This window comes from Nothobranchius furzeri, chromosome 4 (assembly GCF_043380555.1).
Source record: "Nothobranchius furzeri strain GRZ-AD chromosome 4, NfurGRZ-RIMD1, whole genome shotgun sequence".
NCBI classification, from domain to species: Eukaryota; Metazoa; Chordata; class Actinopteri; order Cyprinodontiformes; family Nothobranchiidae; genus Nothobranchius; species Nothobranchius furzeri.
This window is the reverse complement of record NC_091744.1, coordinates 70,652,303-70,722,877: the sequence shown is the minus strand read 5'-3', so window position 1 is coordinate 70,722,877 and position 70,575 is coordinate 70,652,303. Positions and strand designations below refer to the sequence as shown.

Here is a 70,575-nt window from a genome sequence, read left to right as displayed (position 1 = left end):
GTAAACAGAGCAGCATGGGTAGAAAGAACGCACGCTAACGCTTGGGTCCACTTCACTAAATGTGATGGTTAACTGGGTGATGAAACCAGCGACAGACAATGATCTAAGTGAGACATCCTCATCTTAATCTGCTCCGGTAGGTAAATAAAATGTTTAAGATAGCATTACCTTGATATGTTAGCTTCCGTTTCGCTAATGGTGCGTTCGCTTTCTCCTCGGAACTCCGAATTTCTGACTAGAAGAACATGAACGCGCTCTAAAGTTTGGCTTCACTTTACTAAATGCAACGGGTGACTGGGTGAAGATGAAACCAGCGACAACAATCTAAGTGTGAGGCATCATCGTTTTAATCTGCTCCAGCAGTTAAATAAACTGTTAAAGATAGCGTTAGCTTGATGTTAGCTTCCATTGCCACCGTTGTTATCAGCTAATGGTGAGTTTGCTTTCTCCTCGGAAATTCTAACTTCCCAGTAGGAAAAATCAAATGAAAAAAGATGGCAAAAGGAATGAAGATACACAGTAAATTTAGTTCACAGTAAAGCTTCAATTTAATTATCAGCTTATAAAACTACAAGGACGATGTTAAAATACAAAACAGTTGAATGTTATTTATCGTGATATTTATCAAATATTGTTATATATTGAGAAAAATATATATTTAATTATAAAAGAGAATTAAAATAATAAACACTCAAAAGTATCGAAAATTGGTACCGTTAAGTACCGGTATCGATTCGTAGGTACCGGGAATTAGTACCGGATCGATTCAAATGTCAAAGGTACCCATCCCTAATAGGAAGTGCAAATATACTCACGATAAAATAATAATATAAAGTGGCGATAATTAGATAAGCGGCTACTATATACAAGACAGAACATGTGTTACAAAATGTGACACAATATGTGAACTAACGACAGTTAGTTATAAAACATGTTACAAATTACAAAACTTGGTACAAGTTACATGCAACATTGTCCCAATTCTAGCTCCATATTCCTTCTACAGTAGGCCTCCCTCTCTGCAGCAGTCTGCTTCATTAACTCTAATTTACCTTCATTGCATCAACTCGTGAAGTATCCTCAGCAGTGCTCATGCTTTTTGTTATCTACAGTCTGCAGTAGCAATAATGAATTCACTGACCCTGTGGTTGTTTGCTTCATTAACTATGAATCGTCTCCTCAAGGGGAATCAATAACAATAATCAGGAGGTGCAGCCATATCTGCAGCAGCAAAATGTGTGCCACAGTCTCCCAAACATAGATGTATTAGCCCTCGCCAAGCTGCCGCCTGGCGTCGACAAATCAGAGTGGCTTGCCAGCAACAGTAAGTATTAACAGATCTCTGTCCGACTCCAGAGCTTCTTATCTTGCTCTGCAGACACCTCAACGCTTGTTAAATTGGTCTCTTTCAGCCGTGGCTTTCTTCAAGCACATAAACTTGTTCTCCAGTGCGCTGTCAGAGTTCTGCACACCCAGCACTTGCCCAACGGCCTGTGGACCAGAAAACACGTAAGGATTACCCTGCACTATCCAAACGAACGATCTCATCTGAAATCTGATGCTGTATGTATTAAATTCTGATGCAAAGTTAAGCAGTTAAGTCACTTTTGTGTCTGTGGTGGATTCAGTGCCAGGACAACTAAATGAGCTTATGGGTTTGAATTTTCTCAGGAAAATTAGGGAAAATTAAGCCTAAATTTATAAGTGCGAGGCAGAGTGCTGTTTAACATGGATTGTAGTTTAATGTCAATGTTTTAATGAATGAATTGACTGAGATATATTTAAGGAAGAATAGAATAGAATAGCATAGAATAGAATAGAATATACTTTATTGGTCTCACAGTGGGAAAATTCATTTGTTACAGCAGCACCAACACTCAACCTCTTAGGGCCCTTTTTGTTGTTATTTATAGACTCTAGACATTGACTTTAATTTAAAAATATTTTTGTTGTCTTTCTTTTTTTAGGAAATTTGACAATATTTTCATTGAATTAATTTTTATTGAATTAAAATTCTTGTAACTTTGTTTCTGTTTATTACAGTCGACTAATCAGTAAAAGCTAGATATGTTTTTTCTTTTAAATCAAACCAAAAACAAGTTTGGGTCCCAGGAGGTTAAGGGAATAATTTGTAGAAAAATAACAAAGGTACATGTAACTATTTACACATAGGCAGTAGTCTGGAATTGTAACCTTCAGCCACTAAAAACCACAAATAAAAAAGGAAAAACTTGGGTTCCAACACTATGCAGCATACTGCAAGAGACACGGACATATTATGTAAATCTAGTATTGAACAAGTATTGAACACATAATGAATATTGCATTGGTGTTGTTGTGTAACAGGATAATGGCAGTACAGCTTAAACTGATGAGTTATACACTTTGACTGCAGAGGGGATGAACGGCCTTCGGTAGCGTTCTGTTTTATATCCAGGATGTGTCAGTCTGCCTCTGAAGGAGCTTGTCCATGGTCTCTGGGGCGGCTTGTCCAGAAATCGGAAGGTTGCAGGTTCAATCCTGGCTCCGGACAGAGAATTATGCTGTTGTGTCCTTGGGCACTCAACCCACCTTGCCTGCTGGTGGTGGTCGGAGGGACCGGTGGCGCCTGCACTCGGCAGCCTCGCCTCTGTCAGTGCGCCCCAGGGCAGCTGTGGCTACATCGTAGCTCATCACCACCAGTGTGTGAATGTGTGTGTGAATGGATGAATGATACACTGTAGTGTAAAGCGCTTTGGAGTCCTTACTCTGAGAGGTGCTATACAAGTGCGGGCCATTTATCATTTATCGCCATGGTGGAATGCAGTGGGTGGGAGGGTTTTTTAAAGATGGTGGTCATCTTCCTCAGCATCCTTCTTTCACACGTCTCCTCAACTGAATCCAGTGGGCAGCTCAGAACCGAGCTTATTCAGTCTCTTCCTGTTTTGGTCAGAGCTGCCTGCACCCCAACAGACCACCGCAGAGTGAATAACAGATCCAACAACAGAGTGATAAAAGGATTTTAGCAGCTGGGAATTAACTCTGAAGGACCTCAGCCTCGTCTGGAGGTGGAGGCGGCATTGGCCCTTACACAAATCATCTGTTCTGTTGGACCAGTTCAGTTTACTGTTGAGGTGAACACCCAGGTATTTAAAGGTATCTACCACCTTAATGTCTGCTCCCTGGTTGTTTACTGACGAGTGAGGAGGAGTGTTTCTCTGGAAGTCAATCACCATTTCCTTTGTTTTCCTGGTGTTCAAGCGAAGACGAATGACACAAACCACTATGTTCTTGACACAAGCTGCCCACTTCCTGTACTTCAGCCACAAAATAAATAACACCATAAATCTGCGGATGCAGTAAGATTTAAAATTGTTTTAACCTGTTCAAATGGTTTTTAGGGTTACCATTGCTTCTGGTTAAGTCTTGCTTGAAGACCAATTTTTATGTGATGGGATTTCAGCATTAGAGATTACAGCACTGCCTTGATCTTTTATTGTTTTTCATCTCATTTGATATGTTTTTAATGATAGTTTCTTGTCTTTATTCAACTTTCTCCTAATTTTTTAAATGTTTTAAGTTTTTATCTTTCTTTTAATGATCCACAACACTATTTTTGTTCGTATTGTGTGTTTTGTGGTTGTGTTGTGTACCCTGGTCTACTGATAAGGTCCTGGAAGGTGCTTTGTAAATAAATGAAAATTAGTTAATACCACAATAAGGATCCTTTATTAACATTACTTAGCACAGTATTAAGGATGAATAAACTATTAACAACTGCTTAACCATACTGAGTAAAGCACACTGTGCATAACTAAGCAGACACCCACTCTCACCCTATCCCTTTGTCCAAAACCTAAGGACACTTAATATTTAACAATAACAGGAACATTAATAAAGGGACCCTTTGTTTATTGATGCTTAATAATGCACTAACATTCACAAAGGGACCCTTATTGTAAAGTGTTAAAATGAAGTATAACTTATTATGTAGTTGTTATATTAAAATTTGCCCATATGGTTCAATTTTGTAAGATCAAAATTATAGTTGTTGTTTACTAATAAATAATTTCTCAGGCCAGACAAGGACAAACAATGACTTGTTTCTAAAGAAACAGTCAAGAAGCAGCATGTGGTGCTGATTTCAGGAGAAAACCACTCTAAACATGACACTTACATTTCAACATTATTCCACAATAAAGTGAGCGAGATTCTTGTGTTATTTTATTCAAATCCACAACAAGAAATGTATAGTTGGTTATGTTGCACGTTCTTTCTTTACAATTAAAATGATCTAAAATAGCATAAAATTTATTTTAAAATTTCTTTTTGTGTTTTCCAGAGTTTACTTTTGGAATGATGACCAGGGCAGGAAGTTGAAATGCTCCGCTCCTCTTTACTTTGACTATGCCATGTCATACATTCAGGAGCTACTGACTGATGAAGAGGTGTTCCCCACAAAAGCAGGTAAACTATACTCATATCTTTGTGTTCCACATCCTGGTCCAGTTTCAGTTTGAGTCCAATATCTCTTTTTCCTTCTTTCCTTAGGCACAAAATTCCCAAATGGGTTTGTCTTCATGGTCCAGAAGGTCTTTCAGCTTTTGTTCAGGACTCTGGCTCATATTTACTGGTCTCACTACACCGAGACACTTGCGCTTGGCCTGCACCCGCACCTGAACACACTTTTCCTACACCTGACACATTTCTGTCAGCAGCATGCACTTCTGGATCCTGAAGACACTGAGCCGCTGCAGGACCTCATAGCTGCTCTGGAGCAGCACAGCAGAGCTCCGAAAGCAAATGCAGACCTTAACAAATCAAATTGATCACGTAGATCATATTTATTTAAGCAGTTTATGTCACCTGTAAATAGGGCTGCACAATATATCGAAAAATTATCGTCATCGCGATAACAGGACGTGCGATAGGCCCATCGCAAAGCACGTCAAAAACGGCGATAAATGTTTGGTTCAAACATTTCCATCCGTGTCATACATCAACTTTTTGTAAACCAGCTCTTTTTTTTACACGGAAGTATTATTTGACCAATCAAATGTAGCCCTTCTGATATGCGGCCAATCAGATGTGTCCGTTCACGTAATACGCCCGCCCCCTACGTAGACCCTTACCCCAAAATTCCACTATCTCCGCTCCGCCCCCGCTTTCCGCTGCCGCTCGCTTCCCTTGTTCGTCATGCTGGCTCAGATTAACGAACGCACTTTGTGCTGAGGTTTCTGGAATCAGCGCTGCTTTCAAACGTGAACGTGAGTCCGCTCGGTGTCGTTAAGCAGCTGATCGTAACCGGGCTGACTCCGACACGTGCCGGTGAACCAACCCACCGTTAGCCCCAGGCTCCGGTTAGCTTCCAGCTAAAAGGCTACAGCACTCTCCTCCCAGTCCCACCCTGCTAAAGAGGGCCTGGAAAAGTTCCCCCACACATCAAAGTGATTTTTCATTTATGAGCTTTTATAACCTTGTTAATCAGGATAGTTGATTTGCTGCTGCACATAAACTGTCAGTCAGAAGCTCTGCTAGCCGGTTATCTTAAGAGGAGCTAGTTCAATTTGTTAGCTTGTTATCAGAATCATAGTTGCAGTTTCATCATCTGAGCTGCTTTTTAAGATCTAGGTAAACTTGTTCAATTCGGGGTTAGAAACAAACGTTTTCACATATTTTCCATGTAGTTTTTTTGCCAGTTCCTCTTCTGAAAGGTAGACAATTGTTTTTCTCTTTCCCTCAGAAAATCTTAATACTCTCCTAGTTTGGCCCAGCACAGTTCACTTCCCAATAGCAGCAACAGCCTTATATCATAACCACATAAGTGGAGAAATTCTCAGTAGCAATGAGAGAATTTGCTGTTGCCTTTAAGGATGTTAACTATTATTTAACATTTAAACTTGTTTTCAGATATTTTTATTTATTCAAAAAACCCTGGTAAGGGATGTTTTTCTGTATTTGGAGCATCAGAAAAAGTTTTATGGTGGAGGTGATGTTTTAAAGTCACTGAGAAACTGCATGCATGCAGGTTGTTGTTTTGCTGCTAATACAGTAGCAGGTGCAGCTGCTTATTTTTGCAATAAAAATGTTATGTTGTAATGGAATTCATGCATTAGTTTTTGTTTGCTTTGAACCCAGAGCAGACCAGGGGTGGATTTAGGACTGAAGAAGATCCGGGGCTTAACACACACACACACACACACACACACACACACACACACACACACACACACACACACACACACACACACACACGCACACACACGAGTGACACGCACTAGTCAACATCATATTTGTCTTGTACCACATAATTTTTAATCTGAAGCTACATATTAAGCATTTTCAGGGCAGAGTATTGTTCCTGTTAGTGTTTAGTGTGAGATGATGATGGTAAATATTCCCTTTCTTTCTCCATCAAATTTACCTGATAGTAAGCTAACTTTAGGCAAACCAGCAGCACAACAAATATTTTCAAATAAGACTCACAAACCTGAGTCAACACCAGTCTCATCAAAGCTGGGGTTCTGTCGTTGTACTTTTTGTCTAAAAAAACGTCCTTATGTCCATCTTCACTCATGCGTTTCAGGCAGAGACTGCAGAAGAAGCCGGCTGCTGAAGGGCTTCTTCTTCAGTGGTGGAGGCTCAGGCAGGCTGTATACAAACTGCTGCCAGCTGCTCCCTCTCTGTTGGACTTTGGTACTGCATGTTACTTCCGCAATTTAGATCCGGGGCTTTTCATGAAACATCCGGGGCTTCAGCCCAAGTAGCCGGGCCTAACGCCGCCCCTGGAGCAGACATCACACGCCAGACGACATCAACACTGCATACTTTAGTATTTATTCATTTATCGTGAGTAATATCGATATTGCAATATTAAGCACTGTTATCGAATATTGCAGGTTTTCCTAATATCGTGCAGCCCTACCCATAAAGGTGAAACTACCACAGATTGCCTTTTTATGTCATTAAATGTGTAATTTTGCTTATTAAACTTATATTCTGACATAATTAAGCACAATTAAAATGTTTATTCAGATTTTTAAGGGGACCCCCCCAAAAAAAATTTTTTAAATAAAAAAATACTGTGCCATGACGATTCTGGAAATCTGCAAACCTCAAACTGGAGAGATACAAATCGTGTGAGATTATGTTTGCATAAGAACGCCCCAGTCTATGTCTCTGCTGCATGATGATTGCCTGTAACATACCTACATGACTGAGTGCTTTTTTTATTTCATTTTTTTATATTTTGGCAAAGTACTTTTCTGCATTTTATATTTTGCTTTAGCTGTGCGAGGCTCACCTTTACCTTCTGGTTCTTGTTTACTGTAATGCATTCCCTTCAATTCCTGTTTTTTATGTTGCTTCAGAAACCTCTGAATTATTTTTTTAATGCCTTACAACTAATTTATTACCAAGAGGAAGTTCCTCCACAAATTTAATCTCTGAAATCTTTTGTTTCACTTAAAAGAATTGTTTTGAAGCAGCTTCCAAAGAAAAATGTTCTTTGGAGTACAAAATGTAATGCTTATGGCTCCTTTTTAGTGCACCTGCAATAAAATAAAATAAAATACAAAAGAAGCATAATTTTCTGTCTCAAAATAACAAGATACAGGAGTTTGTCTGTGCACACGTTTTAGTTTGAAAAACAGCTCTAAGTTTTCCGCTTCCTCTGCAGATTAGGAAAGTTAACTTTATTTATTTATTAGAGTTCTTTAAATATCTGTTAGGATGAAAAAATCAACTAAAAAGCCAAACTGAACTGAAATCCAAAAACTCAAAACAATTTACTTTGGTTGAAATATCCACCTATTTCTGAGATTTTTAGAAAAAATACTACATTGGTGATGCATTTGCAGTGATGTGGACGTTGTACCGGTCTGTCGTGGTGAAGAGAGAGCTGAGCCGGAAGGCAAAGCTCTCGATTTACCGGTCGAACTACGTTCCTACCCAGGGGCGCAGATAGGATTTTGAAACTGGGGGGGACAAAGTTCCAATGTACCCTCCCCCAAACACACACACACACACACACACACACACACACACACACACACACACACACACACACACACACACACACACACACACACGCACACGTACACGTACACGCACACATACACATACACAAACTATTGCAAGAGCCTTAACCCTTTCACTGTCTTCATGGGTGACCCCACGAGGAAAATTGACCATTGAGCAGGATTGATGGTTTATCCCTTGAGGTCCTTGTGGCAGGGGTGAGGTGGTGCTCACTCCTCACCCCTGCCACGTGGACCTCAAGGGATAAACCACCAACCCTGCTCAATGGTCCATTTTCCTCGTGGGGTCACACCCATTAGGACAGTGGGAGGGTTAACTAGAGCTCAGCCAGTTTGTGTAATTTCATCCAATGGTTTACGTAAAAACGAACACTTTTATATACGTGTTTGAAGCCATTGTGCAGTGGAACGCTGGCAACAAAGCTCTGTCTGATCAGCACTATATATGATAAATGATCCACACTTGTGTAGCGCCTCTCAGAGTAAGGACTCCAAAGCGCTTTACACTATAGTGTATCATTCATCCATTCACACACTGATGGTGATAAGCTACGATGTAGCTACAGCTGCCCCCACTATTTAAATCAGTCATTTGTTATTCTCCCAATCAAGTACTAACCAAAACCTCATGCTTTATGCAAAACATTAAATGATTTTCAGCATACCAATCTTTACAGAAATCATAAAAGCCCTAAAAAACTGCACATAAAATATATTTAAAAACAAAATTCACTTATCACTTAGAGCAGTGGTTTCCAAACTTTTCAGCCTGACCAACAGATGTTCCTTCGTATTTTTACGTTATTTAGAAATTTTCATTATATTTTGAAAGTTTTTATTTATATATATATAAATAAATCTCTTTTTAAATGTTATATTTTACTTTTTTATGATTATGTGGTACACTTTGACTTCCATACATAACGCATCGGCATCTGCCTCTTTTTTACGGCTTTTTTTTTTTAACATTGTCGCTAAATCTATCACGTTTGCGTTGTTTTACCATCATTTCTACATCCATCACGTCCCAAAGAAGGTTAAACAAACATCAAGCCCAACGTTTGGAGCTTGTAAACTCTACACACCTCGCTGTCTGATGCTGCAGCAGCGTCAATCGTCCGGGCTGGATGAGTGAATTTCTTCATCAGTCAATAATCTGCTTCATAATCAGAGTCAGTCATTACCAGACAAAGTGACCAGGCAACAAAGACCAGACCTGCCGGCAGTTATTCGTTTGATCTATTATTTGTGCTCTTCATGCTGCACGCATCTCCTCCTCTCCCCGACTGGGAGCCTCTCGGCGGGAGGCGTTTTTCAAACTCTAAAATCTCCCAAACTTTGCTCAGCCTGAAGGTTCCACATCTCCAATATCTTCTGGTGTAAAGTAGTAACTTCATGAGGGATCATATAGATGAGACTTGTTAAAGTCAGCAATGAGGCTTTGGCGCTTATGACGAGTAAGTCCCAACACTGACAACAACGTACAGAAACTAGAACCAACATGCATGAATAAACAGATCGGTCCCGCCACTGTTGGTCTTTTTTTAAATACGCAGTAATCGTTGCTTGCCTTTTTCACTTCGTCCTGCATCCTAGCAGCAACCACTTTGGTGCCTCTGGAATCGGTGTTTGTTTACGTCATGGTGCATTCAGTGTAATTGGAAAAATGAGCATCAAGCGCTTAACCTCCGATTTAGTTTTCTTTCTGGCCTTAGTTGGGGGGGATGGATCGGGGTCGATCTGAATCTGGATGGATGGACTGCATTTGTTGTACAGTGGTGAGAATAATGTAATACTGGAGAAACAGAAGCTTTTCTTTCATTGGTGTTCTTGCATTTCCTTTCTTCACCACTGAGAGGCAGTAGACCCCACCAAACTGCATAGAATTACTGACGCTGGGGCAGCTAATGAGAAAACTAATGATCAAAGAGGAAACTCCGGGTTCTGGATACATAAAGATCCTGTAAGGAGGGAAAACAAAACAAAATAAAAATAAATAAATGTTAATCCAAAACCAACAGAAAGCTTTTTAGTTTGTTTCTGCTGCATGTTATGCAGCACTTTATTTATCTGACTTTGACATGTTTACATTACAGGTATTCACATGCTGTTCTTTTTTGTTTGTTTGTTTGTTTTTACAAGGAAATACCTGCAAAGTTAAGGCCATTAATATGATGCTTTTATCCGACAAGACACAAGACTATGGATGTCAGATCACATGATGATTTTCAGATTTTTTTTCATTCTTTTCTCTTAAATAAATTTGAAGATAAATCATTACACAAGCCTCCTAGTTGACAAACACAAACAGTATTAGATCATAGATTAATTTGTGTTTGACGCTGAGATTATTTATAGAAATCTCAAGTCTCCAGATGTCTCATCCCCTCTCTGATTTCAGCCTGAAGGGTTCAGTAGACATTAGATGTGTCTGGATAGTGTACAATTACACACACACACACACACACACACACACACACACACACACACACACACACACACACACACACACACACACACACACACACACACACAGCCGTTTAATTAAGACCTGAAGCCTCCACACACGGGACAGACCTTTAATTAGGTTCAGATTCGGAGCTCCTCGGCTGAATCCCTCGCTGCAAAGAAAAGTTCTTTCACGAGATAAAATGAGAAGAACTGGATCGCTGCAGATGATGCTAGATACCTTTTCTTGTATCTTTTACTTTACTTTTTAAATTGTTTCAGTCATCAGACACCAGAGCAGCAGGGACAGAGAAGTCACACAATATCGTTAACAGAACTTTAACTTCTGCAGAGCATCTTTATTAAAAACCACGACACAGGATCTACACATTAGTTTTAACTGTTTTCTTCTGCTGCAAGTCATTTTTAGTTTGCTAAAACTAACTCTGCAGGTTAGATACATGTTAGATAGCTTGCACAGAGAAATAATAGCTTATTTTCACACATGAACGTATGCATGCTACAAATAATGTGTAGTGCAAGATAACAGCCCAAAGATGAACGCTGTCAGACTTTCCTGAGTTTATCACGTTCAGATGTGCAAGTTCATTTTAGGATTTTAAAATTAACTTTATTAATTGAACAAAATCTTGTTTAAGTTTTATTAATTTTAAGTTTGCAGTTACAGGTTTACAAATTGCAATTTAAAGTAAAATACACAAGATTTATTTCACAATCCCTCCAGGCTGAAGCCGAGGCTCATTAATTAACTTTCCCTACAACACCTCACAGATCAATACAATTTTAGAGAAAAGACCAAAAAAAAAAGAAAGAAAATCACACAATGAAGTCTAAATTACGTGTGTTTATTCATTATAATACTCTGTAGTTCTTAATCATGTTGTAATTCAGTTACTTTTCGAAGAACAAGCAGCCTGGAAAGGATTGATCTTTTTTATTCCGTTAACTCAACTGGATTTTGTTTTCAGCGAATCCTTTGAACAAGTAAAAACAAAGGATTTTAGAAAAGATGACAGGAAATCAGAAGTGAGGTCAGCAGCTCCGGCTCATCTTTGTTACATTTTGTTTTGCCGGTTGATCTAATGTGTATAAAATAAACTGAGTGAACAGCAAGCTTTATTCAGCATCAACTGTGTAAACGATGGGTTCAGCTGCTGATTCCAGTGAGTTAATCCCACGCTGGGAACCAGTGAGTTCACTGGGAAACATCGTAATCCAAAAGTGGAAAAAAAGGTAATAAACACCCATAACAAGAAAAGTGGGTTTCTTTGTAAAACTGTGATTAGATGAGTCGAGTGGGGCTGTGGGAGGTTTAATTAGGTAATAGTGTTAAGAAGGGCAGAGAATAAGCCTTCCTCCCTCCTCCTCCTCCTCCTGCTCCTTTTTCAGAAAGGCTTTATAACCGAGAAACCTCCAGCTGCTCCCAGTGTGGACTTTCATGATCTCCTGAGTTTACCGACTGATGCCAGCGAGCAGGTAAACGCTGGGAAGATGATGATGCTGTCCCTCATCTTTACGGACTCTTAGAGGCAAATTTATCTTGAACAGTTTTTGCTTTGATCCAGCTTCCACATTTGGCCATCTTTACTTTATTTTTGATATTTCTACGAGTAGAGTTTGGATTGTTGGTTTTTTTTTCACCTCTGCGGAGACAGTTTCCCTCTGCTCCTCTAACATGTGTGTCCTCCCTCCGACGTGGCTGTGCCTGCTGCTCGGCCTCCTGCCTCTAGAGGTCCAGACCCGGGTTCTGACCGTATGCAGAGCTCACACACACAGGTAACTGACCTTTACAAAACTTCAAATAAATAAATAAATAAAGTTTTATCTTATGTTTAATTTAAGGCTTTTATTATTGTTGATTAAGTCAGAAAATTGTCTCAAACAAATGTTTCTGACTCAAACAGATGAATGATCAAATTTTGTTGTGTTTAAAAATAAATAAATAAAACCTTTATTTATGAAAATTAATACAAATACTTAAAATGACCCGCTGACTCCAAAAGTGAACCAGTTGTAGATATTTCCTTTACATTTTCCAGACAGTGAACTCTGATAATTAATGCCTAAACTTCAAGCAAAGGTTTAAATCTATGTTTTGCTCAAAATCTACAAGATTTCTTTGACAAACTCCACAGAAGGAGAGTTCATTTAGACTTAGATTATGGTGGTTAGAAGCTGACAGAGAAAACAAGAAGTTTGCCTGTGCTTTTTGCAGCGACTAATGTGAGAAAAAAGCTCCGGCAGCAGAATGAGGTAATACCTCTCAGCAGTGGGAGGTGAGACAGAGGTGAGGCTGATTTAATGGGATTTGGGACGGAGACGCATGTACATACCGAAGGGCCGCGCTGCACACAAGCAGCCACAGTAAGATGAAACATGACCCACAAAACAAATGAATTGTGTTAGATTAGCTCCCACACACCTGGAGGCTAAGATGTTTTGATGACAGGTAAAGACCAAACATCAGACTAATGAGTCAGACTGCAGCCAAACAAGTAGAGAAAGAAAAGCCAAAACGTCTGAAATGAGAAAAAGACAGGGAGAGAAGGAAAGATGTGTGTTTGTGTGCGTGCTGAAGGAGTGTTGAAGAAGCGCTGGTCTTTCCACAGGTTCACACCCTCCACCAAACACACACACAAACTTGTATTTCTAAAACTGCGGGGACCCTTATGTTGATGGTCTAACCCCAACCATTACTGATCTTTTCCAAACCCACCCCTTAACTAAAAGTTACTTCACTCCTTAACTCTGAAAACCAAATACTGGAGGCTTTTGCTCTGTGGGGACAAACCAACTTTTAGAGTGTGTATGTACAGTCTATGGTGTGTCCACATGTTACAGGTTCAAAGTCAAGAATGGCTTCCTTAATGTATCGTTTACAACCACAAGCACAGACAGACAGACAAACAGAACAGAAAGCTACAACTAGCAAAACAAAGAACACTTCTGTTTCATTTTTACTTATAATTTTCATTCCTTCCTTGTAGCATCCTTTAGTTTAAAGAAGAGTTCATGGTGAAATGCTCCGATACATGCACCTCTCTCAAGCATGCTCAGGTTAAACCGCTGCTAAAAAAACCATCTCTTCCTCAGAAATCATGTGGAGAACTAGCGACCTATCTCTCTCCTCCCTTTTCTGTCCAAAATCATTGAAAGGGTGGCTTTCAAGCAGATCACAGAATACCTCTCACAAAACTGTCTGCTTGACCCTTACCAATCTGGGTTCAAAAAGGGCCACTCCACTGAAACTGCTCTGTTAGCAGTGACTGAATCCTTAAAAGAAGCTAGAGCGACTGCCAAATCCTCAGTGCTTATCCTGCTCGACTTATCGGCTGCATTTGACACTGTCAACCATGGCTTCCTTTTGTACACACGCATGGGCATCACAGAGAAAGCACACGCCTGGTTTGAATCGTACCTCACAGGATGATCATTCAGTGTATCTTGGCTTGGACAATCCTCTACTGTGCATCATCTTGCCACAGGAGTTCCCCAGGGCTCTGTACTAGGACCTCTTCTCTTTGCCACATACACCACCTCACTGGGTGAGATCATTCGATCACATGGCTTCTCCTACCACTGCTATGCAGACGACACCCAGCTCTATCTGTCATTTCCACCGGACGACCACACTGTCTCAGCACGAATATCAAACTGTCTCTCTGACATATCAAAATGGATGAAATCCCACCATCTCCAACTCAACCTCTCTAAAACTGAACTACTTGTCATCCCAGCAAAACCATCCATACAGCACAATATCTCAATCCAAAATGACTTCCTATCTCTGGCTCCTTCAAAGGCAGTTCGAAATCTGGGTGTTGTGATTAATGAACACCTGACCTTTAAAGATCATGTTGCCTCTGTTGCTCATTCATGCTGCTTTGTGCTGTGTAACATATGAAAGATTAGACCATACCTAACACAACATGCCACCCAGCTCCTGGTGCAATCTACTGTCATCTCCCGCCTCAATCACTGCAATGCCCTTCTAACTGGTCTTCCAGGCTGTACTGTGAGACCTCTTCAAATGGTCCAGAACGCAGCGGCGCGTCTAGTCTTCAATCAGCCAAAAAGAGCACACGTCACCCCTCTGTTCATTGAGCTCCACTGCTACCACTAGCAGCATGCATCAAATGCAAATTGCAAACACTAGCATACAAAGTCCGAGATGGTACGGCTCCCATCTACCTGAATCCTCTTGCACAGGCTTACGTCTCTGCCCGGCCACTTGGGTAATCACAGGATCATTGGCTAGCAGTGCCTACACCACGCTCAGGACAATCCAGACTCTTCTCATGCATCGTTCCACAAATGTGGAATGACCTACCAAGCACTACCAGAAAAAGGGCTTCATTTTCAATTTTCAAGAAACTCCTGAAGACCCTGCTCTTCAGAGAGCATCTTCTTAACTAGCACCCTCCCTGCACCCGACCCCCTCTCTACTGTCCACTCCTTGTTCCCTCCTCTCCATGACTGATGTCAATGTTGTTGTTATTGTTGTTGTTAGCCTCAGGGGCAACATGCCAATTATCACTTGTAAGTCGCTTTGGACAAAAGCATCTGCTAAATACATAAACATAAATACATAAACATAAATCATCATCCTCCCACCGCCGTGCTTATAGGTGACATGATGAGGGATTTGAGATGAGCTGTGTTTGATTTTTTTTTAGTGTAAAATACAAAATTCTTCTGCAGATAAATGCAAACGCCAAAGGGCTCCAGTCATTTGGTATTTAAGGGTTTGCTTTTGTCCACTGAAGAATTCAGTTTGTGGAAATATCTCGTGTGCCGGGTTCCAAGACAAGTGGGTCCATAGGAGCTGCAATCATTTAACCTGAACAATGGATGAAACGACTGAGTTCTCATTAAGGTCACTTAATGGGGACAAAGTGTCTTTTCTACTCTTTCTCACAGTTATTAGACACTCTGCTGTTCTTGTTCCATTCCTGTAGGGAACTAAATTTCCCACAAAGCCAGACATGAGCAGTGGAGATGTTTCTTTTCATTAGTTGGTAGGTAAATCTTCCACTTTATTGTTTTTAGACCTGTTTTCCCCATAAAATCTGAAGTAGCAATTTAAAACTAACATTTTGTAATACAGCACAACAGAAATTGCAATAAAACATGACTTTTTTGACACATCGGTGTTCATCTATCAGGCGATTTTCTTTATGTCGATAAGCCTCTACACTTCCCGGAAAGCACCATGGTGCCAAGTACCTTTTCCTTGAGTGATACTTGTGTTTCAGACCTCACCACAGGTGGCTTTTTCACCATGTGAGCCAGAGTGTGTGTTTCTTTGGCTGGAAAGGAGCAAAAGACACACACTTTTTATATGTGCGGCCATGTGCAGCACATATTAAAACCAGTGTGTATCTGTGTGTGTGACCCTTTCAGAATCAATTCAGATTTCCTCAGTCACAATGCTAAATGAGTGGGTGAATGTGTGTGTATAGTTGTGTTGGCAGCGAGGGTGCAACGTGTCCAGCTAGGGGAGTGATCAGAATACCAGTCAGGATTAGTTACAGGGTAAAGGTCACATTGGTGATCTGGCCCACTTTTCGTAACAAACATCCCCTTACACTTTTAGTTTTAATTTCCTTCTTTATGTTAAACACACAAATAAGTTGTTAAATAATGGTCTGTGAGGAGGTACGTGTCACATTGGCAAAGATAATTTATTATTTAATTTGCAAAATGAAAAAGTTCGAGGTTTCTGGCTTTTTTCCCCCAAATAAATATTTATAAAAATTATCCAGATGCAGAAATCCTTTTTTTTTTATAAAAATATAAAAAATCCACTTTGCCAGCATCTTCATTAGAAGATTCAGAGAAGGAAAACCAGCAGGGGTAAATTATTTTCAGAATATTTGTCAAAGGTAATAACAGCTGATCATGTATATCTGAATGCCCCTGGCTTAATTTAATATGTTGGTTCTTTCTCAGTTAAACAAAAATGCAAAAGTGTAAAGCCTCAGTCAATCAGAAACCCCCAATGGGTGGCCAAGGGGGGGCCATGGCCACCCCACTAATTGCACACCCACAGAAAAACACATAAAATACTTTCAAAATTCTAAATAATAATAAAAACATGTTATGACGATGTAGAACTCTTATGATCATCTTCTTATTGTTCTGTTTGCCTCTGTCATGGTGTCTGCTCAATCACTGCAGTTCATTAACTTGACATATTATTAGTTCATTGAGTCAACAACAGGGTCAGCAGGTTCTCAGCTCGGTCGGTTTGAACCACTTTAGTCTGGTGGGATGCAGGAAGAACAACCTGTAAGGGTCGCCGGCTAAAATTGAATAATGCTGGTGTTTTCAATTATTGACAAGGATATGATGCATGTAAAATAAAAAACTCATTATTCTTTAACTGTGGTCCACATGTGTAAGCAAAGTGTTCAAATACACACACACACACACACACACACACACACACACACAGACGCATGCTGATAACACTGCTTGATGAGTCAGGAATGTTTTAGGATAAAGAACCAGGTCCGGGAGTATTTATTTATGTAAATAATTGCAGTCAACAGGAAGATATTTGATAACACGTTATCAACGTTAGTGCATAATTGTGCATTAATAAACAAATGATCCCTTTATTTACATTCCGGATATTTTAACTATTATGTGTCCTTAAAGCCATACTTTGCAGCTAATATTTTTCATATTTTTAAATCATTTTCTTAAGCTAGTATGTCTTAAAATGACCCTTTACAGGGTTAACAAAATGTCACTCAGGTCCACACTGGCCCTTGTGGTGAGAATATTCCACTTGCAACTTCAGACTGGTGGGCCGCTCTGTTGGACTTTAAAACAATTGAGCTGACTTACCTGGCGCTGCAGTCTGCTTCCAGCATGTTTCCTGCATGGTTTAGATCCTGAACACAGCTGATTTGTTTAATTTAGTGATTAATTGCTCCTGTAGACACTTACACCCCTCTATGGGCTCAGCTAGGAAGGTGAGGGGAATAAACATAAGATGGACCAGTCTAACAAAAAGTGACCCTCGTTGGGGAGAAAAAGGCTTGTCCAAGCAAGACCAAACTCAAAGTTTCCTTTCAAGGATTTTATTACAAAAAGAAAGTACCAAAAGAAGGGCCAAAAACCCTTACCAAACTGAGTTTAAACGAATAACTAAAAATGTCCAGAGGACCAACCACTCTTAAAATTAATCTCCTTTATTTAAAAAGGGAATGAAACAGCAAAAGGGGAAAATCCCACCCTTAAATTAACCAAGGTTTGTCTAACAGACAAAACCAAATGCTGAATTAACTTAGGTTACCCAAACAACAAAAATAGCTCAGGAAACTGAGACTTCAAAAGGGGAATAATCCCCACCTGGTAATTTAAACCACAAGATGGTCTAGCAGACACACCAAAACCAAAATTACCGCTTAAATGCAACTATCCCAAAACACAAAAGGTTCTAAAGCTGCTTCTTTACAAAAAGCCAACAACAACCTGTTAACTGCCAACGGGGAGAGAACAAACGTTGCCTCTGCAACTCCAAACATTTCTCTCCCCGTTGGCAGTTAACAGGTTGTTGTTGGCTTTTTGTAAAGAAGCAGCTTTAGAACCTTTTGTGTTTTGGGATAGTTGCATTTAAGCGGTAATTTTGGTTTTGGTGTGTCTGCTAGACCATCTTGTGGTTTAAATTACCAGGTGGGGATTATTCCCCTTTTGAAGTCTCAGTTTCCTGAGCTATTTTTGTTGTTTGGGTAACCTAAGTTAATTCAGCATTTGGTTTTGTCTGTTAGACAAACCTTGGTTAATTTAAGGGTGGGATTTTCCCCTTTTGCTGTTTCATTCCCTTTTTAAATAAAGGAGATTAATTTTAAGAGTGGTTGGTCCTCTGGACATTTTTAGTTATTCGTTTAAACTCAGTTTGGTAAGGGTTTTTGGCCCTTCTTTTGGTACTTTCTTTTTGTAATAAAATCCTTGAAAGGAAACTTTGAGTTTGGTCTTGCTTGGACAAGCCTTTTTCTCCCCAACGAGGGTCACTTTTTGTTAGACTGGTCCATCTTATGTTTATTCCCCTCACCTTCCTAGCTGAGCCCATAGAGGGGTGTAACATAAATGGGGGCTCGTCCGGGATTTTTGATCCCAAACCTTACTTGGACGCATGTTCTCGGGCTTACTGTTATTACTTACATTTGGCTTTTGGAATAGTTCACAGCAGCTCTGTTCTGAACACCTTGGTGGTGCATGGTGTGCAAGGGGGGAGGTGACTCTTCAGTTGTGCCCTGGACGATGGATCTAAAGGATGGATCATCAGAGGAATCGCTCTTCAGTGGGTGAGAGGAACCCACTTGGTATGGCACGTCTGACTGGGACGCTACTCCAGTGGCCAGGTGGTCGCTCCGTTGTCTTCCCCCCCCCCCGCTTTCACAGATGGAACACTCCTGCTGTGGAAGCCTGCCTAACAACTCTGGAACAAGGAGGTCAGAATTGTTATCTTCTCACTGTGGACTTATTCTTTGTGTTAAAGACTTTGATGGAATCCTGTCTGGGGGAACTGAGCGAGCAGACAGTGAATCACCATCGAGAGTTCGGCTGGACCCTGCGTGATCAGTGGATGTGGGACTTTTGGCATGGTCGAGTCCGCACCATCAACCCAGCGCCGATTTGTCACCTTCCCGCTGTTGTTCCACCAAGGGAATTTCAGAACCAGGGGTTGCGTGGGCTGGCACCGTATGTAGGGGGGGATATTGTGATATAGTATAATTAAGTGTAAACCTTAATTATCCTTTTTAGAGGGGAAGTGTTATGGCTCAGAGCCATTTGTGTTTTTCCCTGTGTGTGTGTGAGAGAGGAGATGCAGCACCTGGCTCCAATCTCACTAGATTGCCTCCCGGTTAGATCCTCCCAGCTGATCCTGATGACCAGCAGCATAAAAGTCAGCCAGCCCTCAGTTCAGGGAGCGGCAGGCCAGGGAGGTTCTCTCTGGTCTGTTGTCTCCTCAGCAGCTTTTGGTTTTAAGTTTTATGTAACAACTTTGAGAGCTTAACTCTCTGTGTTTAACCGTTCGCCTTTTAGGGGTAAAGGATACTTTACCCCTTCGCTTGCTTTTATTAAGACATCACTCAGTAAAAGGGAAATCGTGATGGTCTTTCGTGGTGTTTTTGTATTAATTTGGTTAATATGAGAGTTTAGTTGTTACTCGTTTTGCGTTGCTGCTGATGTGTCTTGTTAATCTGTGTTTTGAGTTTATATTTATGTAAATAAATGTTGTTTTGTTACGTTTACCACGAGAACATGCGTCCTCATTGTTACCCCAGGCTCCCTAGACAGCCTGGGACGTAACAGTTGACATTTCAGCTGTTAGATTAGGGTGTTTGAAAGACGAACGCACAGTGAAGAAATTAGTTTTGCTTTCAGTTCTACAAATGAACACTAGGGTGTGCTAAAAGCAAGCCAAAACTGCCTAGTTCCCATCATCGACATAATATACGGTTCCCATTTACGGTTAGGACAAAGAGCTGGGGATGTTTAGCCTAGTGATCTAGCCCAAATTCTTGCTTTGCAAAGTTTGGTCTAGGAATGCTCCATTGGAACCTCCGCAGCTCCTACCAGGACTCTGGCTAGCCAATCACAACTCTCTAGAGGGGTTGCAAACACATAAAGGGCTGTGACTGGTCCATAATGGTGGGCCAATCATAATGCTCTATCTGCTTAGTGAACAAATCACAGAGCTTTATCCGCTTTGTGGGCCAATCAGGGCACTCTATATGCCTGGTGGGTGGGATGATGCAACAGAGTGAAACAAGAGTATGTCACATTCATTGTCCAGTGGAATGTGGAGATCATTTGAAAGAGAACGGTAGAACCCGCCCCACAACCGAGAGGCGTCAATGGAGCGTTGCCAGACTAAATAATACATTTATTTAGTCTGGCTTGCCAGGCTAGGGGGTGGGGGCTCTGCTTAATGATGCATTATATAATATTAACAATAATAGGGAGCCTAAGTCACTTCCGCACCATGGGTCCCTGGAAGAACAAAAAAATGAATTCAAGTCAACGGGGCTAAAAGCTGTTTACTAATCCGCTTTGCCTTACGCCCTGGATCGCACATATGTTGTACTGCAACTTAAATGAAAAGTAATGATGGGTGTTTTCGACCATGCCAGTCATGTACTTTGAGATTTATCAGCTTGTAAAAGTTCATAATTAGCATGGCTACAAACTAGAAATCGGCCCGCCGCATATGTGACGTCACCACATAATCTCTTTCCCCTAGCGTAGCTGCTACTTACCAAATGACCAGATTTATGGTGGTTCTTTCCTCCTGCGGGAAGTTTGCTGAACTTACAGCCCTTTCCCCTCAGTTTTCTCCGTGTCTGGTTTATGATGTCACTTTCGTAGTCCAGGACTTATTTTCACACAAAACCTAAAATAGCATTTCCCCCGTTTGAAAATAAGCCTGTTCATGGTATCAAAATGTGGCTTTAAAATTCACGGACATCATATGTGAAATCCATGGCACAAACCAAGCGGAATTAGAAAATAGTGTTTTTAGTCCCATTGACTTGCATTCGTTTTTCATTCGTCTGGGGACCCATGGTCTGGAAGTAGATGGGCGTGATTTAGGCTCCCTATATTAAGCAGTTGTTAGTACTTTATTTAATAGTTTATTCATACGTAATAAAGCATAAAGTAATGTTAGTAAAGGGGCCCTTATTGTAAAGTGTTACCAGATATTCTATGGAGTTTGCGACAAAGAATTTAACATAATTAAAACAACTGACCAGAATAATGTGACTGGACTTCGTCCTCATCAGAGTCACTGCCTGATGCAGTGGCCATTGTTTTTTAAAGGCTAAATTCACTGAGAAACTGTTTTTACTTGCATTTTTCATGATAGGTCACTCTGTCATGCAGGCTTTTTGTGAAAATCGTCTTCTATCCTCATTTCTTGTATTAACCGCTGATGCATGATTAAACGCTCAGATTAGTAAAGCCAGTGACATTTGTACGCCATAGTGTCAAGTTACCATTCATCTTGGCTTGTGATCGGGAAGGCAGTGTTGAATTAGCATCCATGAGAGAGAAGAGTGCATCTCGGCCAGTAGAAGCTAACTCTAAGCATTAGCAACTCCACAGCGTGGCAAAACTCCTTCAGGCTTGTGTTATTTGTGGAGATAAAACATCAACGTTGCAGAGCAATGGGAGGCAGTGGTAAAGTCACATTGCTGTTAGCCAATCAGAGGTGAGATGTCCAAATATAAGGAAATAAAACTCCAAATCCTGCTCACCTCTCCTTTGCCTAATTTCTAGTTCCTGTTTTTTGCCACGGAGATCGTCTCACAAGGCACTCATTTATACTAGAGACCACTGCAAATGTGTTGAAAAACAGTGAACTTGGTCTTTAAGAAAGATTTAAACTGAGCTTCTAAATAAGTCACATCAAGAGCTACAAAAGGAGTTTTGAGATCATTAAGATGATTTCCAGAAATCAAAATAAATTTATGACAAATGATCATAAATTAACACGAGTAAATATGAGCTGAAGTATTTTTGTTTATGCCCTAAATTATTGAGCTTTTTAAGCATGTTTATTACATCTGATCAGAAATATTTGGGATTGCATCGTTTGATAATCAATCGCTCTAAAAGTTTGGGAACCACTGGTGTAACTGTCCTTCTTTTATCCTCTTTACTTTTCAGTCCACCTTTTCTCATGTTCTATTACTAAAAATTACTAAACCACTTTCGCCTCATTGACCCATACTGCCCAGCATGACCAGTAAACCAGTGTTTTTTGTTGTGCTGTATCAGTTCCTCCCTCATTTCTTTTTAATTTTGTTTTACAGGTTGAGTTCAAGCCAAATCTCTGAATTCCCAAAGCCATCCCACCCCGAAGTCTCACCGACACCGTCTGATCTCTCTGACGGGAATCAAATCCCAGAAAAGGTCCAGAATATCTTCTGGAGAACCTCACTGAACAAGGATACCTCACCAGAGCTCCTTGGCTCATTGCTTTATGGAAATCACAATCTGCTGCCACAGCGTGGGTCACGGGGTCGTCGCCACGCCAACGGCAGCGGTATGAGGGGCCAGGGCCAACTGATGAGGGTAGGCTGCGTTCTAGGCACCTGTCAGGTCCAGAATCTCAGCCATCGGCTCTATCAGCTGATTGGACAGAGCGGGAGGGAGGACTCCTCCCCCATTAACCCAGGCAGTCCTCACAGCTACGGCTGAGATCACACCTTAAATCCAGCAGGAAGCTTCTAACGAGAACTTCACTCTCAGAGATCGCCCTGCTCCTCTGAAGGTCTGTGATATGGAGTCACAAATGTTAGTCCTGAAACTGACTTTTCTTTTAACATTTGCGACTATAATTCTGACAGAGACTCCGTTTACCAACAAATGTCTGGAATATTTGAATGTGGCAACGCTCAAAACAAGAAACACATAAAAAGCTCTGACTTCAACTGCTTTTCAGCTTGTAAGAAGGTTGTTTTTTTATGGAGGAGAAACTATTCAAATATCTGCTCACAGATTAGATTTGATAACATTAAACCAGAAGTTTGTAGTTAATATGATGAACTTGAAGCTTCTTAAGAAGACATTTTGATGGTTTTCACGTGGTTTTCTGTGTAAAAGTTATAAACAATACCTCCCCTGACCCCTCTGCTTTCAAGGCGCGAGGGTCGTGACCTTATTGAGATCACTAACAATAGTTTACTGCACTTTATCATTTTGCATTACAAACATTTAGGTTTTAAATGAATAAAACTGTAAAACAGACCAGCCTGTCTCAGACTGGCTGGCCCGTCTCACGTCTGCTGTTCATCCTGCTGATTGAACTGGTCTGAGCTCTGTGATAATCTATTTAAACGTGCATTCATCTCCCCCTGCAAAAACAAGCAGCTTTAAGACCTACAGAAACCAAGATTAGGCATTCGAACCCAGACAAATCCTTACCCAGAAGCCCACAGCAGAAACAAATGCTAACCCAGTTCCTTTTACTGTAACTTCTTTCTACAAAGTGAATGTTGACTATCAAATATTTGTTTTTCGTTTAGCTCATATTTTTTGTCTAGTTTCTGTAGCTCTTGTTCATAGGAATGCATAAAAGCACTTTATTTGTCCTCACTTTCAGAATGACTTGAATTTTAAACATGTTGTTTTGTGAATTAAAGCTTTTTGCTGTGAAAACCCCACAATATCAAATCTGTGCTTCTTCCTGGCTAAATGTGCTTTTGCCAAACAATTGTTGCATTCATAGCAAAGCTGTGTAATAAAATAGATTTTACGTTGAGTCTGAATGTGACCTTTACGATTTGTTCCTCTCCGGGTTATTGGTAACACAATGAAACTGGGCTGCTGCGAGCCCAGAAACGTACATCTATTCAGCTCTGGAAACAATCACAGCAACAGCTTCTCGGGTTGTTGTTAAAGAAAAGCCGTTATTTCTGATTCCCGCTGTTTGTGCGAGGGGTACTGTTCAGATGCTTCTGTCTGAATGTGTGTGTCATGTGTGTCATCATTGTGAAAGTGGGAGAAACTTGGATGAGTCACCATGACCACATAACTGCAAGTTTCTCAAAAGGAACATATCATGACAATTTTTTTCTAAAGTTATAATAAAACATGTTTATTAAGTTCTTAGCACTAAATCCCTCTCACATGAAGCAATTTCAGCAGTTTTATTGTTGACAGTTTCAGTGCCTTCCAGAATGAGCCTTTTCAGGGCCCTGTTACTTTAAGAAAGCATGCTGTAGTTGGCCACACACACCCATCCCCCTGCTCAGGCTGCTATAAGCTGAGAAGCTCTGATATCCAGGAGGGGCTTAAAGAATTGCAGCTCCTCCAGCAGCATCTCTCTCTTGCTTAGTTCTGTTTTAATTTCCTCATCTATGACATCACAAACAGGGACTTTTTAAAACAGCTTGTTTAGCACACATAATTGCTAAAATCAAACTCTGACGGCAGATGGTCGGATTTTTCAAGCTTCAAGTGTTTGTGGAGGCATAGAAACTCACGCGGCAGCAAAAAAGTACAGGAACGTACGTTTTGCATAATATGTCCTCTTTCAACTAGAGATTTTGTCATTTGTGATCAGGACAAACTGCTGCAGAATTATCAGTAAAGTTCAGTTTTTATTTTAAGGAAGGATAAATAATTCATCCTCACACACACACGTATGCACCCCCACCACACACACACAAACACACACACACACACACACACACACACACACACACACACACACACACACACACACACACACACACACACACACACACACACACTATGTCAAGTGATTCCATTACCAAGTTGATAGTTTACAAATTCATGAAGTCCCAGAGTACTGTGAGTTTTTTTTTTGCACAAAACACTATTTTTAATATCTACATGTCACCTTTGTTGATCTTTACAAATAAAATCTCCTATAAAATAAATATTGTCAAACAATTGATGGAAATCCTTTAAAAGCCTGTTAGAAAACCTGGTGTTGGGTCCTTATTTTTGTGATGTTCAAGAGTCTAAACTTTAGACTCTAAAGGTATATTTTTATTTAAGATTTCACACAGCCTCCACATGACTTGTTAAACTTGTTGGTGAAAAACAAACCCACTTAAAAACATTCAGATCTCACGAGGCTCTCATCTGTCCAATCAGATACCAGAGTTGTGCCGAGCCTCCGCCCCTCTGGCTCAAAGAAAAGTTCAGCGCAGTCAAATGTTGGGATGTTTTCTGTTCACTAGTTATCTTGTCCAAAAATCGCTTTTGAACTTAATTTCTAATTACAAATTATTTGCTGGGATTAAATTCTGCAAGATTCTCTGTGTTGACCCCATGACCTCTCTCCAGACACCCCCCCCCCCCCCCCCCGTGGGGAACCAGCAAACATAAGGTCGTCTATCGACTTGTACTTGTTTGAACTCTTTGGTCAAGTTTACATTTGAAAAAGGCTGACTGAGGAAAGCAGGACACCTGAAATGAAGAAAGTCGTCAGAGAGAAGCAGTCGTGTGCGTAAGCGGGTCAGTGCTCAGAAAACATGCAAATACAAAGGTCTGGACTTGTTTGTGCTCCACTTTTTCTGTTTCTGTGTTCAGAGTAAAGATCAAGGTCCACATCTAAAAAGATCAGTATAGTAGAGCTACTCCCTGCTGGGACTAACTCTGGTATGCCTTTTTTACCTTACCTCAATTATCCTCATGTAACACCCTTTTCATCTAATGAAATGAGCGCCGTTCTGGCTGCTCTCGTGGACTGCCTGTGCCTGTTTTGTCTACATGTGTGTGTGTTTAACCTTGGTCAGGTTGTGTTTGCGGAGTCAAGTTCCTATGCTCTGGGTCGCTGGAGCGCTGGCAATAAAGCTTATTCTGATTCTGATTCTGAAAGGAGTGTGCATTTGTGAAGCAATCATAAGAAAATGAAACGCTGAAAATCAGTGACTCCACATGTGTGATGTGCTGATTTCTGAAAATCTCTTCCTGTAACGGACACACACACACACACAAACACACACAAACAAACAAACAAGGACAACGTTCAACACGGGACACTTCCATTAGAGGAAGCTTTGGTTAAATTGTGACCGAGCATTGATGTGTGCTTAACGTGAAAAAAACCTTCAGGGGTCAGAAACATGCAGACTGACGCAGGAGGATATATAAGTGCCCAGAGGCAGGGGTTCATCTCTGGAGGACGTCAGCTCGAATGTCAACATGAGGGTTGTCAACATTGTGAGTGGCATTTTTATTCAAGTTTTCTGTTGCTTTTTGAATATTTTCAAACATTTCTCATGTAAATTCTGAAAATATTTGCTGCTCTGTTGTTTTTAACACAGGGACCAGACCCGTCTCTGGCTTACCGGCCAAATTTACATTACCATGATGCAAAGGAGAAGGAAGACTACAGAAACTTCCAGGTGACAGCTTTTTCTTTTTGCACATACAGTGGGGCAAAAAAGTATTTAGTCAGCCACCGATTGTGCAAGTTCTCCCACTTAAAATGATGACAGAGGTCAGTAATTTTCATCATAGGTACACTTCAACTGTGAGAGACAGAATGTGAAAAAAAATCCATGAATTCACATGGCAGGATTTTTAAAGAATTTATTTGTAAATCAGGGTGGAAAATAAGTATTTGGTCAATAACAAACATTCAACTCAATACTTTGTAACATAACCTTTGTTGGCAATAACAGAGGTCAAACGATTACTAAATGTCTTTACCAGGTTTGCACACACAGTAGCTGGTATTTTGGCCCATTCCTCCATGCAGATCTTCTCGAGAGCAGTGATGTTTTGGGGCTGTCGCCAAGCAACACAGACTTTCAACTCCCTCCACAGATTTTCTATGGGGTTGAGGTCTGGAGACTGGCTAGGCCACTCCAGGACTTTCAAATGCTTCTTACGGAACCACTCCTTTGTTGCCCGGGCGGTGTGTTTGGGATCATTGTCGTGTTGGAAGACCCAGCCGCGTTTCATCTTCAAAGCTCTCACTGGTGGAAGGAGGTTTTGGCTCAGAATCTCACGATACATGGCCCCATTCATTCTGTCCTTAACACGGATCAGTCGTCCTGTCCCCTTAGCAGAAAAACAGCCCCAAAGCATGATGTTCCCACCCCCATGCTTCACAGTAGGTATGGTGTTCTTGGGATGCAACTCAGTATTCTTCTTCCTCCAAACACGACGAGTTGAGTTTATACCAAAAAGTTCTACTTTGGTTTCATCTGACCACATGACATTCTCCCAATCCTCCGCTGTATCATCCATGTGCTCTCTGGCAAACTTCAGACGGGCCTGGACATGCACTGGCTTCAGCAGCGGAACACGTCTGGCACTGCAGGATTTGATTCCCTGCCCTTGTAGTGTGTTACTGATGGTGACCTTTGTTACTGTGGTCCCAGCTCTCTGCAGGTCATTCACCAGGTCCCCCTGTGTGGTTCTGGGATTCTTGCTCACCGTTCTCATGATCATTTTGACCCCACGGGATGAGATCTTGAGATTATCAGTGGCCTTGTATGTCTTCCATTTTCTGATAATTGCTTCCACAGTTGATTTTTTCACACCAAGCTGCTTGCCTATTGTAGATTTACTCTTCCCAGTCTGGTGCAGGTCTATAATTCTTTTCCTGGTGTCCTTCAAAAGCTCTTTGGTCTTGGCCATAGTGGAGTTTGGAGTCTGACTGTTTGAGGCTGTGGACTGGTGTCTTTTATAGAGATAATGAGTTCAAACAGGGGCCATTAATACAGGTAACGAGTGGAGGACAGAAAAGCTTCTTAAAGAAGATGTTACAGGTCTGTGAGAGCCAGAGATTTTCCTTGTTTGAAGTGACCAAATACTTATTTTCCACCTTGATTTACAAATAAATTCTTTAAAAATCCTGCCATGTGAATTCATGGATTTTTTTTTCACATTCTGTCTCTCACAGTTGAAGTGTACCTATGATGTAAATTACTGACCTCTGTCATCATTTTAAGTGGGAGAACTTGCACAATCGGTGGCTGACTAAATACTTTTTTGCCCCACTGTAGCAGAGTAGCAGCTTCACAGTTTAGTCGCTTGATTAAAAAGCTAAATGCAAATAAAATCCAAGAGCAACACTTTTTGCAGCATAATAACATTTCTGGGTATTAAAAATGTTTTGGGTTTTTTTCTCTTGCATTGATGTTTCTGTTTCTCAGAGTGGAATCCTCTTCAGCCGAGTCTTTAAAACGTACAGCCTGATGCACACCAACCAGACCGTGGAGTTTGTCAAAAGAAAGGTGAGAAATCTGAAGTAAAAAAACAATAATCAGAAAATGTTTCCTACTTTTGTTTCCTCCTAGGAAGCAACACCACTTTCCCTGATCCAGTCCATGTTTGTGTGCCTTTAATCTGGTCAGAACGACCGGGCAATGACGTCTGATCTGATGTCTGATGTCCAAAACTAGTCTGAGCGAAACTTTGTCTCATCTCATACAAATCAGACACGAGACCCTTGCAGTATATTAAAGACAATTAATTGAGGCCGTTTGGTGTGTGTTTCTGATTAATTTGTCATTTTTTGGTCTGTGAAGTCAGCAGTTACATAATTCAATGATTATCAGGAACATTTAGAGATACAAAGCCACTATCCAATCTCTCTTCAGTACTCTGAATGGACCCAGTTTAACCACACTCAGATGGGGATGATGGATGCCATCATGTCCCTGGACCAGCTGGTGGATGAATCTGATCCTGATGTTGACTTTCCCAACTCCTTCCACGCCTTCCAGACTGCTGAGGGAATTCGCCAGGAGCACCCAGACAAAGGTACCCCACAGCAAAACAGGAATAAGGATGACATCATAGCCATTTAAATTACAGAACGTTTTATTCAGCTCTTAATCACCTCAGACTGGTTCCAGCTGGTGGGCCTGATCCATGATGTGGGGAAGATCTTGGCTCTGTGGGATGAACCTCAGGTACGAGATGGATTTGAAACCATTCATTAAAATGATTTCAGGATTTTCAGATGAGCTTGTAATTTTTACTTTTCTATAAATCGGTCTGTAATGCTGTGCATACGTGTGTGTGTGTGTGTGTGTGTGTGTGTGTGTGTGTGTGTGTGTGTGTGTGTGTGTGTGTGTGTGTGTGTGTGTGTGTGTTTTAGTGGGCGGTGGTGGGTGACACTTTCCCAGTAGGATGCAGATTTCAAGACTCAATAGTGTTCAGAAACAACACCTTCATGGAAAACCCAGATGAAAAAGACCAAACATACAAGTAAGAGATCACACTTTTAATAACCACTCATTTTTTCCAGTGACACCTGGTAAAAAAAACATCTTGGTGGGGCTGTTAGTGAAAAGTTTTGTCCCATCGTCCTTTATAAGTATTCACATGAACCGTTGGGAAATGACTACCATTCCATAACAATCATTTATCTCTTCTCCAAATAAGCACACAAGCCTAACATGTCCACCTTGAGCAACTGCAGTCCATAATGTCCATTTTTGTCCTTATTTACATTTTGGCATTTGTTTGCTTTCAAGCTACAGTTTTCAGTCTCTGTGAATCTCAATTAATCATCTGCTCAAAGCATGCACACCCCAAAGTGCAACACTCAACTCCACCAGTAGATGGCACTAACACGACCAGTAAAATGAAATAAAAATCCAGTTATGAACATCGTAATCCCATAAAATATGAACAAATAAACATGTTTTACTGCAACAGCTACATGTATGATTACTGTGTGTGTGTGTGTGTGTGTGTGTGTGTGTGTGTGTGTGTGTGTGTGTGTGTGTGTGTGTGTGTGTGTGTGTGTAGATGAGATCCAGGTGTAGATGAGATCCAGGTGTAGATGAGATCCAGGTGTAGATGAGATCCAGCACCTTCTATCATGCTAATTAGCTGGCTCCTGTAGCAGGGCCAGAAGTGTTAAATTCAGTGACGCTAATTGGTCAAAAATTCTTAAGTTTTCCCTAGCAACCAAATGTGATTGGCTGTTTAGCTGTAGCTCAGGGGTGCTTTTTCCCGTGCCCCAGGAGAAAAATTAAAGAGTCTGTTGGACAAAATTAAACGTTTAATAAGAGACAGCTGGCTGAATTTGTCACTTTGTACTTTCTAGCTCTGAAACTGGGATGTATAAACTAAACTGTGGCCTGGATAATGTCCTCATGTCATGGGGTCACGATGGTAAGAGGCATCACCTCCTTATTTATTAAAACCTGTATTAAAATTATTTTTTATTTTGAGTTGTGTTGACATTCTTTCAGAGTATCTCTACAGAGTTTTGAAGTTCAACAGCTGCTCCATCCCAGAGGAGGTGAGTCATCGATGGACTAACTGAACAAATAGACAGAAATAAGCTTAAGTGTGTGTGTGTTTTAGGGGTTGTACATGATTCGATTTCATTCCTTCTATCCCTGGCACTCTAATGGAGATTACATGCACCTGTGTAATGACAAAGACAAGCAGATGCTGCCCTGGGTCAAAGAGTTCAAGTTAGCATCTTCCTCTTCCTTTACATCCTTCCTGTTTTTGTTTCCCTGAGATTTAACTATTTTATTTATTTGTCTTAACAGTAAGTTTGACTTGTACACAAAAACCAGCACCCTGCCTGACGTGGATGAGCTGAAGCCATACTATCAGTCTCTGATCGACAAATACTGTCCTGGAATCCTGAAGTGGTGAAACCGAATCAAACACCATGTAAATAATTGATTTATGCTCGTTTGTTATGTGTGCATTAGGTACGGCAAGTCATTATACGTAAAAAAGAACATTCAAAGATTTTTTTTGGATCAAATTTTATTTTTTGGATCAAGTTTAAAACATGATAAAATCTCTACAACTTCTTTTGTGGTGTTTCGTTTGAATTTTCCATCAAAAGCCTTTACAGTGGAGAAAAAGTGCAAACGTAAATCAAAATGTGAAGCAGCACAAATCATTTACATTTATTCCATCTAAAGCTTGTTTTTATCTTATTTCCCCACTTTTGACCTTCAGTAAAGGTTTTATATTAAAAAAATGAAAGAAAACAGCAGAATTACTGATAACTTTTTAGTTGATGTGAAGCAGTGGCTGAAAAAAAAATCTGTACAAAAACAAAACCTCTTTGGTATTTAGTGTTTACTTCTTCAAAAACTTTCATCAAAAATATCTTCTTTTTCCATCCTGTCTTCTTCCCTATCCTCATCTCCATCGCTCTTCTCCACCTCCTCTTCACTTTTCGTTCCATCCTCCTCCTCCTCCTCTTCAGTCTGCTGCTCGCGTGTTTCCTCCCGGAGGTCCGAACAGCTGTCAGCAACAGCGTCTGTGTGATTGCTCGCCTTTTCAGAGACGTTACAAGCCGGCATAGTCTGTCGTGCACGTTTTGTTTTGTTGAGCAACACCTGGATCAGACTAAAGGTGGCGCTGCAGGCGATGAGGGTCCAGATGAGCATCGGGGCAGGAACCCCTCGGACTTGAGAGCGAAACCATCTCACCATCTGGGCCACATTGGTGTTGGATACACGACGGGGAGGAGATTTATCCTTCAGACGTGGAAAAATGATTAAAACGGACACTTTTTCATTATTTTGTTCATTTTTCTTAACCAGAAAACAGTTTTAACCAAGTATTTTGACTAATTAGGAACATACACATAATTTTTTGTGTTTATTATAAAGGTTAATGAAAAAATGTTATGAAAATGTGAAAACATTAAATCTGTAGCTACATTTTATTGCTTTATTTACGATTTTTCAGCCATTTTGAAATGTTTCTGTGAAAAAGTTAGAAATTCTTTGCAAATATGAGTTCATTTCACCTTCAGCCCATACTGGTTGAGCATGCTGTCCAGGAAGGTGTTGCCCAGATGCACTATGGGATAGAATTCCTCATCATAGACCCTCCTCCACCATCGCTGTGGATACGACCTGCCAAGAACAAAAAGTGTGTTTTCATGCATGTGCGGTTAGCGATAAAAGATGTCCACATTTAAATTATCTTCCAAAAATAAAGAATGAGGCTTTTCAAGCTTATTTTTGTAGAGAAACGCTGAAACAAAACAAGCTTTAAAGTTTTAGCACAGAAGCAGAAACCTGAAAGCACTGACCCGTCAGCCTTGGGTTCAGTAAACCAGTATCTGTAGCGGTGAGCCCGGAGGTAGGCCGGCGGCTGCTGGTGAAACGGATACCGGGACACGTCCGTCTGGATCAGCTCAATCACTGCAACGACAAAACGCAGACTTTCAGAGACTCGCTTGTTCCTCCTCCAATAAAAATCTGATCCCATCTTCCTTTAAACAGGAAGTGCAACCCTGAATCATTCCAGACAAGGAATGCTTTCTAATTCCAGAGGATTAAAACAGAGAAGTGTCGGATATTCCCTACGGATCGGATGATTTCTATTTAAAGGACAAAAACCAGAGTTCTAAAAATGGAACGTTGTAAAACGCACCGTCTCTTTTGCCTTGCAGCAGTCGGTACATCAGGCTGGTGAACCATGGGGCTTGTGTGTGAGGCCCCAGAGCTGCAAACCACATCTGCCAGTCCAACCTGGGCTGATGAGGAGTCACCACTGGAGGAGGTGCGCTCAGGTTCCCCGGCTTATACATGAACTCAATCTCCTAACGAAAAACAAAACAGGTAATAAAACAAAAAACTCTTAAAAACATTTGTAACAAGTTTACGTCTCACCGTCCACGTGACCGCGTCGTTGCTCCCTTCGATGATGACCTCTGGCCTCCCACCGACTCCGGTCATTCTCCTGAACAGACCGTACGAGTTGACCAGCTGGTACCGATCCACCACCTCGAAGGCCTGACGCACTCCGGGCCACAACCTGGCGTTAGAGTCGTACTCTATAAATGTGAACGGCACCTGGAAGGAAGAAGGAAAATACAGTGACGACTGGCGACGGATCTTTTGGGCTAGAATTGAAGTCCTGAGGTCTCCAGCACCCACCAGGCTGACAGCAAACAGGGAGGCAGAAGCAGCAGCGAACACGGACCACTGGACCATCCCCCAGAACCTCCTCAGGAAACCAGAGACGCACGCACACCTTTAAACAAACACACATCAGCATGGCTCCTATAACGTGCACGCAAAAAATTAAAAATAAACAAGCATGTCACGCACCTGAACATAGAGGTGATCATCTCCCAGGTGAGAGACAGGACACCGATCCAGACACAAGGGATGGTGACGGTCTTCAGGAACTGGTTGAACTGGTGGTACGTGTAGGCTGCAGGAGCGAAGCAAAGCGAACTCAACAGTCGAGCAAACTTTCTAAGAAACGCGGTCTTGAAGGGAGATGAGCAGACCTGTATGGGACGAGACGACGTTCTTCGTTTTATCGTACTGAAGATCGAAGCAGCTGATTGTCCCGAAGATCAAGAGAGACCACACAGCCAGCTCCAACAGGAAGCTCAGCCATGACAGCAGCTTGGAGACTGAGCAGAAAACTAAACATTTAGGCTGATGGTCTGATTCTGGAACATTTTTCTTAAAGATTGAGCAAAATCCCAGACAGAAATGAGGTGAGGTCTGTGCATTTACTCCATCATCGTACCGTTTTTCTCGTCTTCCACTCTGTCCGTCTTGCAAAGCCAAAAACGGACGTGCTGGTCATCCAGAAGAGACAGACAGAGGACCAGCGTCAGCAGGTTGAAGAAGTTGTAGTTCCCAGACAAAATGATGAGAACTTGAAGCAGCACCTGGTCAATGAAGGACAATTTTTTAAATCTTCAAAAGCTTCTAAATCAGAACAAGACTGTTTTTCTACTCACTTGCATGTAAAAAGCTCCCAGTCTGAGCCTGCGCAGCGGGCTGAAGAACAGAAAAGGAACAGGAATCTCTATAACCAAAGCTCCCACCACGCTCAGCTTCTGCCACCAGACCGGCAGCTGGTGAGCAAACCAGGCCAGAGGAGTGGGGATGCACTGGGTCTCGTAGTGATACGTCAGCGCTGTTCGACGCGGAGAGGAAATAAAAACATTCACCGCACCGTGATGATTTAATCAGCCTTTAAAAACACACATCTGCACCGTCCTGTACCTGTGAGGCCCCACCAGGTGGGGCATCGCGACGTGAGCTTCACAACTCCAGAGGCAAACATCAGCCTGAAGAGCAACCAGCGAATCAGCCAGAAAGTAACACGATCGTGCTCTCTGACCGCTCGGGAGCCCCTGATTATTGTCAGAGGTGCAACGATGACACAGAGGAACCCCGCCTCCAGAAGCAAGTTGTCCCTGATGGGTCAAAGGCTGTTATTAGTGAGACCTGTCGCACAGCTGCCGATGCAAACATCACTATAATGACAAATCTGCGTACAGCTGCTGTTAGTAGAGATTGTGTGTTAATGAAAACACTCACCACTGAAAGTAGAGGAAAACCTGACCCACCTGTAACATAAAACAATGTTTTAGGTGAAGCATATAAATCAATAATGAGGAAAATCCATTTCAAACTCACCTGGTACATGGACAGGTACAAGGCCCAGAGACAGAGAAACACCAGGCTGTCTCTGAAAGCCTCCACCAGGGTAGCAATGAGGCTCAGCGCCGCCCCGATGAGGCACAGCAGCTCCATGGAGGTCTGAGTGTCCAGGCCGAGCTGAGGTCCGAGCCAAAGCAGGGTGGGAGAGGACAGCATCTGGTCCAGCAGAGGCATCCCAGTGTAACGCAGCTGCCAGCGTGCAGGCAGCAGCCCATCGTTTCCGTAGAGACCTGAACACACACACACACACACACACACACACACACACACACACACACACACACACACACACACACACACACACACACACACTAATGAGTTTCGGTTTTCTCATGATGAATGCATAAAGAGCATGCACATTGCTGCAAGATGAACATACTGAGTTCAACAACTGTTTCTGTGGAACATCTGGAGCAACTGGAAGTGTCAGATCTGCACAAAAATTAATTCTGCTCAACTACAGGTCAGGGACAGGAATAATATTTCTACTGGTAAACTCCTCCTGTGGGCGATGCCTTGTGAATAAAATCTGTAGCTCTCCGCTACTGTTTAGAGCACAAAACTTTGTAATCACGTGCACATCTTTTCAGCTAATTGGCTTCACAACGCAGACGTTTCCAGTTGTTTCTTCTTTTTCACACTTTTCCGCACAAAAAAACAACAACACAAGCGATAAAGTTCGCGGGAAGCTAGCAGGCTAACGCGCTTAAAGTGGGTCTCACCTGGTATCTGCACGTACAGGGAAACAAAAGCTACCATGTAGATGACCGCCATGCACCAGAGGAACAAGCGCCGAGGCTGAATGATCTCCCCCATGTCTGACACCAGCTCGGAGGATCGGGTAGGAGCTGCCCGCTGCTCCTTTTTTTTTAAAGGAAGGAAGCTGGAAGCGGGATCGTAACGTAATGTCGATGGGGGAGACACGTAGTAGCTGCCTCGCAGCCCTTCCACTGAACGACCGAAAGATGTCGCTGCTGCACCTTTGAAGGCCGTGCCGCGTTCACGTCCGTTAGGGAGAAAACGGAGATCTCGCTTAGTGCGAGTTATCTAAAAATTGAAAATGACTTGATCCTAAATTCTACAAACTGCGGTTCCGTGTTGTATTTCATACTTTTAAAAAATTATTTTAAGGTCAAAACGTTGATTTCTAGGCTTATTTTATGCCCAAGAACGCAACTGAATTACCAGTCTGGCTAATTAACATTTAAGGTGGTAGTATGTTACTTTGTTCTTAAAAAAATGACAACTTTATAATTACAAAACAAACACTTTAATGACTGTTAATGTTATTTATAAACTGTTCACAGATTATATTAAGAAAATCAGACATATTTGGTTTGAGATGAATTTATTGTACAACTTAACAGGCAAGCATACAGATATATGGCAATAAAACTTGTGTCTGCATGCTGCTAGTCAAAGAGCAAAAGCATTAAACTATATACATTCAAGTTTTTGACACGAATACAGGAAAATTATTACAATCTACTGATCACAAATAGATAAGAGTACCTCTAAATTTCTGACAAGCTGAATCATTGTGATTTCTCTGCACAGGTAAGGAGAGCAGTATGATTTATTACTTTGATGTTACAAAAATACAAAAATCTGATTATAGACATATAAACAGACTTATAAACATTTATAGTATATAGTATATTTTTATGGAGCTAGGATAGGGACAATATAACATGTAACTTGCACTAAGTTTTGTAACTTCTTATCTGTTTTGAAACTAACTTTCATTAAGTAGCATGTAATTCACATTTTGTAACACATATCTTTCATTCTGTAACACGTAATTCTTGATTTGTAACACTTGACTGTCATTTTGTAGGATGAAACTTTTGGTACGTAACATGAAACTTTTCAGTCAATGTACAAGTATCAAATCACAACACTCGAAACACACAAAGTTGTTACGTACCAAAATTTATAAGTTACAAAACGAAAGTTACACGTTACAAAATTAGAATTGTTACAAACAAAAGGTTACATTTTACAAAATGTGAATGACATGCTACAAAATGAAAGTTACCATTACAAAACTTGGTACAAGTTACATGTAATATTGTCCCAATCCTAGCTCCATATATTTTCAGGTGACATCAACACTAAAATATCTCTAAGTGCAAAACAGATCAGTGGGAAGTTTTTTAAACACCAAAGCAGCAGAGGCTTGGCAAAAAAAAAATTTGACACAGAGTGATGCTTCAGGAGGAGGTGGTAATGCCAGGTCTGCTGCTTCAATCCCAAACCTCACAGTTTAACGTTATCCAATGAAACATATCTGGAACTAAACCCTGACAGGTCACTAATGACATTTATCTGTTACATTAAACCCATCAGCAATTTTTGAGTTGCCCACTCCAGAAGGATTACAGACATATGAGACATTAAAACCAGAAAACTCTCATGGGTTCTATCTTGACGTTTGGCACTCTAAACCCCACCTTCAGGTCGAACAACCCTCATGGCAAAAATGATACAAAACAGGGTGTTAGGAGTTAAATGATTTGCCTATGGACACATGCATCCCTTTTATCACGGCCGTTTGAATGAAATGATCTGCAGATGGACCAATCAGTAATAGCTGCCTCATGTGTAATCCCAACACAAACGATGGCGAATGCATTGTGGTTAAATCCCAATATGGATGGCTTTAATGACGCTTCACACTCTGAAGGTTCCTTTGGCTATTTTAAACCAGAAATGACTCATCAGTATCTGCAGATAAAAGAATCTTTCACTTGCTTCCTTTGCAGATTTTGGAGGAAAGTTTTCGTCTCTGGACCTTTGGATCGCCTACAGAATTTTAAGGCAAACTTTATCTTGTTTAGATTTGGATTTCTAGTTCTCTCCTGTTTTCTCCTGCACAAATGAGACAGTTTCACTGTCATGTAGCTCCATCAATGGTGCCACAAGTCTGTCCAGTGTTTGTGGTTTGCTCCTGGTCCGTTTCCCTGACGCAGATCACCGCGTCGCCGCTCACATTAATGAGACACTGAGCCTGACAAGTAAAAAAATAAAAGTGAGACAATTTTACTCCAGAAGAGGAATAAAATATGTAAAATGAATCGTTATGCATGTATGCATGTATGCATGTGTGTGTGTGTGTGTGTGTTTGTGTGTGTGTGTGCGTGCGTAGTAACCTGGTTTTTGTTAGGATTTTCCATTAAAACACAGTCTTTCATGCTGTAGGACACAACCGCGTTTCCACCCAGAGCTGCTACATGGGCTCGAACCATCGCAAACACCTCAGCAATGAAGGAATGAAGGAAGCCACTAACCCCGCCTTCCTGCAGAAGATAAACATGTTTTGTGTTAAAAACTGAGTAAAATGCACATCAACTGCCCAGACTCGTCTTGCTCGCCTCCCGTAAAGATGTCGTCTCTCTGATGAAGAACATGTTGATGATCCCAAGATATTTGATGATGCGCGTCCCAGGAAGGAAGGAGAGCGGCGTCATCTTCACCATAGTCACTGAACCCACTCCGAACGATCGGCTGGAGCAAAGCGAGCGCGAGCGGCCTTCGGGGAGCGGACTGCAGTGCTCCAAAGACGAGACTGCAAGTTCATAAAGAGAGAGCGGACGAGCCAAAAAGGGGATGTGAAAAAAGACAGAAATAGGAGGTGATAAAAAGAAAAGAGAACAGAAGGAAGTTGAGACATTTAATTGAGTTCATGTTTGGAATTAAAGGACAGATTTGAAATTTGAAGCACAAACAAAACAATGCCATGCAAAAAAATGCAACCAAGTTAGAATTTGCACATCAGAAGTAAGCGTGCGCTTATTAACAAACGGTAACTTCAAAATTATTCACTACCATGAAAATTCTTTACAGTCAACTATTTCACCTGAACAAAGGCGTCTTAGGTTGGGAGTTGAGGTAGACTGATATTATCATTTTTTTATACAACGGTATCGGCCAATATTTGTCCCTGGTAAAGACGACTTAAAGTCAGGCGCATCCTTGGGCAGCCCGTTGCTGCTGCAGAATTAATTTCAATGTATTTTTATGTTCACAAATAACATCTGCATTATAAATACTCTGAATTCACTTTACGTGTCCGAGTTTAACACTGAGCAGTGCACAAAGTTAAGATTTAACAATTAGTGGAATTCAGAGTTCAAAACTGATTCAGCTTCAGAAATGTGTATCAACTGGTGTTATTAGTGACATTTAGTATGAAAATAAGGAAGAAAAATAAGCATCTAGATATTGGCCATGAAAATCAGTCATCGGCTGACCGTGTCTCCTACATATCAGCATCAACAATAGAAAAAGAATTGCAGTCGACCTCTAGCTGGGAGTCGACAAAAAGATGCAATTAAGGTTTATTTTCTTCTTTTGGAAGCTGAAAACAAAGATTTGGTGCAGAAACCAATCCAAAATTCAGAATAAAATAATGGTAATACAATCATTAAAAAAAAACTTTGATCAGATTTAAACTAATTTTAGGTTTCACTAAATGCATTTAAACCAAACTGAAAGCTTCAGAGACTGCATTAGTAACTTGTAACTGCTTTTAATAATTGAGTGTTTTATCATTGTCATTATGTTGTAACTGTTTGTATTTTTTGCTGCCTCTTGGCCAGGACACCCTTGTACAAGAGGTTCTTAACCTCAATGGGTCTCTATCCTGGTTAAATAAAGGTTAAATAAAAAAAATAAAATAATTAACATGGCTATGAACATTTCTGAGGTCACCTATATTGCAGATGTGTTAGTAGTGTGTGGCTATTAATGCATTGCTGTTAAATGTATATGGTTTAAAAAGCGTGCACTGCCATGCGTGTCGTGCCTCTCAGGCAAAACAGACAGACGACGTCAGCAGACAGACAGACAGACCTGGGCACAGCTGTTTACAAGTGTGAATACAGTTTTCATAGTGAGGCGCATGAGAGAATATTGGCATCGTTTGGCATTTGTGACTGTGGTTTAAGACATGGAGACGGACAGAGAGAGCTATGAGCGGAGCTGGGAACACAAACACAAACCAGAGTGTGAAAGATGCTCCGTTGTAGGTATTCGGAGTTACCTGGTGCAGTTTCCATCCATCAAACCAGGAACCTTCAGAGCCAAACACTTACACATACTGTGCACAGGACTGAGAATCACACTAGCTCTTGTAGAAAAGCCCCCCCCCCCCCCCCCCCCCCCCGCCAACACACAACTCACCCATTCTGCCATGATAATTAACAGCTTGTGCTCAAAAATGTGATTCTGACATGAAACGTTGCAGCATTCACACCTCTTATCTACAAATCATGTCGTGTGTTATTATTTTTCACTTTAAGTGTTTTTCATTGATGCAAAAGTGGTGCAAAATTAAAGGAATTATCAGGAAAATGTTGCAACATGCAGATCTGCGTCAGTGCAAAGAGGGTAAATTGCTGCGAAAAGAGAACTGCCTTCTGATTGGTCATCGCTGTTGTTGTGAGTACAGGCATTTTCAGGCCAAGCAGCTGATTGTGACGCCCTCTGAAGAGGCTTGCGTGTCAACTTTCACACTCTAGCTAGGAAAAAGCCAGTGCTCGATTTACAATGCTTTGCCACCCCCCACTGGCATGCATCGAAGGGTGTGTGTGTGTGTGTGTGTGAGACGCTGTGTGTTCTGTATTTGTGGGTTTGATCACCAGAGTGTGCTAGAGACTGTGTCCTCCTACTTGTCTTAACTGATCCTCGTCTTATGGTGTGAGCTTTCAGCCTAAGCAGCTCTAGCCAGGTGCTGCATCTGTCTGCAAAGGAACCGTAATCAACGGAGACAGCTGGAGAAAATACACACACACACGTACACACGCACACACACAATCACACACACACGCACGCACGCACAAACAAACGCAAGAACAACAAGAGAAGAAAACAAATACAAGACACAAAAAAAGAAACAAAGGAACAGAAAAGAACAAAACTGAATGAGGTTCGAAAGCGACTCGAAATTAAGGTCCGAGACAAAAGGATGAAAAACCTAAACAAGACAGCGTAGTCAGTTCGGTAGCAGGGGGCACAAGGAGGGGCCTTACCTCTAGTTGAGACAATGGTATTCTCTGCGACACCTGTTACACACACACACACACACACACACACACACACACACACACACACACACACACACACACACACACACACACATTTATCCTACTATCTTCATACTTGGCAGAAAAAAAGAGAATTTACAACCGTTCTCCTGCTCTGTTCATAATTAGCTCTAATAATCATCCCGACATCTAAATGTCCTGCATGTCCAAACCTCCGCCTTCCCACCGGAGACGAAGCCACGCTGCAACACCAGCTATCTAGAAAACACCTATCTATGAGCTACGACACTCCACTACTCATTTACCTGCTGAGTGAACCATAACCAGCTGATTTTGGCAGAGTTTCGCTGCTGGGGTAAATAAAGAGACTGTCCTTGAGGTGTTAGTGGAGGAGACGGGCTATGTCCGTTACTGAAGCAGGGTGGAGGAGGAGGGGGAGAAAATATAAATGATTAAATAATACCTGAGATTTTAGATGGCTGAGGGCTGGTAGACGAAGAGTCGGCGCTCAACTCCAGAGGAAACTGCAGCTGGTCTTCAGTCTCGCTCCCACCTGAACAGATTCACAGTGAACATGGCGCCAGTCACAACCCTCTGATGCAGTTAGAAAACAAACATGGAAACAAACCTTTAGTGGTGGCCTTCTCTGGTGGCTTCTCCTGATTCTGGTCCTTATCAAAAGTCATGGCAACTGCCGTCACAGAGACCTGACAGGACAACAATGAGTCTTCTACTAACAGATATGCTGCACTGGTAAACCAGAGATGGCCTAAAGTCTCTCACCTGAACCAGCTCTTCCTCCGGCACTGCTACCGTGAAGTTAAGATGACAAAGACAGCAGGGAACTGTGGAGCGCAACTTGAAGTAGAAACTCTGAAAACCACGAGAGTAGCCGGGAGTTCAATAAAAAAACATGTGTGACCATAAAGATGAACAAATGAAGGTAGTTTACCTTAAGCAGGTTCTCACAAAGGTCAGTGAAGATCTTGTTAAGGCCTTGATTGGTTAGATTGGTATTGTTCAACCTAAGAACCCTGACTGATGTAAACATCTGTAACACATGTGAGGTGATGGTGAAAACCCTCATAACTAGCAGGGTGTCTGCATATTTAAATTGCAGGTGTACCTGTATTCCTGACGTCCAGTTATAAATCCCAGGCATGGTCTCAGTGCTGCAGCTGTGGAAACCTGCAAACAAAACAAAGAGAGCACAGAAATGCAAACAGCTGGAGCTTTAAGCCCTTATGGGGTAGGGGGGCAGGAGCGTTGCAGAAACCTGCAGGTGGAGGTGCATCAGTGAGGAGAGAGTGGATGTCCTCCACAGCGTCGGTGTCATCAATCTGCGAGGAAGACAGCTGATTATTATTGTGACTCATGCAAAGAGGTGAACTGGTGTGCACGTGTTTGTAGACACCTCCAGGACGAAGGCGTCCTTTTTGCCGTGTGATAGATCGAGTTCAGAGAGTTCATCAGAGCTTTCTGAGTGGGAGCGGAAAATTCTGGATCGCTGCCTCGGCTCGGGGATCGGGGAACCCACTCCTTCGTCTGTCAGCTCCTGCGAGCAAAGGAACATGAGTGAACGCTGGATTATTAACATATCAACTAACATACTGACTATGTTAGTAACTCTAGATGCCCACATTCACTCTGTGCTGCTTTACCGACACAAACACACACAAATAAAAAAAAATACAGAGATGGAACTGGGTTAAACTACAACACGTCACACGGACTTGGTGTGAGTTATGCATCACGTCGCTCACAAGTCTGGGGTTAAGAGCCGTCACACAGTTACAGCAAAGTTGGTCAATTATTGCGATTAATGATGTGAAGTATCTGCCATGCTTTGCTGCGTCTCCCAGCTAATATCTGTCATGCTCAGTACCATGGTGGTGCCGCAGAACACCTCTGGGTCCAGGGCAAATAATTTCTTTCAGAAAGAGACAAGAGGAAGTAGATTTACCTCGATTAAAAAAAAAAATGTCCGGAGCACAGACAGCAGTTTAATGACATTTTTTTCTGGAGGGAAGCTGCAGAAATCTTTGACATTTTGGCTGTAGCTTGCTGCCTTTCTTCTCATTTAAAAATAGTTTTTAGCAATTAAAAAGAAGACAGAAGATGGTGTTTATTCAAGCAAACCCCTCTCTTTATACTAAAATCCAACTCTACACAAGCTTGAAATGATTTCCAGATCCAACTAATTTAAATAACTTGTCATTTGGACTGTTTGTGTTACTGTTTAAAAGGAGCATGAAGCTAGAGTGACATCCTGTGGTCAAATGTGAGTACTGCACTCAATGTATCAAAACAAATGAGCCTGCTCTCATTTCACTGTCCTTGTGCATATCTGGAGGTAAATAATGGCAAAGTAAAAATATTTAATATACTTGTTTTGTAAGAAAGCATTGATTTTTATCATCATCTCTGGACTAAAAACAACCCTCCCCACTGGCACCTATTGTGCTGAAGCATTTTTGTACCTTTCCTTTACAACAGAGCCAAAGGAGACCAGACACGATCACAAAACACACGTTCCACCATCTTATTTCCTGTAAAACCCAGAGTTGTGTTTCTCACCGGAGGGTTTATTTGGTAGAGCTCTTTGTTCTTGGCGATGGCATCGTTGATTCTTTTCTGGATAGCTGCAACATGCTGCTCATTGTTCAGGTCGCCGGGAGTCTTCCCAGCAATCTGTATCCCTCCTGGTGCTGGCAGAGCAGTCAGGTACACTCCTGTGGCCGACTGAAAACACACACACACACACACACACACACACACACACACACACACACACACACACACACACACACACACACACACACACACACACACACACTTTTTAGAAGACACAAAAAGTTTTTCTTTTGTGTTTTCTAAAATATGGACCTACAGCTAATCCCAGGAGCATGTTTTCTCCAACACTGATCTGTATGTGGAGTCCAAAGAGAGCGTTCATGCTCCGTAGTTTCAGCTTATTCATCAGCTGAGTGTGCAGCTCGTATTCCATGAAAGGCAACAGGTTCGAAATGGCCGTTGCATTCACTTCTCCCTGGGCTTTCTTCTTCAGACGACACAATCTAGAAGAAAGCAATCGTGAGAATTTGGTATTTTTCAAAGTCTAAGTTGACTAAGGAGGCTATTTGTATATTTCCTGAAGTGTTTCTACCTGGCCTGAATGAGGCAGCCTTTTCCTGTGACAGCTGCTTCTGCTGGCAGATCGATTGTTGTGAAAAGCACATCAGGAACCTTGAAAGAATATGGCTGTTGTTTTAAACTTGTGACCAAGAAGAGAAAAATATAAAACAAACATGTTTTAACCAATTCTTAAGCTAACAACCTTTTGCCGTCTGCACTGGTAACAATACGCGAGCTGGGCAGGAAACGGCATGTTGAGCTCGTCGTATGGGATGTGACAGAAGCCACAGTTGGGAGGTGAAGGATCATCAAACCTGTGCAACGAACCCGACTCTTATTGCATCAAACTCTGAGATGAAACAGAATTCAATTTTTAAAATGTGCAAGAAATCTAATCAACCTGTGGTCGATGCTTCCAACGTCCAGGCAGCCTTCACGCATGTAGCGAGGATTCAAGATGGCTGCTGTGCCTGAAGCTGACAGGATACAGACCTCTTCGCTGTGATCAAAAGAAAATAAAAGAATAGTGGACTTATTTAGAAAGCTGCCTTATGATGTGCTTGACATTTTGCTGGAGGTTGCACTCCCAGGGATTTTTGACCCTAATGGCCATCCATTGGTAAGGTCTTATTTGAACACAAAAATAAGGCTTGCTTGCAATGATTTAGGTATGTACTGCCCCCGATCACCAGGAAAAATACACACCATCACTTTAAGACTCTTTGGGTTAAATTAAACGTTCCCCTTGGATCTGGGGTATCTCAGCGAACCCTGAGCACCAATGCAGCCATTTTGAATAGTATCAATGACTATTGCCATCTTCCTCTTTACCTCCATCTGACCACTTCCTTCTTTTTATGTCTGCTGCAATTTCCTCAGCTGCACCACGAGTCACCGCTGCAACAAGGACATGCAACTCGAAGGCAATAACATTTTTTCTGTGCATCTACATTACTCTCAGAGCTCTAGTCAGCATTCCACTCAAAGTTTTAATAAATGAGGCCTCTGGACATCAAAGACTGAAGCAGCCATTCAAAAAGAACATTTTTCCTGATTTCACGCAGGCGCCGCTGCGTACCAGATGCTCGTGTTCTCACTGTACCCAACGACAGCGTGGCAACCGAGAGCTTTGGCGTGCGATTTGATTTCCTGGCGAATCTCCTCCCACCAGGCATCGCGAGTCTCCGGTTCATCTGTAAAAACACAAAGTGATGAATCAAACAGCTTTAAAAAGCAGCTTTCTAACTTGATAAAATATATTTAACAGGCTTAGGCATCCGTCACAACCTCAAACACACTACTAGTGAGTCTGCATCTAATCTAACGACTCCGACTTACCAGTAAAGTTTACACACACAAAAACCTGGTGGTTTATGAGTCACATGACTTATTAAAGCAAGCAAAAACTGGTTGTCATTTTGTAAAACAAAGTGACACAGAGAATGATTTGTGAGCATTTGGAGACGATAAAGGCAATGTGAGGAGTTTGTGATGTTAGTAGCCTGGCTAGTCCTCGTCTCTGTGTCTCCTTTCAGTCGGCTCCACTCACAGAAAGGACACAGGAAATACGTGTGATCTGTACCTGTGAAGGCACAGTCATGCTAGCTGGAACAGAAGTAGGTAAGAGTACCTGATCTGCTTTTTGGTAAACTTGATCAATTTGAACAGATTGAGACTTTCTCAAATTTTGAGATTCAATAGAAATATCTCTGTGTTGTCGCTGTATGAAGGACTCTAGATTCTACAAGTTGAGCAATTAGAGGAACATTTCAGACATTTTAAGTGGTAAAAATTACAAACAGAACAGCGTCCGATCAACTTCCCCATACAGAGGCTGCTCAGGTGGCTATGTACAACAGGAAATATACACACAGTTCAAAATGGCCATAATATCCCTTTAACTCAACACGGGATGGTTGGTAAACACAAGAGGACTTGAAGGAAAACACAAAAGAGTGTGGCGCCAGAGCCCAACATGCTGACGGAAGCCTCAAAGGAAAAGAAATGGATTTAGGGAAAATGGTGAGTGATCAAACTATAGAGATGAAGAATGAGTGATGATCAGAGTGGGTTCATATAAAACCAGCAGCAGCGTGTCAGACAGGCACAGGCTCACCAACGTGCACACTCATGACTAGAGAAGGGCTATATTCATTCACTAGAGTACATTAAATATTTTTTTAATTAAAAAGAGGGATTAATTTTCCTCACATGCTCGCCCCATCAGTCTGCCTCCATACATCTGTCCATTCATCACTCGTCTCTCCTCTCACTCTCAGTATGAATACGGCCCAGTGAGTTAGGGATGCACATGCCCAGTAGGTGGCTCTATGATGCAGAGCAAACCTCCTAAACCTCCTCTGGTCTAGACAGGTTTGACCACTGACTCAGGAGGCACTAAGAACAACCCTGGGACGACGTCAGCGAAGGGCTGCAGCTCTGGGAAGCAGCAAGATGGGGGGTGGGGGGGAAGGCAGCCAGGCCAGGTTGGATGAAGCAGGGTGATGACACAGAGCATGCTCAGCTCAGCACACACACATACACACAGAGAACAGAAAGAGGAGGATGGCAGCTCAGTGAATTCATACATATATTTAAGTGTAAAAAGTTTAGATTTAGCTCCACTGAACCGCCATCGCTCTGATGGGTGAGAGCAGAAAAAGGGGGAAAATACCTGCAGTGACACTATTCCAGTCTAGCAGTTTGTATGAGCGCGCGTTACCCAAGGCTGGGCCAGAACACACCGTTAGTACAGAAAAGAGAGAGAAAAAGAAAGAAACAAACAAGCACAGCACAACAACAGCACTCCACAGTCACTATGAGAAGACAAACTACAGTCAGGACGATAAAACAATCGCAGAGAGGACTGATGAGGAAAGGAGGAGAATAGAGATGTTACAAAGCATAAAGGACTCCCTAAAAAGCCTAAGAATGAACAATAAGGGGAGTTTTATAATACCAAAAAGAACATGCAATGTTCATTTAACCCTGGCCATGGTTACTGATGTGCTCAGAGGATTTTCTTCTGTGTTCAGTCTAAAAAGCTCGCAAACTCCCCGCCACCGTAGGGGAAGCTTCCACATAAACGTGGAGAATCACACCCGCCAACTCTGCTACGGTTTGCTCTGAAATGGAATACATTTTAATATTTATTTAATTGAATTGCCAAATAATTTAACAAAATATTTAAACTGGGTAGACAAAAAAAACATTAAGATAATGAAAATGTGCTAAAAAGTGAAGTAAAAGAGACAATTTCCTTTAATTTATTACCTAAAAATTATTAAAACTGAGAATATTTTTTTCTAGTAGCTTACAACCTACAACCTATTGATTTGGCAATCTAACTGAAAAAAAACCTCCTGGCTGCCTTTAACTGGTTACCTGTAAAATGTTGCATTCTGTTCAAAATCCTGGCCTTTGTTTTTAACTCACTGTCTGGATCAGCACCACCATATTTAGACTCACTTGTGAACCATTATATCCCTGCTAGGTCTCTACGCTCGGTTCGGAGTGACCTGTTGGTGGTTCCTTGGTCAAAATGGTCAACACGCAAGTCTAGGGTTTACCGCGCATTATCAGTCACAGGTCCTTGGCTCTTAAGCCAACTTCCATCAGATCTAAAACAGTCCACGTCTGGATATTTTTAAAGCTTCATCTTAGATCATTTAGTTAGTTTCATTAATTATTTTAGTGTTTTTCCTGATTGCTCTTTGGTCCTATTGCTTATAATTTTTTATTGTTTTTAATGTTTTATGCTTTCATTTGACCATAATGTGCTTTTACAGAGTTTTTAATGATTATCTGCACTATGTACAGCACCTTGGGGCTTTATAAAAAAAAATCAATGTTTTTCCAGAATCAGTAGAGAAATACTGAGACTGGTATTTCATTTAGTATGACAATATTATTAGCAAAGATGATGTTTTAAAATCTCTGCTTTCGGCCACCATCCCTTCTTTTTGTTTAATCGGGATGGTAAAATAATCAGCAGAATAAATAAAAACTGCATTAGCTGCATGCCTGCATGGAAAACTAGTTATTGACGAGTTGATAATATCGACAAAGCACATAGAAGGCACCACATCCCATCATTCTGCCACCTGCAGCCAGCCAACAGACTGGAGCCATGCACATTATAAAAAAATCCCCATCACACCCTGCAGCAAAAAAAACAAAACACAAACACACACACCACCTGACCAGCACAAATGTACACAATTCCAGTCAAACAATGAAGTGATATGAAGCTAGAATTGGGACAATATTACATGCAACTTGTACCAAGTTTTGTAACATGTTTTGTAACTGTAACTTTCATTTTGTAGCATGTCAATCACATTTTGTAAAATATAACTTTTGTTTTGTAACAAATAATTCTCATTTTGTAAAATGTAACTTTAGTTTTGTAGCATGTAACTTTTGTTACGTAACAACTTTGTGTGTTTTGAGTGTTGTGAATTGATACTTGTACATTGATTTGTTTTCTGCAAGTTACAAAATAAAAATGTTCATGTTACGTACCAAAAGTTACATGTTACAAAATGACAGATAAGTGTTACAAAACATGATAAACATGAATAAAGTTACGCGTTACAAAACGTGAATTACATGCTACAAAATGAAAGTTACAGTTACAAACATGCTACAAGTTACAAAACTTAAAACAAGTTACATGTAATATTGTCCCAATCCTAGCTCCACAAAGTGAAAGCTGCCCCAGTCTAAAAACTGTGTGGAACAAGCCCATCCTCACACTTTTTATCACCAAACTGCAGACATGGATGCAGGAGCAGCTTTCACCTGCTTGTTAACTTTTCTTTTCTACATTTTAAATCTTGAACAATCAAACAAGAGAAACACAAAAACTGAACAAAGGAAAACTGGGCAGCAATGGCTATCACACCACCAGACACTCACGCTGGACACACCCAGTCAATAGAGGACTGCATACATGCTCCCACACAGGACACTGGACACTGTCTGTGAACTCACCGGGGTTGTGGATGCGATCCAGTAGTTTGACGGAGCGAGCGCTAACCACCCCGCCAACGTGAACCAGAAAACCAGGTGGGAAGGACGTCAAGGTGAAAAACGGGAACTCCTGGTGAAAGAAAACATCTCAGTCAGTTCTGGAAGTGAGGAGAAAATACTGAAGTTATAGTTATTCTATGTTAAGTGTATTCTCTCAATTTAGCTCAATGGTTTTAAACTTTAAGTATTTTACGATAATTTATATGTTTAAATAGAAAAAAATGAAAATATGTTTGTACTACTTTTCCTATGATTCAGGGTTTAAATGATCTGCCGGTCGTTGTTGTGTTTTCAGATGACAGCACTGCTGGTGTGTGAACATGCAATAAGAACTTTGTGATCAGATGGAAAAAAAACACATGCAAATTTTGTCAATAGATATCCTGCACTTGCTCCAATAACAAATCTAAAATCTCTATATGGAAGCCAGGATAATCCACAGATTTTGAGCTGAAAGTGAAATAGTTGCTTCTTTCTGTCCACAAACTGGACAGCTGATTTCCTGCATTAGGTCAAAAATGCTCCACACCTATGCATTCAAATGAATAAGGTGCTAAAATTACTCAGACTACCAATCAGCATCGGCTCTGCAGAACACTGGAGCATTGTGATTTCAGGCCATGCAAGATTGGTATGAAGTGAAAGGCTTTGATGAGCTGACGTCAGGCAGGACTAACACCACTTTCTTTTGGAGTTCCATAAAAGAAAGTGGTAAAAAAATTCTGATGAGGTAATTCTTGTTGCTGACACAGGAATTCAGACTAAGATTCAGGAGTAGTCAGAAAGGTGGAAAGTGCTCAACAAGAGGACACACACAATCACACACCCCTTCAGGTTTGAAGAGAACACAACTCCTAGCTTCTGGCCCTCTGCCCCAATGTGCTTGTAACTCTATCAGGGAGCAGCAGCGGGAAAATGAACAATCTGTCATGTTGCTCCACCCACATCTGCCCCTCTGAGATCTACAAACAGCAGATGAAGCTCAGGTTAGGAGTTGGCTGAAACTGAGTGGCAGCCATCATCTTGATCAGGGTGTTGGAAGGGAGAGGTGTGGAGAGAAAGAGCATCACACAGATGGGACATACCCTGGCGTTTAACAACAACCCGGAGGAAGACGCTCCCTGAGTAGCACAAATGGTCAAGAGGACAGAAAATGGAACATTACTTGGGGTCGTCCATGGACCCGTACCCACTCATACCCCATTGGTAAAAATTAGAAAAACTGTCGCAAAAGATGTAGTTGTGTGAAGCAGCACTTATACGAGGCCCATTTGCAACACAAACTGAATGTCAAAACATCAAGTGTTTAATAGGTCATGCTTGGCTTGCAGAAATGCAGGTCACTTGAAAGTTGAAGAAAGTGGCGCGCCCCAAATATGGGGGCCAGATGAAGCCAGTAAAAATTTGGAGGTGGCCCACCATTTTGGTCCTTGCAGTAACTCAGAGTGTTTAGTCGGTGTCAATGCACTGCATCAAATACATCAAATGCATTTACCTCAAATTTGAGAAACAAACACTTCAGAAAAATGACAGCATTTGAAACAGGTATTTTAACTCATTCACTGCCGCTGATGACTGAAGTCGCCATTTGCATTTTTTTACGTGGCGGGCATGGGATCAAGCTTACACACCTTGAGAGTAAACATCATGCCTGTAAAGTTGATTTTCACGTGTGTCACACGTCACATGATCATGAAACAGACAATCCATGAATTAGGAGATCGTTTTGGGCCGCTATGCCTAAAGTGAGGCGCAAATCGCACACTTTGACAACAGATTGCAAAAGAACAGAAAATTCTAGAAACACGCAAATTTTTCCTGATTTAGAAAGTGAGTATACTCTATTTTTTAGTAGTTTTGGTGTTTACATGATCATAGAGCACAATATTCTGTGCCTCTTCAAAAAATTAAGAGGGGGCAGCGGTTTTGCAGAGTTGACCCTGGAAACCCATTGGGGGCGCTATAAGTAACGTTGGACGGTATTTTTGAGAACTTTAACCTTTCTTCAGAATATCAGTCTAGAACAGGGGTCAGCAACCTGTTCCCATCAAAGAGCCATTATTGCCCATTTCCCACAGTAAAGAAAACACTGGGAGCCACAGCAGCTGCGGCGTTGTGGGCGGGGCCTATCCTCAGACAGCAGAGAGCTGCTTTAACCAATAACAACAGGTGACAGCAGCCAGTACCGGTCGCTCGTGTATGTCAAAGTTATCTTTCATAAGACGATAATCAATAAAATGATTTATATAAAGTGGATCCAGAAGTTGTAGCCCATCTCTGCCTACAATATTTTGATATTTTTCACCCTGTTGGTGGTTTTACTGAGCAGGTGCCACTTTTGTCATACGTTTCTTTTTAAAACATGTTTAGACTGTTCAGAATACAAATCCAGGCTCTGTCACATTTGATTGTTGTAATTAAACTTTGTAGGTGGGGAAGGTCAGAAAAGGATCCGATCAATTTGTTTTTCCCTCATTTACAGTGACGGAGACAACGGTGCAGTGTGCCTGGCTCTGGTGGTAATCAAGTAAAATTATATCTCTTTGCAACAATTTTCATAAGAAAACAGAACAGTTAAAAGCAGGGCTTGTGTTGACCGGATAGTTCCCATATTTGACCGTTTATTTTGACGGAGAAAGAGTAGAAAGAATTACCCCAACGCATGCAGACGAACTGACACTTTATTCGTTTCGCACATCGCAGATGTAGCTAAATCACTCAAGAAAAGATTCCCATATGAACATCTGAGCTGGACACTGCTCAGCGCAGCTCACTGTCAGTGCGTACGTACGGTGCACAGCGAGCTGAAGATGTGGAGGGGCTTGGAGCAAGTCGCAGAACCAGAGCGCATGCAGGAAGATTCCTCCGACTGAAGCAAGACTTGTCACTTAGAAAATGTTCCCTGATTATGAAACTTTGGCTGAATAGTGCTTGTTCCTGTCTCCAGTGTGGCGACACATCCAGGAGCCTGTCTGAGGAGAATCCCAGAATCTCACATCCTCTTCAGCTCAGAAAGCGCCTAAATGATTACGCACAAGCGTGACCCGTCAACCAGGTCTCACAGTAAGACCGGGTTGGAACTGTTCAGGTTTACGCAGACAATCTTTACATTTAGAATTGGCATACAGATGTAAAATTAATGCAGTAAAATATAAAGCATTTTATTTAAATATCCATTCATTATTTTACAAGCGCAGAGAGCCGCATCAGATGGATGGAAGAGCCGCATGTGGCTCCAGAGCCGCAGGTTGCCGACCCCCGGTCTAGAATCAACTGTCATGTTTATTTTATAAATGCTTCTAATTTTGCAGGATTCAGAAATATGTTTTATTGCTTTACAGTTCTTTAAGAACATTATTTCTGCCAATATACCCCCAATTTATTAAAGGGATATTCCACCCCTAATTGAAATTGTCTATTTCAGTATTCCCCAGAGTTAGATAAATGAGAAAATAGCATTTTGTAAACAGCACAGTAATTCTCCTGGTCTAGCAGCAGTCCGACTGCTTTAGCTTAGCATAAACAATAGAAGTGAATAGGAGGAACTAGCATTTTGTGTGCAAAAAAGTTATTAAAATTACTCAATAATGATACAAATTATTCCTGGTGAGTTCAATAATCATGTTGACTGCAAATATAAAGTAAGAAGTAACACGAAGGATTTCCAGGAGCCGATTTAGACTTGGGACTTCTTCGCCCGCTGTGTTATATACACGCGCTATGCAGCGGCGGCTTACAAATACAATTCAAATTCAAATTCAAAAATACTTTATTAATCCCAGAGGGAAATTGATTGCTGTAGTAGCTCAGAATAAAAAGAATAATCAAGTCATTAAAGAGTTATTGTATATTACAAAGGCTGTTGGCAGGAAGGATCTCCAGTAGCGGTCAGTGTTGCAGCGAAACTGAAGAAGCCTCTGACTGAAGACACTCTTCCGTTGTCGGACAGTCTTGTGAAGAGAATGCTCAGGGTTGTCCATAATTTTCTTGATTCTCTGGAGAATTCTTCTTTGCATGATCTCCTTCAGTGGTTCCACAGTCGTCCCCAGAGCAGAACCAGCCTTTTTTATTAGGCTGTTGAGCCTTTTCAGGTCCCAGCTTCTGATGCTACTACCCCAACAGACGATGGCTGAAGAGATTACACTCTCGACAACAGACTTGTAGAAGATCTGCAGCATCTTGCTACAGACACTGAAGGACCTAAGCGTCCTCAAGAAGTGCAGTCTGCTGTGTCCCTTCATATAAATGGCATCGCTGTTCTTTCTCCAGCCCAGTCTGTTGTCCAGGTGAACTCCAAGGTATTTGTATTCCTCAACCACCTCCACTTCTTCTCCCATGATGGAAACAGTGTTTGACTATACTCGGTTTCTTCTGAAGTCTAAAATCATCTCCTTTATTTTGTTCGCGTTCAAGGTCAGATGATTGTTTCCACACCATGCCAAAAAGCGCTCCACCAGCTCTCTGTACTCAGCTTCCTGTCCGTCTCTGATACACCCGACAACTGCAGAGTCATCTGAGTATTTCTGTAGATGACAGGTCTCTGATTTGTACTGGAAGTCTGAGGTGTACAAGGTGAAAATGAATGGTGAGAGTACAGTCCCCTGTGGTGCTCCAATGTTACTGATCGCCTGGTTTGATGTGCACTTCTTCAGCCTCACAAACTGTGGTCTGTTTGTCAGGTGGTCTTTAAGCCAGGCGATAGTTGAGGCCCCCACCTGTGTCTTCCGGAGTTTCTGGCAAAGTACATCGAGCTGGATTGTGTTAAATGCACTGGAGAAAACAAAGAACATGACCCTCATAGTGCTGCCTGCTTTGTCCAGATGACAGTGGGTTGGTTGAAGCAGCTGGATGATGGCATCTTCAACTCCAACTCCATGGCGATAAGCAAACTGCAGCGGGTCCTGATATGTCCTAGTTTGCTTATTTAGGTGGACCAACAGGAGTCTCTCCAGGACCTTCATGATGTGGGATGTCAGGACAATGTCATTGACTGATGGGCGAGTTTTCTTTGGAACTGGAACAAGGCAGGATGTCTTCCACAGGACTGGAACCTTCTCCTGGGCCAGGCCAAGGCTGAAGAGGTGCTGCAGAATCCCACAGAGCTGCTCTGCAAAGGCCTTCAGTACTCTGGGGCTGACACCATCTGGACCTGCAGCCTTGTTCCTGTTCAGTCTCTCCAGCTGCCTCTTCACCTGACTTCTAGAGACAAATAGGCGGGAGGGGGAGGTAAATGGGGCAGCAGCATCTCCTGACTTGGTTGAAGACAGATTTATAAAACCAGAAGAGTCCATGACTGCATTAGAGGACAAAAGAGCTGGCGTGTGACAGGAAAATGTTGGATCAGAGGAGGATGGGATGTCTGATTGGCTGGGGACAGGCGAGGAGGATGCTGGGTTTGTTCCTGAACTGAACCTACAGAAGAACTTGTTCAGTTCATTGGCTGTGTCCAGGCTGCCATTTGTGCAATCCTTCCTCTGCTTGAAGCCTGTGGTCTTCTTCATCCCTGACCAGACATCTCTGATATCGTTCCTCTGTAGTTTGTTCTCCAGCTTCTTCCTGTATGCCTCCTTGCGGTCTCTGATCTTGATCTTCAGTTGCTTCTGTATACTCCTCAATAATTCCCTGTCTTCCTCCTTGAAGGCTCTTTTTTTTCTCATTTAGCAGACTCTACAGTTCACTGGTGATCCAAGGTTTGTTATTTGCGAAGCATCTCACTGTTCTGGTGGGTATGATGTTGTCTACACAGAAGTTTATATAGTCAGTGACACATCCAGTCATGGCATTGATGCCCTCTTCATATCCTTGACAGAGAGTCATCCAATCTGTGGTCTCAAAACAACCCTGCAGGGCTTCTTCAGCATCCTGTGACCATTTTCTCACAGTTCTTGTCACAGGTTGCCTCTGAACAAGTGGTTTGTATTCTAAGCAGAGAAACACAAGATTATGATCTGATTGTCCCAGAGGAGGTCTAGTTTTGGACATGTATGCATTCTTTACATTTGCATAACACAAATCCAATGTCTTGTTTTCTCTGGTGGAGCAGCTGACAAACTAATGAAATGTTGGAAGTGTAGCAGAGAGCGAGGCATGATTAAAATAACCAGATATAGCCACAAATGCATTGGGGTGCTGGGTTTGTAGCTTAGTGACAACGGAATTGATGGAATCACATGCACTTTCAGCAATGGCTGAAGGTGGAATATAAACGATTGCCAAGACAACACTGGTGAACTCTCTTGGCAAATAATATGGGCGACAACTTACTGCCAAGAGTTCAACATCTGGGCTGCAGAGACGACATTTCACTGAAACATGACATGGATGGCACCATCTGTTGTTGACAAGCACTGCCACTCCACCTCCTTTTCTTTTCCCGCTCCTCTTCAAATCTCTGTCTGCTCGTAAAGTCAGGAATCCTGGCAGAGAGACGCTGGAATCGGGGATATGGTCCTGCAGCCACGTCTCAGTGAAACACATAACACTGCATTGCCGATACTCTGGCTGAGTCCTTGAAAGGGCTTGGAGTTCATCCATCTTGTTGGCCGCTGATCTCACTTTGCCCATTATGATTGATGGAAGAGATGGTTTGAATTTTCTCTTTCTCAGTCTCTGTTTTGCTCCTGCTCTGCACCCATGCTTCTTGCGTTTTAGCTTATTAGGGATTTGTGGCTTTAGTTGAGGTATTATTTCAGCCTTTCCAATGTTAATCAGCTGCTCCCGATTGTAAACCAGCTTGTTGCCATGGTTACACATCATAACAAATGTTTAAGAGGTGAAAAAATAGCAGTAAAAATCCTCTAAGCTTCACAGCACCAGAAACAGAAAAGTAAAATAAATAAAAAAATGTTTTTCTTGAGAAACTAGAAGAAAAAATGCCCAAAAAAGGCAAAACTTACATATAGTCAACAGAGCTACTCCAACATGCAGCCACCCAGAGCAGCGCAGTTCCAGAATGCAGTTCACAACTGTGTTCCGGAACACAGTTGTGCTTTGTCATAATGTAGTCCCAAGTAAACCTGCTCCTTGAAATCCTTCATGTTACTCTTTACTTGTTATTTGCAGTCGACATGATTTTTGGGCTCACCAGGAATAATTGATATTATTGAGTCATTTGAATCACTTTTGCACGAAAAAAATGCTAGTTCCTGCTATTCACTTCCATTGTTTTTGCTAAGCTAAAGCAGTCGGACTGCTGCCAGACCAGGAGAATTACTGCGCTGGTTATAAAATATTTTTTCTCACTTATCTAACTCTGGCGAATACAGAAATAGACAAAATTTCACTTATGGGAGGAATAACTCTTTAACTTTATCCCATCTCAGATGGGAGTGCGGTGAGCATGCAAGAAGTACAAATCCCCACTAAAATCCAGCTAGATCTGCTTCAGTTCAAACATCCAAGGTGAGGCCCACCTACCCTGCAGCATCAGTTTTTTTTAAATCAACATTATTATAGATTCCTAATGTTTTTATCTTATCTTACACAGCTTCCATCTACTCTTCACCTTCCTCTCTGATGGCTGCTGCATGATAATAAACCTTATGACGGCACATAAAAGGTGGGCATGGACTAGTTATTATTAGATTTTTCAGTACCACTTTGCAATAAGTAAGTAAGTACATTTTATTTAAATAGCACTTATCACAGACATATAAAATCACAAAGTGCTTCACATAGATCAAAACAAAATAAAACAAAGTCATAAAATCATATACAGATTCACATCATAAAATCAAAATGCTCTCAAAACAGAATCAGATTAACATCAGCATAAAATTATAATTTTTCAAAAACAGATGAAAGATTAAAAATTTGAGTTAAAAATAAGAAAATAAAAGGTTTAGTTAAAAGCAGCTTTAAATAAAAGGGTCTTTAGCTGTTTTTTAAAAGTGTCCAGACTGTCAGTGCTGCGTAAGGATAAAGGAAGATCATTCCAGAGTTGAGGTGCAACAGCCTGGAAGGAGGGATCACCTCGACTTTTGTATCTGGTCTTTGGAACTTCTAGAAGGTTCTGGTGTGTGGACCTGAGGGCTCAGGTTGGGGCATAAGGCTGTGACAGTTGAGTAATATAGGGAGGAGCTTGACCATGTAGAGCATTGAAAGTTATAATCAGGATTCTAAAATGAACTCTAAAGTTAACGGGTAACCAGTGCAGAGACATTAGAATAAGAGTGATGTGTGCTCTTCTGTTTGCTCCAGTTAGGAGCCTCTCTGCAGAGTTCTGGACCAACTGAAGGCGGTCAAGGGCTTTATTGTTAAAACATGTGAAGAGTGTGTTACAGTAATCTAGACAGGAGGAGATAACAGCATGGATAACCATTTCAAGTTCATGTTTTGATGCCAACCTTCGCAGTTTGGAGATATTTCTTAAATTATAAAAACAGTTTCGGACCAACGTTTTTGAGTGACCTTCAAGAGACATTGATTGGTCAGAAATAACACCCAAATTTCTTAAGTTTGTCTTGACGGCAGAGGAGAAATGACCAAGTTTTAAACTAACCAGAGGAACTATGCTCTCAGGGGGAATGATCAGACATTCAGTGTTTTCAGAGTTTAACTGAAGGAAGTTATCGTCTAGCCAGCTGGTGATAGCTGGTAGACACTCTAGTAATTCAGACAGTTTATAGAACTCAGAATCCTTAAAGAGGCAGTAAAGCTGAATGTCATCTGCATATAGGCGATAAGAGACATTATGAAAAGAATCAAGTATCTGTCTAAGAGCAGAAACAACAGTGGACCCAAAACAGAGCCTTGGGGTACCCCACAGAACAGATCTGTAGAATCCGACACGATTTGGTTTATACAGACACTGTAACTTCTGTTAGAAAGGTATGATCTAAACCAGTCTAGAACAGTTCCAGAGATCCCCACCGAGTCACAAAGTCTGTTAATTAAGGTGCTGTGATCAACAGTGTCAAAAACTGCAGACAGATCTAACAATACTAACACTGTGAATCCCCCGTTGTCTGCAGCCATCATGATGTCACTGGAAACTTTAGGCAAAGCTGTTTCTGTTGAATGCTTTTTACGAAAACCAGACTGGAATTTATCTAAACTGTTGTGTAGTTCCAGAAAAGTAGTCAGTTAATCTGACACAACCTTTTCCAATATTTTAGAGATAAAGGGTAATTTAGAAATGGGTCTGTAATTTTTAGGCTGAGATGAGTCCAAACTTGGTTTTTAAAGGATAGGTTCAATAACTGCATGTTTGAAAACAGATGGCACAGAGCCAGACTGTAGGGATAAATTAATAAAATCTACAATGCATGGGCCAATTTGGTTAAACATCCTGATTAACAAGGTAGTAGGAATGAAATCAGCAGGGCATGGTTTCTTGTGTTTCTGAATGAGGCAAATGTCCTGGAAATCTACAGAAGTAAAGACAGACCATGACTGAGAGGGAGGGGGTTGGATGGGGGGGTAGGAAGTAGATGGGGGTGAAAAACTTGCCCTGATATTTCTGATTTTATTCTCAAAGAATGCTGGAAAGTTGTTACAGTCAAGCCTTGAGTAAACCGGTATAAGAGGGGCGTGAGGAGAAACAATCGGGTTTATGGTGTCAAACAGGACTTTAGAGTTATTTTTGTTTACAGCAATCAGCTGAGCAAAGTAAGTGGCCCTGGAAGTTTTCACTGTCTCATTCACAGATGTTATCAGTTCTTTAAAGTGCAGCCTGTGACTTTCTAATCTAGTTGACTTCCAACGTCTCTCGGCTCTGCGGCATGTCCTTCTGAGACTGTAAATGTTTTTGATTAATCCAGGGACTTTATCTCTTGCTAGAAAAAGTTACCTGCTTAACAGGAGCTACTTTCTCTAAGATACTGCAGCATTGTTTATCCAATGACTGGATGAACAAGCTTGGATCATCACCCTGAACTGAGCTGCTGTCAAATAATCTAGAAAATCCATCCAATGCTGACTGATTAATGATACTTCTCTTTGATTTTAGGTTGTGAGGGACAGATTCAACATTAGATGGGACATTAAAGAAAATGCAGCTGTGGTCACTCACATGAACCTCTTCAACATGCAAATGATTGATTTTTAGTCCCAAAGAGAAAACAAGATCTAGAGTGTGGCCCATTTTGTGTGTGGGGCCTGAAACATGCTGCTCTAAGAAGGCTCCCCACAAAATATTTTTTAATGAATCCATAACACTTCATAAACCGTTAATATTTATTATACATTAAATAAAGGCGAGAAACAGATTCATCTATTTTGCAAAAAAATGATAATTTTCCTCCTTAATTATTGCATAATACGTATGCGTTAATATTTATAAGGTTAATGGATTAATTAATATTTATTAGTCATTTTTAAGGGGTGCATTATTGCAAAGTGGTACTGGTTGTTCTTATTTCCCAGATTTTTGTCTTTACGGACATTTGTGGGTTATTTAATGTAGCTATACCATGAACAGGTTATTCAATGTGTTTAAAGCAACGTTGTGATCCATTTTAAAATAGCTAGGGAAACTTATCACCATGCAACCCCAGCACGAGGTAAGAAATGACTCTTTAGACTTGTGAGAGAAAGAGAGTGTTCAGTGTTGCCGTACCCTCTGCTCAAGAGTGGTCTGTGTCTGCTGTCTCAGCAGGGTCTTCAGAGGCCCCGCCTCCTTCCCAGCGCTGCCCCCACTCCCCATTCCTGATCACAAGGAAACAAACTGGCTTCAGCTTGGCACAATGAATGAAACAAATCTAAATATATTTATGACAATGATTTTGTGAAAAATCATGTTTAAGAAATTCTGATCTTTAGTTTTTTTAAAACCTGATCAATCCTCATCCCGACACTAGCTTACGCTAACTGTTTCCTTGTCTCGAGTCTCAAGCCACACGTTGTTGTGGAAAATAGAAAGATTTAACCAATGTGGTTGTTTGTCAGTGTGTTCTGGGTGGTTTTACCACTCATACTGAGTTGCTTCTGATGACACGAGGCTCTGGGTGTGAGCTGCTCTGCTGCTGATCCGGTGTTTAATAAGATTCTGTTACTTGGTGGCACACAGCAGTCCTACTATACCAGAGGCTGCCAGCAGCAGGTCCTCAGTGAAGGACACACTCTTTCTCAGCAAGGCAGAGTCTGATTGGGTGGAGAAAGGAAGGGCCGGGGTGGTTGCTCTGTGGGCAGAGCCGTGACCACAGCCCGCTGGGCCCGAACCAGGAAGTGACAGTGTGTCTGCAGAGAGGATGGGGGAGCTGGGGCAGAGGAAGATCCCCGGTCTGCGTCTCACTGACAGGGGCTCCTCTATCCAGCAGAGAAAACAAGATGGAGGGTGCACAGAGAAAAAGAGATACAGTGAAAATGAACAGAGAGCAATGAGGAGAGAGGGCAGAAGCACAGCAGAAAGGGATGACTAGAGTGCAACAAGGACAATAAGAGCAAATACTGCAAGGTAGAGATGTTCTAATTAGGACTGGGATCCCTGACACAAAGATCAGCCAGAATTATAAACTAAATGTGTCTGTTTTCAATGCAACAGACTTCAAATCCTAAAGTGATTCATTCCTATAACTTATCAGTTACCTTTCTCAACCCGGAGACAGGTCATCATCGTTTATTCTGCTTATTACTTCTATAAGTCAAAAAGGTTGAGATAGGAGTAATAAAAAGAGCAAATCGAGGAAACAGTTTGACCCATACATTTATGTGAGAATTTTCGAATTTGTAATTTGAACTTTCTAATGCATTAAGGTCAAATACGAGTGGGCGATAAATGCATTTTTCTGTCATATTCAATAAAGAAAGACGGCTCCAAATCATTTATTACGTCTTCACCAAAAAAAAAAAAGGCAGCTTAGATGAATAATTTAAGAATTTAATTAAGACAGACATCTTCTGACAGAGCTTTAATCTGCGCTGTAACTTTGTCTTCTCCTTTAGCTCTAAACTGCAGTTCCATTTGGGTGTGTTTTAATTTGTGTTTTTATGTTGTTTTCATATCATGTCCTGATAATTCTAAAGCACACTGAATTGCCTCTGTGTTTGAAATGCGCTCTATAAACAAAGCTGCCTTGCCTTGCCACATTTAAACCGGTGAACCAGCGTGTGCTAAAATGACAGGATTATGATCAGATTCACTCCTTGTGGAGGCAGGAAGGTGCATGGATGTTCATGATATATAAACAAACTCACACACATCTTTATTTTTGACAGAAGTTATAGGAAGCCAGGTGAAAATTGTAATTTACTTGTAAGTCTTTTCAAAAATAATTAAAATGTTCATTTATAGTTATGGTAAATACTCCAATTACGTGTGGCTAGGGCTGGGTAATATATCGAAAGTTTATCGTTATCAAAATTTCTGACTCTTATCGTGATAATTTTTCCCATGTCAATAAATTTAATAACAACAAAATGAATAGATGTGTGTAGGTTGACAACATCCATGTCCCTTTAAGAGCTGTACCACCTTGAGGCACGTAAAAATGTGACTCAACGTAATACATGTGACAGCCCCATCTAGTGGACAATTTTTGTCTCTGCGCATACCTGTAGCTATAGTCCACATATCGTTATCAAAGTGAAATCCTCAATATACCGTGATATTGACTTTAGGCCGTATGCCCAGCCCTACGTGTGGCCTAGCAGGTAAAGCATAAGGGAACACAGGACTGGGCGATAAATCAAAAATTTATCGTTATCAAAATTTCTGACTAAGTCGTTTTTCCATGTCGATAAATTTGATGAAAAGAAAAAAATGAAAAGATGTGTGCAGGTTGGTAACGTTTGTGTCCCTTTAAGAACCTGTACCATCTCGAATCACGTGACAATGTGACTCAACGTAATACCGTAATACACATGACAGCCCCATCTAGTGGATAACTTTTGTTTTTTGCACATAAAAAAACAAAAGCTCATTATCGAGGTGAAATCCTCAATATACTGTGATATCGATTTTTAGGTCATATCGCCCAGCCCTAGTTGGGCATGATATTCTTTAATCTTTTATCCTATGATTTGAACGTAAAAACAACATTTTTGCCACCTAGACAAACATTTACCTTCATCTTAAAAAGTAAGTTTGATAAGAATTGGCAGCTATTTTAATACCGGTCATTTTCAGACCAGTTCTTTCCAGCACAAACTTAGCTCGGCACTCTAATCAACTATTACTCTGGATTATAAATAAAGTAACATAAAATTCAGCTATGCAAGTATTTTTGAGACTATCCTGAGAGAGGAAATATAAAATGGGAAATGCTGACAGAGAGAAGAAGAGAAATTACAGGAATAGGGAGGAAAGGGAAGGAATGAAGGCTGATGGACTATCGATTTAATCTGGAAGGCAGTTGAGGGTTTCGTCACTGGGCTGTGATAAACTTACCATTTTCTTAAGTGAGTACTAATAAGAGTCTGACCTTGGAGCAAACAGCCCCCTCTTGAGACACAGTGCTTCTAACAAAAACAGAAAAGGGGAAGTGCAAACAGAGATCTGGTGCATCTACACATTACAAAGTACTTTTTATAGTTTGTTTTTAATCTTAATCTGAAAAAAAAAAAACACACACACACCAGACCACTGGGGACAAATGGGATGGGGGAGGGGAGGGGGTCAAAACTTCATTCACAACAAAATCTTAAAATCAAGCTTGAAAAAAATATAATAATTAAAAACTAAATTAATTTTAAACCACAGAAAGTGATGTGAGGAGTAGGGAGGCGTTGAGAATGGCGAGGTGGGGTGGAGGGTGCAGTTTTCTTACCCGTCTTGGGCGTCAAACTGAGGTCTGTGTCTGATGATGAGGACTGGCGGCTGCATGGCTTGGAGGGAGAGAAGGGGGGAGGAGAGGAAGAGGAGGAGGGAAGGGCTCTGAAAGGGGTAGGCGGGCCGGAAGACAAGGGCAGCTCCTCACCAAATACCAGCCTGCCAGGAGAACATGACACACAAACACACATACACATGCACACACACACACACACGTCAGTCACAAACTCACTCTCTGAGTGTCTGTGTGTGTGTGTAATGTTGCTCCTCAGTGGGAAGGTGAGTGTTTAACCTTGAGTGTGACGTGTCTAATGTGCTACGGATGGCTGGGAAGGGAGAAGGCAAGCGAGGGAGGCGAAGAAAACTCACGAGAAAAAAGTGAATGCACACACAAAAAGGTTTAAAGCAAAGTGTGTGTGGGGGGGGGGGTGGGGGGTGGGGGGGGACTCAACAGAGGATGACAAGCTGAAGCATGTGTCCCATCAGAGTGAGGCAAGGTCAGGTGGACGTAGAGAGATGCACGCTAATCTGCAGAAACGTGGAGGGGAAGAGTCTGACTGTCCACCATTTAACAACTGCAAAAGCTCCTGAAAGGGCCACAAGATTCTCCCTTACCTTTGTTTTTTTTTTGCACTAGACATCAAACACAAATAAACTACCTTCTCTTAACTCATCACCACTACGGCTTTGCATTTCAATTTTTTGCATTTGTTGCTGAGAACTGATTTCCTTCCCTGCCTCTGCGTACCAGTGAAGATGAGTGTGGGGACAGAGACAGAGAAGTTCTGGGACAGTCTCTGGGAGCTGCAGGCTGAATGCACTGGGCTGTTGTGGGTGGAGCGACATCCATGGGCAAGGGGAGACCTGGGCCAATCAGCACACACACAGAGAGAGAGAGAGCGAGAGAGAGAGCGAGAGCGAGAGCGAGAGAGCGAGAGCGAGAGCGAGAGCGAGCGAGAGAGAGAGAGAGAGAGAGAGGGGAGACGCAGGACCGGTTTGGACATAAGTGAGAAATGTCCCAATCCGAATGTAGGCAGAGAGAAAGAAAGATGCACGCAGAAACAACACAACATTGCAGTAGAGTGGGAAACAAACGAGGCAAAAAGGAAATGAAAAGCAAAAAGAGAGCTTACTTTGGCGCCCGCTTTTTGCTCTATTGTTTTACTTTAAGTCATGCAAAGACAACAGGGACTATGTGCACAACACTCAGCACAATATCTCAGATAGACACAGCAGGGATGAAAACAACAGAGACACGTTTACTCTGAAATACGTTGCCTTAAATCTGGAACACTACAAATCTGCAGCCAAGTTGACAAATAAAGAAGAAATTTCTCATTTTAAGCGGAAGATGCGATATTACTGATTTCCCACCTCGTTAGAAACTAAATTCATTTACTACACAATGTTTAGTTGAAAGCTTTCATCCCTGATTCATTTCTTTTCAACATAGATGCAAATCAGAAGCTACCAAGCACTCAGCTGCAGTGGTGCCAACAATACTAGGAGATTTCACCAATCGGCTACAAAGGGTTTAGAAGCAGAGCAAGAGCACATGCAACATATACATTACAGCAAAACGCAATAAAACATGCAGAGGCAGAGCAGTAAGTCGTGCACAAGTGGTTAAAAGGAGCAGAGCGATGGATCTGTGTGTGCTGTATGTGTGTGTCTCAGGGTATGTAATGTGTTGTTAGTTTCATGCTGCAATACACAACAGACATAAACTAATAAAACTGTACTGAGACACACACAGGAATAATGGCTGGATTAAAACAGATTAACAGTAGACCTCATGTGCACGCTCTCCGTCTCATGCACACACCGCTCTTCTGCATTCCCACAAACTTTACTTGCACATTAAAAAGGTCATGTTCATGCTCATGTTTTTGGTTCATACTCACTCCTTTCCATCTTTAGGAGAATTGCAGGCGTTGGAAGGAGGGGCCGTGCTCGGGTGTGGACAGGTAATCGAGGCGCTCCCAGAGCTGAATTTTTCCAAAGTGCAGGCGGTACCTATGGCCCGGACCACCAGACCCGACTCTCCCTCCAGATCGAAACATTGCAAGTAACCCACCACAGCGTTCCCACCCATCTCCAAGACCTTAAGCCCTATTTTCCTCTGTAGTTCTCCTAAACAAAGAGTAAGAAGAGTGATGTTAACATGAGACATTATTCCAGATCCAAGGGAAAAACATAGAATTTATTTTTTTTACCAGACATCAGAGAAATGAGTCTCTGGCGAGCTTCATTGGATGCACGAGGGGTTCTTATACGGTCTATCCACTGGTACTCTGGGTCTTCATTCACCACCAGTTCCTCTACAAACCCATGCACCATCACTGCCCGATAGCTGTATGGAATTGATGTAGCTGCAAGTGAAATTGAGACAATAAGATAATAAAAGATATTTAAGACACTTTGTTAATAGCCACTTCCTGGTTTACAGACGTAATGAAGGCCCTGAAAAAACATTCATCCTTACCAAGTATGAAAATTATGTTTTTACTTGATGCACTTGAGATCGTGCCAAAAATCTTAGTGTCTTAATATTTCACATTACCTGTGAATTGCTTTGTATGCAACTGCAACATTTAAGGCTAATTAGGGTGCACTGAGAAGTAAAAGTCAGATCAGACATACTGCAGAAGAATTTGACCCCGCATGATGATTGTCTGAAGCGGTTCAGATCGTTGAAGAGCTCCACTTTTACGAGGACATTTATCTCTCCGCGGATACCTGATGGAAAGCAAAGTAAGTCATGTCAATAAGAAATAAAAACAGATGAAGGATTTTATCGTAATGATGCAAGGTGAATCTTGTACCATGGATGGTATCGTAGATAGGGAACCAGCCAGAGATGATAGAGGCCGCTTCAGTACACAGTAAAGGATCGATGTCAATATAAACTTTTCCTATGGCATCGTTGGCGCTGTAAGTATCGTGGTCCAATACTGTGATCTGCAAAGGCTCATCCTGCAAGTCTTCATCATCAACCTAGACAGAAATAAATGATAAGTTAGACGAAAATTTGTATACGTTTAATAGCCTAGTAAATAAAACAGCCACTTCTTTAGCTTAAAAAGGAGTAAAAGTAATTTTACCTCAAATTTGAACCATTCAGAGTTCCACTGTGGATTAAGGGATTTAGGACAAACATCTGTTTTGAAGGTTGTGTTTCCAAACTTCACCTGAAAAGAAACAGCCTTTGTATGTAGAATGATACATAAACAGTCACAGTAAACTAGCTTTTGTAATCACTCTGAGTTGCTATGTGCTAATTAGTCAAGAGTTGATTACTCTACTTACCTTAGACACCACACACTGCTATCCAAATCATGTCTTTTAAAGAATATTTTGTTTATTTCACCAAAAACCAGCAAAACATTTTCATTCAACTCTTTCAGGTCCCAAAATAGCTTACCTTCAATCCAAAAACTGGAAACATCATGAAACTAAATCTGTCTAAAGTTTAGGACACCCGTTTTTCTGATTATCATATTTGTTATCAACTCAGTGTTGTTAAATGATCCCCTTACCTCTACAAAGGCATCCGTTAGGTCACTGGCTCTGTCCATGACAGGCAAGTGGCGCCCTGCCACAATTTTGGCCTTCAGTTTTCCAGGCATGATTTAAGTTGATCTGCAAAAATATGTAAACAAACAGAGCAGTTAGACCTGTCGCTCTCCAAGTAGCGTAGCACTGCCATCATTACGCGACAGCTAGGGGAGTGTGTGGAGAGGGACAGCCCCATACTCAATTTAAAAGCGCATTCATAATACATAAACAACCTTTCATCAATAAAGCTTCGTGTCGTACCTTTCATCAATAAAGCTTCGTGTCGTAACTTAAATGGTTTATAACGTCAGACGTAATATAGTGAAATGCCATTATGAACACGACAGCGCCCATCAGTTGGCACGATTGTGTTAGCTTTAAGCTAACGCATGAAAGCCACTTAACGGCATTGCTGACACTGGATCTCGTTAGCTTTAGTTACCTGATCGGCCATGTTTGTACGAACATCCATGCAGACCAGACTCCTCCTACAAAAATAAGCTTCTTGCCCCTATTTTAAAGACTATCGTTCTTACCGGTGCTATAATATGGTCAGACAGCTGTCAGAGCGGTAGCAGTCCTTTCACATCGTTGTTGACGGTCCACCGATCGCCTGACCTCACTGTCTTTCCCATAACACGACACGTTATTACCAGCTTAGATATCACCTGCTCAAATCATAACAATATAAAGAATATTATTTGCTTACAAGTTACTATACAAACCATTAAAATGTTGCATAACTCCTGGTTTAAAGAGTAAATGTAAAAGCTAGCTTGTTGATAACTGTTAATGATGAATGAATTTTCAGTGGTATAGCGTGATACCTTCATGAACATCCCGTAACGTCGTACTTTAGACTACAACGTCACCCTGCTGCCAGAAACATAAACAAAAATGTAAAGATTGAACATCTTCCCTTATTCTTACTATGTGGTTTACTGTGCATATAGATTCACGTATTATTTTATTGGTTCTTCTACGTTATTTATATGTGAGTAGTATTTAAATTATTAAAAACTACAGTTCAGTAAATGCAGCAATGAAGACATGCGCCACCTCCTACATGTTCGGGTTGAAACTTGTCATGTGATTTTTACATTCCCTTGGTAGCTAGCTACGTCTCTTTCATTCATTCTTTCTTTCTTTCTTTCTTTCTTTCTTTCTTTCTTTCTTTCTTTCTTTCTTTCTTTCTTTACTATTTTAGATAAGTTTAAAATAAAGCTATTAATCAAATAAGGCGTTGACTATGTCAGAAACGTTGCCACTGGCTCCTCTTCTTACTTAAAATAATAAATACTCGGTAAACCTAAAGAGTTACTGTTCCACTCACAAAAAATGTCTGGAAACATACCTTGCAGTAGTCGCGTCAAAGTGTTCTCCCATTGGGCATTTTAGTGATGCAAAAAATATGAAATATAAATTGTTCATATAAATTTAAATGAACTACGACTAATAAAAACATATAGTTAAGCTTGCATTATAAAAGCCAAGATTTAATCAAACATGAGAAAAAGTCAATTAAAATAAGTGGGTTCAAACTAAACAGCCAAATAAACAGATCATTTCTTTGGGATCTGCAAACATTAGTGGCCACCAATCTAACCCTAACAAATGGCTCCATTTTAAATGACTGGTGCAGATGTGACATGATTGCTCTGTTTCTTTCCTGTCAAAAGGCAAGATGGTGCATGATAAATCAAAACCAACATACACAGAATGACCTTAGATTGACCTAAGAGTTCTCTGAATTTCAGCATTGGTTTTACTGAAAACTAGAAAAAAGATAATCTAATCATCAAATCTGAACTTGCAAACATCACACTAAAGTTCCTGGAAAATGGATGACAATAAGAGTGTAATGTACCGATGTCCCTATTGTGACACTTTCATAGATTACACTTTCCAAACTAAAGTTTTATTTTATTTATTTATTTTTTGTTTTTGGTTTAGGTTAATTTCAGTTATCGCTAACCTTTACTCCCGAGATTTTGCCTCGGCAACTGCCACTGCTGCACCCCGCTTGGCTATCCGGTACCTGTCTGCTGCCTCCGGAGACCCACAGACCAGCCACGCCCTGTAGGCCTCCTTCTTCAGCCTGACGGCTCCCCGAACCTCTGGTGTCCACCAGCGGGTACGGGGTTGCCACCACGACTGGCACCGGCCATCTTACGACCACAGCTAGCAACAGCCGCCTCGACAATCGCAGAGTGGAACAAGGCCCACTCGGACTCAATGTCCCCCACTGCTCTCGGGACGTGGTCAAAGCTCTGCCGGAGGTGGGAGTTGAAGACCGTCTTGACAGGTTCTTCTGCCAGGCGTTCCCAGCAGACCCTCACTATGCGTTTGGGTCTGCCAGGTCTACGCGGCATGTTCCCTTGCCATCTGATCCAACTCACCACCAGGTGGTGATCAGTTGACAGCTCCGCCCCTCTCTTCACTCGGGTGTCCAAAACATACGGCCGCAGGTCAGATGATACGACTACAAAATCTATCATCGACCTGTGACCTAGGCTGCCCTGGTACCAAGTGTACCGGTGGGCATCCTTATGTTCGAACATGGTGTTCGTTATGGCCAAACTGCGGCTTGCACAAGTCCAATAACAAAACACCACTCGAGTTCAGATTAGGTGGGCCGTTCCTCCCAATCACACCCCTCCAGGTCAAGCTGTCATTGCCCACGTGAGCATTGAAGTCCCCCAGCAGGACAATGGAGTCCCCTGATGGAGCACTATATAGCACTCGTCCCAGGGACTCCAAAAAGGGTGGGTACTCTGAACTGATATTTGGCCCATAAGCACAAACAACAGTCAGGACCCGTTCCCCGACCCGAAGGCGCAAGGAAGCTACCCTCTTGTCCCCAGGGGTAAACCCCAACACACAGGCAGAGAGTCTCGGGGCTAACAAAAAGCCAACCCCAGCCCTCCGCCTCTCACCCGGAGCAACTCCAGCAAAGTAGAGTGTCCAACCCCTCTCCAGGTCTCGGGTTCCAGAGCCAATGCAATGTGTCGAGGTGAGTCCGACTATATCTAGCCGGTACCGCTCAACCTCTGCCACAAGCTCCGGCTCCTTCCCCGCCAGCGAGGTGACGTTCCATGTCCCAAAAACGGGCGTGGGAGGAGTTTGGTGAGGCCATGGAGAAAGACTATCGATCGGCTCCAAAGAGGTTCTGGCAAACTGTCCGGCGCCTCAGGAGAGGAAGGCAGCAACTCGCTCACACTGTTTACAGTGGGGATGGGGAGCTTCTGACGTCAACTGAGGCTATAGTCGGACGGTGGAAGGAATACTTTGAGGAGCTCCTCAATCCCACCAATGCGCATTCCGAGGAGGAACCAGAGCTGGGAGGCCTGGGGATGGACTGTCTGATCTCGGGGGCAGAAGTTGCTGAGGTAGTCAAACAACTACACAGCGGCGGAGCCCCGGGGGCGGATGAGGTTCGTCCTGGGTATCTCAAGGCTATGGATGTTGTAGGGCTGTCATGGTTGACACGTCTCTACAACATTGCGTGGTCATCGGGGGCAGTTCCTAGGGAGTGGCAGACCGGGGTGGTGGTCCCCATCTTTAAGAAGGGTGACCTGAGGGTGTGTTCCAACTATAGGGGGATCACACTCCTCAGCCTCCCTGGAAAGGTCTACGCCAAGGTACTGGAGAGGAGGGTCCGATCGATAGTTGAATCTCAGATAGAGGAGGAGCAATGTGGTTTTCGTCCTGGCCGTGGAACTGTGGACCAGCTCTATACCCTTGCAAGGGTGATGGAGGGGGCATGGGAGTTTGCCCAACCAATCCACATGTGCTTTGTGGATTTGGAGAAGGCTTATGACCGTGTCCCCAGGGGCACCCTGTGGGGGACGCTCCAGGAGTATGGGGTGGGTGGCTTTCTGTTAAGGGCCATTCAGTCCTTTTACCAGAGGAGCGTGAGTTTGGTCCGCATAGCCGGTAGTAAGTCGGACCTGTTCCCAGTGAGGGTTGGACTCCGCCAGGGCTGCCCTTTGTCACCGTTTCTGTTCATCACTTTTATGGACAGAATTTCTAGACGCAGCCGTGGTGTGGAGTGTGTCGAGTTTGGTGGCAGGAGAATCTCGTCTCTGCTTTTTGCGGATGATGTGGTCCTCCTAGCTTCATCCAGCTCTGACCTTCAGCTCTTGCTGGGTAGGTTCGCGGCCGAATGTGAAGCGGCTGGGATGAGGATCAGCACCTCCAAATCTGAGACCATGGTTCTCGACCGGAAAAGGGTGGCTTGCCTCCTCCGGGTCGGGGGAGAGGTCCTACCTCAAGTGGAGGAGTTTAAGTATCTCAGGGTCTTGTTCACGAGTGAGGGTAGGAGGGATCGGGAGATCGACAGGCGGATTGGTTCGGCGTCTGCAGTGATGCGGACGCTGAGCCGATCTGTCGTGGGGAAGAGGGAGCTGAGCCAGAAAGCCAGGCTCTCGATTTACCGGTCGATCTACGTCCCAATCCTCACCTATGGTCATGAGCTTTGGGTAATGACCGAAAGAACGAGATCGCGGATACAAGCGGCCGAAATGAGTTTCCTCCGTAGGGTGGCCGGGCTCAGCCTTAGAGATAGGGTGAGGAGCTCGGACATTCGGGAGGGACTCGGAGTAGAACCGCTGCTCCTCCGGATCGAAAGGAGCCAGTTGAGGTGGTTTGGGCATCTGGTCAGGATGCCTCCTGGACGC

The 70,575-nt window shown here is 41.9% G+C and overlaps 5 protein-coding genes across 31 annotated transcripts in view; 3 read left to right on the top strand and 2 right to left on the bottom strand.

Moving 5' to 3' along the window:
- Window positions 1–5,022, top strand: part of LOC107388849 (MOB kinase activator 2) — a 6,941-nt gene extending 1,919 nt beyond the window's left edge. The window contains exons 2-5 of the mRNA XM_015964609.3: window positions 1,185–1,324; window positions 1,413–1,509; window positions 4,322–4,446; window positions 4,531–5,022. Of these exons, the coding sequence (XP_015820095.1) occupies window positions 1,185–1,324; window positions 1,413–1,509; window positions 4,322–4,446; window positions 4,531–4,808 (640 nt within the window). The 3' untranslated portion in view covers window positions 4,809–5,022. The remainder of the gene's footprint in view (window positions 1–1,184; window positions 1,325–1,412; window positions 1,510–4,321; window positions 4,447–4,530) is intronic.
- A 6,868-nt stretch (window positions 5,023–11,890) lies between these two features.
- Window positions 11,891–23,763, top strand: adm2b (adrenomedullin 2b). The gene is made up of 2 exons (XM_054733138.2): window positions 11,891–12,263; window positions 22,322–23,763. The coding sequence occupies exons 1-2, from the start codon at window positions 12,163–12,165 to the stop codon at window positions 22,707–22,709; spliced, it is 489 nt and encodes a 162-aa protein (XP_054589113.1). The 5' UTR covers window positions 11,891–12,162; the 3' UTR covers window positions 22,710–23,763.
- Window positions 23,764–26,083: 2,320 nt separating this feature from the next.
- miox (myo-inositol oxygenase) lies at window positions 26,084–30,790 on the top strand. The gene is made up of 10 exons (XM_015964606.3): window positions 26,084–26,207; window positions 26,312–26,392; window positions 28,154–28,234; window positions 28,601–28,763; window positions 28,848–28,915; window positions 29,104–29,213; window positions 30,061–30,128; window positions 30,209–30,258; window positions 30,324–30,436; window positions 30,518–30,790. Exons 1-10 carry the CDS (start codon window positions 26,190–26,192, stop codon window positions 30,624–30,626), a joined length of 861 nt encoding a protein of 286 aa, XP_015820092.1. The 5' UTR covers window positions 26,084–26,189; the 3' UTR covers window positions 30,627–30,790.
- Window positions 30,737–35,364, bottom strand: lmf2a (lipase maturation factor 2a). The gene is made up of 14 exons (XM_015964600.3): window positions 35,137–35,364; window positions 34,391–34,644; window positions 34,292–34,320; window positions 33,974–34,167; window positions 33,706–33,884; window positions 33,489–33,633; window positions 33,241–33,369; window positions 33,056–33,161; window positions 32,882–32,978; window positions 32,615–32,797; window positions 32,376–32,544; window positions 32,032–32,143; window positions 31,744–31,852; window positions 30,737–31,468 (listed from the first exon to the last, which is right to left on the bottom strand). Exons 1-14 carry the CDS (start codon window positions 35,228–35,230, stop codon window positions 31,073–31,075), a joined length of 2,196 nt encoding a protein of 731 aa, XP_015820086.1. The 5' UTR covers window positions 35,231–35,364; the 3' UTR covers window positions 30,737–31,072.
- A 1,717-nt stretch (window positions 35,365–37,081) lies between these two features.
- c2cd5 (C2 calcium dependent domain containing 5) lies at window positions 37,082–66,739 on the bottom strand. 27 transcript variants are annotated; one of them, XM_054733118.2, is made up of 33 exons: window positions 66,622–66,739; window positions 66,433–66,518; window positions 65,878–65,980; window positions 65,443–65,529; window positions 65,164–65,335; window positions 64,982–65,077; window positions 64,555–64,710; window positions 64,243–64,471; window positions 62,337–62,497; window positions 59,653–59,877; window positions 59,189–59,277; window positions 49,716–49,751; window positions 48,592–48,700; window positions 46,271–46,324; window positions 44,675–44,789; window positions 43,997–44,095; window positions 43,799–43,910; window positions 43,628–43,707; window positions 43,352–43,538; window positions 43,039–43,203; window positions 42,347–42,391; window positions 41,876–42,016; window positions 41,738–41,801; window positions 41,588–41,649; window positions 41,414–41,512; window positions 41,245–41,334; window positions 41,090–41,168; window positions 40,925–41,014; window positions 40,447–40,479; window positions 40,057–40,188; window positions 37,789–37,982; window positions 37,567–37,713; window positions 37,082–37,424 (listed from the first exon to the last, which is right to left on the bottom strand). In XM_054733118.2, exons 3-33 carry the CDS (start codon window positions 65,965–65,967, stop codon window positions 37,311–37,313), a joined length of 3,552 nt encoding a protein of 1,183 aa, XP_054589093.1. In that variant the 5' UTR covers window positions 65,968–65,980; window positions 66,433–66,518; window positions 66,622–66,739; the 3' UTR covers window positions 37,082–37,310. The 27 variants fall into 27 exon arrangements, with proteins under 27 accessions (XP_054589093.1, XP_054589094.1, XP_070406786.1 ...); XM_054733119.2 differs by having other exon boundaries at window positions 66,433–66,522; window positions 66,622–66,726; XM_070550685.1 differs by lacking the exons at window positions 62,337–62,497; window positions 66,622–66,739 and adding an exon at window positions 63,087–63,202 and having other exon boundaries at window positions 66,433–66,568.
- Window positions 66,740–70,575: the final 3,836 nt, after the last annotated feature.

Coding starts and splice junctions, on each gene's coding strand:
- adm2b (XM_054733138.2), top strand. CDS start 12,163: ATGTGTGTCCTCCCTCCGACGTGGCTGTGCCTGCTGCTCGGCCTCCTG. Junction 12,264..22,321: donor TGCAGAGCTCACACACACAG/GTAACTGACCTT, acceptor TTTGTTTTACAG/GTTGAGTTCAAGCCAAATCT.
- miox (XM_015964606.3), top strand. Junction 28,764..28,847: donor CCAGGAGCACCCAGACAAAG/GTACCCCACAGC, acceptor TAATCACCTCAG/ACTGGTTCCAGCTGGTGGGC. Junction 29,214..30,060: donor GAAAAAGACCAAACATACAA/GTAAGAGATCAC, acceptor TGTACTTTCTAG/CTCTGAAACTGGGATGTATA.
- c2cd5 (XM_054733118.2), bottom strand. CDS start 65,967: ATGCCTGGAAAACTGAAGGCCAAAATTGTGGCAGGGCGCCACTTGCCT. Junction 46,325..48,591: donor GGATCGCATCCACAACCCCG/GTGAGTTCACAG, acceptor GTTCTGGCCCAG/CCTTGGGTAACGCGCGCTCA. Junction 43,204..43,351: donor ACATGCTCCTGGGATTAGCT/GTAGGTCCATAT, acceptor GTGTGTTTTCAG/TCGGCCACAGGAGTGTACCT.
- lmf2a (XM_015964600.3), bottom strand. CDS start 35,230: ATGGGGGAGATCATTCAGCCTCGGCGCTTGTTCCTCTGGTGCATGGCG. Junction 32,144..32,375: donor GCTGCAAGGCAAAAGAGACG/GTGCGTTTTACA, acceptor TTGTCGTTGCAG/TGATTGAGCTGATCCAGACG. Junction 31,853..32,031: donor ACTGAACCCAAGGCTGACGG/GTCAGTGCTTTC, acceptor TGTTCTTGGCAG/GTCGTATCCACAGCGATGGT.